The sequence below is a fragment of the Coregonus lavaretus genome, assembly GCF_964263955.1.
Source record: "Coregonus lavaretus genome assembly, contig: SUPER_35_unloc_6, whole genome shotgun sequence".
NCBI lineage: Eukaryota > Metazoa > Chordata > Actinopteri > Salmoniformes > Salmonidae > Coregonus > Coregonus lavaretus.
Genome location: NW_028167176.1, coordinates 231818 through 302827, shown reverse-complemented (window position 1 = coordinate 302827; position 71010 = coordinate 231818). Strand labels below are relative to the sequence as shown.

General features: G+C 43.4%; 5 protein-coding genes across 9 annotated transcripts; 3 read left to right on the top strand and 2 right to left on the bottom strand.

Annotated features, from left to right (window-relative positions):
- Positions 1-5596: 5596 nt before the first annotated feature.
- On the bottom strand, positions 5597-10397 carry LOC311110451 (uncharacterized protein). Its single transcript, XM_084189000.1, has 3 exons — positions 9884-10397; positions 8687-8823; positions 5597-7630 (listed from the first exon to the last, which is right to left on the bottom strand). The coding sequence occupies exons 1-3, from the start codon at positions 10179-10181 to the stop codon at positions 6410-6412; spliced, it is 1656 nt and encodes a 551-aa protein (XP_084045126.1). The 5' UTR covers positions 10182-10397; the 3' UTR covers positions 5597-6409.
- Positions 10398-13041: 2644 nt separating this feature from the next.
- LOC311110488 (uncharacterized protein) lies at positions 13042-15267 on the bottom strand. Its single transcript, XM_084189048.1, has 4 exons — positions 14761-15267; positions 14560-14663; positions 14388-14451; positions 13042-14209 (listed from the first exon to the last, which is right to left on the bottom strand). The coding sequence occupies exons 1-4, from the start codon at positions 15053-15055 to the stop codon at positions 13125-13127; spliced, it is 1548 nt and encodes a 515-aa protein (XP_084045174.1). The 5' UTR covers positions 15056-15267; the 3' UTR covers positions 13042-13124.
- A 699-nt stretch (positions 15268-15966) lies between these two features.
- Positions 15967-28533, top strand: LOC311110481 (uncharacterized protein). Of its 4 annotated transcripts, none has more exons than XM_084189041.1 (5): positions 15967-16458; positions 17269-17405; positions 17584-17805; positions 23406-23612; positions 27385-28533. In XM_084189041.1, the coding sequence occupies exons 1-5, from the start codon at positions 16161-16163 to the stop codon at positions 27424-27426; spliced, it is 906 nt and encodes a 301-aa protein (XP_084045167.1). In that variant the 5' UTR covers positions 15967-16160; the 3' UTR covers positions 27427-28533. The 4 variants fall into 4 exon arrangements, with proteins under 4 accessions (XP_084045167.1, XP_084045168.1, XP_084045166.1 ...); XM_084189042.1 differs by having other exon boundaries at positions 15969-16458; positions 23409-23612; positions 27385-28458; XM_084189040.1 differs by lacking the exon at positions 27385-28533 and having other exon boundaries at positions 15969-16458; positions 23409-25016.
- Positions 28534-28755: 222 nt separating this feature from the next.
- Positions 28756-40087, top strand: LOC311110484 (uncharacterized protein). Its single transcript, XM_084189043.1, has 4 exons — positions 28756-29072; positions 29399-29535; positions 29925-30128; positions 37330-40087. Exons 1-4 carry the CDS (start codon positions 28775-28777, stop codon positions 38551-38553), a joined length of 1863 nt encoding a protein of 620 aa, XP_084045169.1. The 5' UTR covers positions 28756-28774; the 3' UTR covers positions 38554-40087.
- A 2615-nt stretch (positions 40088-42702) lies between these two features.
- LOC311110478 (uncharacterized protein) lies at positions 42703-66081 on the top strand. 2 transcript variants are annotated; one of them, XM_084189034.1, is made up of 7 exons: positions 42703-43159; positions 43716-43852; positions 44031-44243; positions 45689-45901; positions 59757-59969; positions 64111-64183; positions 64300-66075. In XM_084189034.1, exons 1-7 carry the CDS (start codon positions 42862-42864, stop codon positions 65475-65477), a joined length of 2325 nt encoding a protein of 774 aa, XP_084045160.1. In that variant the 5' UTR covers positions 42703-42861; the 3' UTR covers positions 65478-66075. The 2 variants fall into 2 exon arrangements, with proteins under 2 accessions (XP_084045160.1, XP_084045161.1); XM_084189035.1 differs by lacking the exons at positions 42703-43159; positions 43716-43852; positions 44031-44243; positions 45689-45901 and adding exons at positions 57874-58435; positions 59210-59346 and having other exon boundaries at positions 64300-66081.
- The last annotated feature ends 4929 nt before the right edge of the window (positions 66082-71010 follow it).

Here is a 71010-nt window from a genome sequence, read left to right as displayed (position 1 = left end):
TCTACAGTATATTGTTGACACGCAAATGGAAATTAATTCTTAATTACTGTTCTTTGGTACATCCCCGGAAAACAATACAAATTCATAAGCATGTTTAAAATCTTAACTTGTTATAATTCATACATTATCAAGCCACTCTGGACCAAGCATCAAGCCAGTTGAACTGAAAACACAACCACTACACACAGAGGGTAGTGTTCAATGGGGAAAACAATCAAACTGTTAAAAACACATGGACCCAGTATTCATATGAAACCCCCAGTAGTGTGGAGCCATTCCCCTTACAACTAAGGCAAGGAGTTTTCCCCTGCTCTGGTCATATGGTGAGGAAAAACTCCTGGACCTGCCAATCATTACGCCGGGTGGAGTAGTATGAAGTTGTCCCTAGATGCTGCTCTTGTGTCAGTTTAGCATTTCTTTCCACTAATGATTAAGGTTAGGATTGTGGGATTGGAAGCTGATCCTAGATCTGTACCTAGGGGAAACTTCACCCTGGAACACTCAGGGCAGCCCAACATCCAGTGGCCTGCTGCCAGTGTGGACGAGGAGGTGCTTCTTCATGTGGCCCGACTGGGTGAAGCACTTCCCACAGTAGACACATTGAAACGGTTTCTCTCCAGTGTGCACCCTCTCATGCATCTTCAGCTGGTGGCTGTGGGAGAAGCGCTTGGTGCAGTGGCTGCAGCCGTACGGTTTCTCCCCGCATGTGCCTCCTTACGTACACTTGCTGGGGGATGGGCATTCCGCAGAGGCTGCACCGGAGCTGCCTCTTGGCAGAGCATGACGTTAGATGTTGTGGCTGCTTTTCCATGCATTTCGATGAAGAAGTGGAGCCTCTGTTGAAATTCGGCAACGGGAACCTGGTGGAAAGTAACCCTTAGGGATGAAAAGCTGTTTCGGGTGGACAATCCGTTGATATCGGCCAACTTGGACCTCAATCCCACAGTTGTCCCTTGCTCTGCATTTTGAGTGTCTGGGGGACACATATGTCTGTCCAGACTCTATTCCCCCTCCCCATCCGACAGTAGATTTGGCCTAAAAAAGAGGCGGGAGGAATTAAATTGACAGGCATGAGCTCTACAAAGCTCTGAAACAAATACAGGTCTATTATAACTCAGCTATGACTAGGCTATATTATTGATCCAACGGCTTGAATTAAGTTGTTAATCTACTGACTCAACTCATGGACACAGAAAATCTCTAGCTTCTCTGTCCTCAAAACCTTTCTCTACCGCACCTGCTGTCTCTACCTTTGAATGCTCTGCTATGAAAAGCTAACTGACATTTACTCCTGAGGTGCTGACCTGTTGCAATCTCTATAAACACTGTGATTAATATTTGACCCTGCTGGTCATCTATGAACGTTTGAACATCTTGAAGAACGATCTGGCCTTAATGGCCATGTACTGTTATAATCTCCACCCAGCACAGCCGAAGGGGACTGGCCACCCCTCAGAGCCTGGTTCCTCTCTAGGTTTCTTCCTAGGTTCCTGCCTTTCTAGGGAGTTTTTCCTAGCCACCGTGCTTCTACATCTGCATTGCTTCCTCTTTGGGGTTTTAGGCTGGGTTTCTATATAAGCACTTTGTGACATCTGCTGATGTAAAAAGGGCTTTATTAATACATTTGATTGATTGATAATTCCCTGTACTTTTGAAAGGAAAATGACCTTTCCTGCCTGATTTAATTTGGAAGCAATGTGAGAACATACAGTTAAGTACCAAAATAAATAAAATAAACACCAACAAAGTGTCTTAATAGGGCATTGGGCCACCACGATCCAGAACTGCTTCAATGCACCTTGACATAGATTCTACAAGTGTCTGGAACTCTATTGGAGGGATGCGACACCATTCTTCCACTAGAAATTCCATCATTTGGTGTTTTGTTGATGGTGGAAAACACCAATTGGGTTGAGATCTGTTGACTGAGACGGCCATGACATACGGTTCACATCATTTTCATGCCCATTAAACCATTCAGTGACCACTGGTGCTCTGTGGATGGGGGAATTGTCATCCTATGGGGGGGGGGTATACAGAAATGTGTGAATCAGGCCTTCATGGTCGAATTGCTGCAAGGAAACCACTACTAAAGGCCACCAATAATAAGAAGAGACCTGCTTGGGCCAAGAAACACCAGCAATGGACATTAGACCGGTGGAAATTTGTCCTTTGGTCTGGAGTCCAAATTTGAGATTTTTGGTTCCAACCGCTGTGTCTTTGTGAGACGCGGTGTGGGTGAACGGATGATCTCCGCATGTGTATTTCCACCGAAAAGCATGGAGGAGGTGTTATGGTGTGGGGGTGCTTTGCTGGAGACACTGTCTGTGATTTATTTAGAATTCAAGGCACACTTAACCAGCATGGCTACCACAGCATTCTGCAGCGATGCACCATTCCATCTGGCTTGGGCTTAGTGGGACTATAATTTGTTTTTCAACAGGACAATGACTCAACACATCTCCAGGCTGTGTAAGGGCTATTTTACCAAGAAGGAGAGTGATGGAGTGCTGCATCAGATGACCTGGCCCCCACAACCCCCCGACCTCAACCCAATTGAGATGGTTTGGGATGAGTCGGACGGCAGAGTGAAGGAAAAGCATCCAACAAGTGCTAAGCATATGTGGGATCTCCTTCAAGACTGTTGGAAAAGCATTCCAGGTGAAGCTGGTTGAGAGAATGCCAAGAGTGTGCAAAGCTGTCAAAGGCAAAGGGTGGCTATTTGAAGAATCTTAAATATATTTTGATTTGTTTAACACTTTTTTGGTTACTACATGATTCCATAGTTTGGATGTCTCCACTATTATTCTACAATGTAGAAAATAGTAAAAAGTAAAGAAAAACCCTTGAATGAGTAGGTGTGTCCAAACGTTTGACTGGTACTGTATACATGGTCAATCTATATAGGGTCAATCTATAGCAGGGGTATTCAACTCTTACCCTATGAGGTCTAGAGTCCCTAATTAGAGGGGATCAATGAAAAAAACGCAGTGGAACTGGCTTCCGGAGTTGATTTTGAGGGCTATATAGGGTCAGTATGCACTCACCGGCCAGTCTAGTACTGGGTCGGACCCCCCTTTGTCTCCAGAACAGCCTGAATTCTTCGGGGCATTCTACAAGGTGTCGGAAACAATCCACAGGGATGTTGGTCCATGCTGACGCGATCACATCACGCAGGTACTGCAGATTGGACGTCGGTACATTCATGCTGTGAATAGCCCGTTCCATTTTATCCCAAAGATGCTCTATTGCAGTGGTCATCAACTGTATGCCAAACATTTATGTAGAGAAACCAACGATAAAGGCTTGCGTTCCTATTTATTTTTCTATTCGTCTTGCACTGTTGGCGGTAGGTGCACTTGATTCAGAAGCCCTGCGCGCCGGGTAGGCAAAGTGTTCCCATTTTTTACCTTTTCATTTGTCTGAAGGGACAAACTCCGCCTACCCAGAGCTGTGGCTAAATCATGTTTGCCTACTGCGCTGGCCAATCAGATAGCTCAAATCACCATGCCTACAGCTTCCAGGACCACAGCAAAGTCCGATACTAGCCTACGTGAGATTTCATAACTTATAAAACCATGACCAGTGAAAGACTGTCAAAGAATACAGCAAAGAGCTGCTGTTTTTATGAGTGAGTTCATGTTTAAGTTTTTATTCAGCACTTTCAACACTGTTTTTATTCAACACTTTTACAAAACATGAAGTGGGCTTCTCCCAACTTCCACTCGTGGTGCAGCTGCAATGAATGTGTTGTTATTATTAGCAGCACTCGTGTTTATTTTAATATGAAGGAATATTTCACTTTCTCTGGTCATAGGAACAACATGAATTTGTGCATGAGGCAGAAATAATGCCGTGCGACTCGAGTTTGCCATCAGGTGGAAGACGGTGTCCCTTCTCTGTGGTCACTCTCACCCCGGAGGAAAGGAGAAAGCAGGGACCGTGAGAGGCGGACCCTCTACTGCCATCTCCCTCCCTCCGGTGAAATTGACCATCAGATGCTGGTACCATACAAAAAGCGAATTACTTGCTAATTATTTCAATTTATGCTCAGCTGTGCCTCGTAAGTGATACAACAACTGATTTGTTATCAAAGCTCGAGTTTTGAGTCTGAGAAGAGCAATATTGGAAGGCCAAGCACATAGCCAATATGATGTGATGATGTATTAGGACTACTGCACAAACCTCATTCCAACAGAACAGTTGTTTATTAGGTAAATGTTGTACTAACTGTAAGTCGCTCTGGATAAGAGCGTCTGCTAAATGACTAAAATGTAAATAGGCTTACATTTTTAAAGTGATGTAAAAACATTTTTTGGAGCGGTATATCTCTGCTTGCCTTTTGACTGTAAAAGTGATTTTGACTCAGAAAAGGTTGGCGAACGTTGCTCTGTTGGGTTGAGGTCTGGGGACTCAAGTCAACTGAACTCACTGTTATTTTCCAGGCAATGAACTGGCCGGTGAGTGTATATTTAGGGTCAACCTATATAGGGTAATCAATATTTAGGGTCAATATATTGTATACTTTGTGCCAATCTACATTTAGGGTCCCAGCTAGTACATTTGGTTCCTTGGAAGTTGTGGGAACGTACGTTTTTGGTTTCCCATTGGTTCTGGGAACGAAGCCATACGTTTCCTGACTGGTAAAACTTAACGTTTTTTTTCACGTTCAGAAAACGGAACGGTTCCCTGAAAGTTTTCCTGGGAGGTTTTATTAACGTTCTGAGAATTGATTATTTGAAGGTAATTAAATAACGTTCTGAGAACATGTTTCAATAAGACTTTCATAACACTGATGGACTTAGTTTGGCAGAAGACTAGACAACTAGTCAACTATCTAGTAAACACTTTGGATACGAGGTTGGTGTCACTTTTTTGAACAAAATCAAACAGATATATCAAAAAGCTGATAATAGTAGTATTTCCACTGAAATGTCCAACATGGTAATTGCTAACCCGTTAGCAAAAAATTTTAAGACACCAATAATCACAAAACATTGATGGCTTGATCACAAGATAACGCTGTTGAAGGTAATATATATTTTTTTTTTAGTCATTTAGCAGACGCTCTTATCCAGAGCGACTTACAGTTAGTGAGTGCATACATTATTTTTTTCATACTGATCCCCCGTGGGAATCGAACCCACAACCCTGGCGTCGACCAACTGAGCTACATCCCTGCTGGCCAATCCCTCCCCTACCCTGGACCAATTGTGCGCCGCCCCATGGGTCTCCCGGTCGCGGCCGGCTACGACAGAGCCTGGATTCGAACCAGGATCTCTAGTGGCACAGCTAGCACTGCAATGCAGTGCCTTAGACCACTGCGCCACTCGTATTTCTTAAACGCTGTTGAATATGCCGATAATACGGGGTTCCACGCTAGCTTAGTTTGGGTTAACTGTTTTGAACTCCAAGCACAGATGGGAAACATGGAAATTAATTTGTTTAGGCATTAATCATGCAAACACATTTCTTTTTTTTATTGTGGCACGGCATCAGTGAGATTCGAACCTATGATCTTCTGTTCTCTATGCATGAAATTAGTTCACTGTGCCACCATGATGGAGCTAACATGCCATGTTTTTTTTGTTTTTTTGACTTATACAAAGCTGTTCATTTTAGTCTATTCAAACCGACCCCCTTTCAAAGTAAACAAGCACTCATTAAGATCCGTTGTGGCCAAATAGTGGGAGCGGCCAACATACCTGAACATACTTAACAAGATAGACGATAGAGTTATGTTGATGCTAATGTCATTAAATAACATTCTTAGAACGTTTTTTTTACGTTACTGTTTCTTGTGGTTTTTATGGACCGTTTAAAACATTTTTTAAATGAAATTCCCACAGAAGAATGTGGTTTGTTAACGTTCTCTGAACAATTTCAGAACATTACTTTAAATAGAATCATGAGGAAACCTGTAGGAAACATTATGCTGAAGTACTGAAATTCCCATCTAAGAAACATATGGTTCTCAGAACATCATGTGCTAGCTGGGGTCAATAGGGTCAAGAAGCACCATGGAATTCTTTGAAAAATATTATTTATTGATGGAATTATAGGAATTGACAAACAAACAGCAATAGCCATTGGTCAAATTGGTACAAAAGGACAGTTTTTCACTCTCACAGTACAACTGCAGGATCTGCTATAACTTTAGTCTGAGGCACCTATATTGAACCATTATCAACCTTAACAGTCAATGTGAGTGATGCTGTTGGCCTTAAAGAAGCCAAGAAAACGTATCTTTGTAGATAATGTAAATATGAACCACGTTGTATTGTAAACGTATGAGACCAAGGCAAACATCCTGCAGACATATGACTACGTTACATCAACTGACGTTTGAACTCATGATATTGCTATAACAGCATTTTTCAATAGGAATCTCTTGCTTCTGTGCAATTTCTCAATGATGAAGCTTCTGATGTCTTTTCAGATTGCTGGAGTGGGAGAACCTGCGCCCGCAATGTGCACAACTGAAGGGCTTCTCGCCGGTGTGGACGTTCAGGTGCATTTGGAGCTTGGCGCGGGACACAAATCTCTTCTCACACAAGGTGCAGGCGAACGGCCGCTTTCTGGTGTGGATGACAGCGTGCTGCCGCAAGTCACTCTCGTGGACAAACTTCTTATTGCAGCTCGGGCAACCGTACGGTCGTTCTACGGTACCAGGTCTAACGTCTGTGGCGAGATTACTCGAGTGAGAGGAAGTTGTGGCGCTTGGTCTAAAATGGCTGACAGGAAGTGGGGTTTGAGCTGGTTGTTCAGCTCTTCTTCCTGGTATTTCAGAGTGTCTATGGAGGCTTGCCAATGAGCACCAACTATCTTCGTTGGCCTCACCTGCATTTCCTGTGCCAAGATGCATGCCTGTATTTATTTCTGAGGGCCGGAAGCTGGGTGAAACCAATTGCATAGTGTTGTCTCTCATCGATTCGTGGTGAATCATTGGTGCGTTTCTGTTAAACACTCCCACTTCCTGCTTATTTCCAGTCCCCTTGACCTGTGGTGTAGTAGCTGTACCCACCTGACCCCACTCAAAATCTCTATCTACCTGCTGCCCACTGGATACAGAGTCAATCACTATCACATGTTCTGATGAGGAATGGAACCTGTGGTTTTCTAACCCTACACTTCTCATTTCTATGGCAGAGCTAGTCTGCATTTCTGAGCCCACTGGGCCACTCCCTAGGTCCATTACTTTAGTGTGAGCAGCAGAGGCACCATCATCAGTCACTACTACCTCTCTCCACACCTGGTTTAAAGAATCTCTTAGAAGAGTGAGATCCCTGTTCATGTCACACTTTGTGTCCAGACTCTGTCTCTCTGCTCGGAGTTCAAATTCTGTGTCCTGCTGGGGTCCCTGGTTCATATTCCCTGTTTCTGATTGGAGGAGGACGTCGTCAGATCCACTGACCTCCATAGCGGTGTTGTTGTAGTTGTTGTTGCCTTTGGGGCCACTGGACTGGAAGGCGGGGTCCTCTGTGGTGGCTGCAGCCGGTTGGGTGGTTAGCTCTCTGCTGCCCTCCACTGTTCTGGCTGGGTGGCTGGACCTAGAGTCCTGGTCATCTGCTTCTCCCTCTTCCTTGATGATCAGCAGGTCTAGTTCCCCTTCCTCTGTCTCTCCTGACTGCTGATGGGGTTAAGTGGGAGAGATGAGTGAATGAGACAGAGCATACACTTTCTACATGCATAAACATCAGACTGTTATCATGGATATTCCGTCTGAAAGTAGTCTGCCTAAAAAAGACGCAAGAGTCTCTACAAGCCAGAATGTTGAATAAAATGATAGTTACACTTACTTTACTGGTTGTACGTGCTGTTGGTCCTTTTGGTGGTAGGAGGTGGAGATAGGGTATCCACAGGAAAGTGTTGTTTACCCTACTTTTTGCTGCGCTGGTAGGTTCAGTCGCTTGTATTTTCAATCTCCTGATGCATTGCACATGACGCACAATATGTAAACAATAGCAGGATATAACCGAATGTAGTCAACGTAAGCAGGTTTCCTCGCAAGCAGCTGGAAGGGTTTGTGACATTTGCCATCTGATTGCGTGGGACTACGTTCGGTCTGTTGGTTGGTTAGGCTCGGCCATATTGTGCAAGTGTTTGTCACGTGCGAATTGCATCAGTATTGAAAATACAAAATCAGAAATACAAACCGATAGACAGACCAGAGTACTGAAGGTCGGGTTGATAACGCTTCCCTGTGGATATTTTGTCTCAGGTTACAGATTAGTTGAAGTAAATTTAAATTAAGTTTGTTCAACATTCTGGCTTGTAATGGGACTGTTGGGGAATGCTGAGCCTACATGTTAGAAACCAGAGTGTAAGTATTTCACAATCTGAATCTAAAAAAGGCTAACTATCTACTGAATGGAGATATGGGCATGACATGGGATTTAGTAAAATTCATAGTAGTTGTTATTGTGTTATAATCAGTGGTGTAGTGGAGGGTAAACTCCACCTTTTGTATTTTGCGTGAGCGTTTACAAACCTTTGGCGCAAAAATGCATTGAAAGTATAGGGAGTATTACTCTACTCACCGCAAAGATCGCTGGTTATAATGTGCTGTCATATATACGTATATACAGACATAACCTCTTCCCCAGGCGGAAGTGTCTGGTGTCCGAGACTAAAACAGACATAGGTCTGTGACTGACTGAAATCAGCTGTTAAAATTGGGCGTTACCTCATCACTTGTAGCATCCATATGCTTTGACGGAGAGACATCCTCATGGTCCACGTCTATGGGCTGTCTGTCTCTTTGAATGCTGCTGTTCCCAAAACTCCTGTTGGAAAGTCTGGCTCTGCTTTGCCAAGTAGGTCCTGGAAAAAAAATACCTTTCATAACTATGATGGTTTACAAAATTATGATCATCTTCAATTTGACCCCATCCATCAATGGTGTTTAACAAATAACAAAGCAAGCATAATATGTACATGACGTGTGTAATGTGTCTATAGAGCTAGAAGGATCCTAGCTGTGTTAACAGTACCATATACACTAAGTGGCCAGTTTATGTACACCACCCCCTTCACGAAAATGGTTTGCTCCTACAGACAGCGAGTCTGGTGGCCCTGGCATGCTATATAAAGCAAGCAGGCAGACAGGCATCGAGGCATTCAGTTACTGTTCGACTGAACGTTAGAATGGGCAAAACGAGTGACCTAAGCGACTTTGAGCGTGGTATGATCGTCGGTGCCAGGCGCACCGGTTCCAGTATCTCAGAAATGCCTGGCCTCCTGGGCTTTTCACGCACGACAGTGTCTAGGGTTTACCGAGAATGGTGCTGGAAATAAAAAAACATCCAGTCAGCGGCAGTCCTGTGGGCGAAAACAGCTCGTTGATGAGAGAGGTCGAAGGAGAATGGCAAGAATCGTGCAGGCTAACAGGCGGGCCACAAACAGGCAAATAATGGCGCAGTCAGGATTTGGCGTAAGCAGCATGAGTCCATGGACCCATCCTGGCTGGTGTCAACAGTACAGGCTGGTGCGGGTGGTGTAATGGTGTGGGGTGTGGGGAATGATTTCCTGGCATATGTTAGGTCCCTTGATACTAATTGAGATATGTTTCCATACCCCGAAAAATTCAGGCTGTTCTGGAGGCAAAGGGGAGTCCGACCTGGTACTAGATGGATTTACCTAATAAACTGGCCACTAAGTGTATACATCCTGGATGTATGCATAACACATATAGGGCTAATGTCAATAATACAACCCTAACTGTATTGAAATGCATACATCACGGCCGTATTATGCTTGATTTGTATCCACCATTGATGGATGGGGTCAAACTGAAAATATCCACCATTGATGGATGGGGTCAAACTGAAAATTATCATAATTTAGCCTATGTAAACACTGTAAATTTCAGCTCATCACCAACCTGTCGTTGCAGTCTCTCGATTGCTGTGTCTGTTCAGCAGGCGTATTCCATGGAAGCGGTTGTGGACGGACCCCTCTGAAGACTTTGTTTTCTCTGCTCTAAACCTAGCGATCTGAAGTTCCATCAGTTTCATTTTCCTCCGGAGAAATTCGTTCTCCTTGTGGCTTTGGGACATCTCCAGATGTACAACCGCATAGCCATCGTCAACAACTTTGCAGATTTCTGCTACAGCCGCATTGGCTAGCACCTCCATGATTGAGGCTATGTGCGCCTGGAAATCTACCACGGAACCCGACATTGTCTCACGACGCTTCAATGAAACAGTCTTTCTGTTTTTCTATATTATGATCATTCACAATTATCTAGCTAGCTAATAAAATTGATACAATCATGGCACAAACTAAACATCGCTAGCTAGCTTTGTTTGTAAGCAGCTGGTGATATTTTTCTTTTTCCTCATCTTCACAGTAATGTAATCATAAACTGGACTGTGCAATTCAATTGAAAGTACAACACCGCCACCTACTGTAGAGGAGTACACCACAATAACAACAATGCTTTAAATATGTAATACTGCTTTCACATAGGATTTACGGTACTTCCCCCCCACAATAACAACAATGGTTTAGAAATGTGATACTGCTTTCACATAGGATTTACGGTCTTTTGGGCCATTTTTATATGACCCCCTTACACAACATGCACATTTTTACGACATTCTTGCCTGAATACACCTTTTATACCTCCCATGCGCATGCCGCTGTTGAGTGCTTCTATTGGTGTTTAGATGTGGTTGGGCATCTATTTTAATAAATCCACTGATATATATATATATATATACCATCAAAAAGAAATCCATTATTAATGCTTTCAGGCAGGTCCTAAGAAACATTACAAGACTAATAAACATGTATTTTCAAAAGAATAGAATAGCATATTTTGGGTTTAATTAGGCTACGTTACGTCCAAATGAATGAAATGAATAGTTAATTATTTTGTTGAATGAAATTAATAGTTAATTATTTTGTTAATTGCACAGACAAGACCCACCTACCCGATCACAGTCAACACATATTTTATAGTAAGAATATAATGGAATAAAGGTTAAAAAAATTACGTGTGGATCCGCTGTCATATAAAATAGTGGTAATTTGAAACAGAGCCCAAATCCATGCTTTTTTGTTCCACGTTTCATCTCTACCCTCACTCCACTTTGTTAGGGTGCATTCATAGTATATTCATCATGATACCGATAGAAAATAATAGCAATCTATATTTTCAAAAGCATGTGAGTCTCGTGTTCATATTTCACAACCTCCGCGGGCTTTTAGAGTTGCCTATACGCGATCGAACAAAAAATAGGGCTACACTTGATTTAGGCTACATTATTGCATGCTAAATGTTTCTGATCAGTAATAGATGAGCAAACGAATACTTATTTGCGCAGCCATTGAATTAACCAAGTAGCCTACCTATAGTTACAGATGGAGATTCAGTGAAACAAAAGGTTTTTGGTCGGGAGTAGGCCTAGGATACTAAACGACTGGAGTGAAGATCAACATAATCCACCTGTTAAGACTATGTAACATGCTGGCTAAATATTCTAATAAATGAGCCAACTAGACAAGATGATGAGAGCAGCACTCACCTCAACTATAGATAACATTTCCCCAGCCTAACCAATATCCAAACGGAGATTCAGTGAAAATTATAATCTGACATTGATTTTTCAAGACGAGTCCCCAAGCTTGTCTCAAAGCACCAATCAAAGCAATTATCATCTAGTTGACCACACGAAGGTAGGTATTGTTTAACATTTATTACATTGATTGGATGACTTTGTGAGTTTCAGTAAACAACAATTTGACACATGCCATCAATTTGATACCAGCAGCATACCACCCTGCATCCCACTGCTGGCTTGCCTCTGAAGCTAAGCAGGGTTTGGTCCCTGGATGGGAGACCAGGTGCTGCTGGAAGTGGTGTTGTAAGGCCAGTAGAGAGCACTTCCCTCTGGTCTAAGGAGATCTCCAGGGCAGTAAAGGGGTCATTGCCCTGCATAGGGCGTTGTCTTTCGGATGGGACGTTAAACGGGTGTTCTGATTCTCAGTGGTCATTAAAAATCCTATGGCACTTATCGTAAGATTAAGGGTGTTTACCCCGGTGTCCTGGCTAAATTCCCAATCTGGCTATCATACCATCATGGCCACCTAATCGGCATATATCACTCCTCACCTCTCTAGCTGATGTTTGGTAAGTGTTCTGGCACAAAAATGGTCACTGTGCATCACCCAGGTGGGTGCCACGCATTGGTGGTGGATCAGGTGAGTTTGTCCCTTAAAGCACTTTGAGTACCTCAGTTGGTAGAAAAGCGCTATATAAATTATTATTATTATTCAATCGCATTAGCCTACTTTATTCTATCATGACTGACATTAAATATATATTCATTCCATCCATCACATCTCTATAACTTGCTTGTAGCCTATCAGTCTAATAGTACATCTATCTTGTTGAGAGGCAAAGGGAAATTAGAAATCTTATGAGATAGATTATTTTATTTTATTGTATTTTTTTCTTTCTTATATTTCTGTATGTTAACTATATATTTTAACTAGGCCTCGGACGTTGCTGTAAATGACACTGTATTCAGAGGGGTTGGGTTAAATGCGGAAGACACATTTCAGTTGAATGCGTTCAGTTGTACAACTGACTAGGTATCCCCTTTTCCCTATTCTCAGTCAACTCACCTGGTAAAATAAATAATAAATTAAATTAAATAAAAATACTGTACTTTGGTTTGCCACTGCACCAATACAAATTCATAAGGATGTTTAAAATCTTCACCTGTCATAAGTTATACATGATCAGTCCACTCTGGACCAAGCATCAAGCCAGTTGAACTGAAAACACAACCACTACACACAAAGGGAAGCGTTCAATGTGGAAACCATCCAAACTGTTAAAAACACATAGACCTAGTTTTCATATGAAAACCCCAGTAGTGTGGAGCCATTCCCTTTACAACTAGGGTCAGGAGTTTTTTCCTGGTCTGGTCACATTGTGAGGGAAAACTCCTGGCCCTAACTATCATTATGTCAGGTGGAGTAGTGTAAAGTTGCCCCTAGAAGCTGATCTTTGGTCAGTTTAGCATTTCTTTCCACTAATGGTTAAGGTTAGGATTGGGGGAGAGGAAGCTGATCCTAGATCTGTACCTAGGGGAAACTTCACCCTGGAACACTCAGGGCAGCCCAACGTCCTGTGGCCTGCTGCCAGTGTGGACGAGGAGGTGCCTCTTCATGTGGCCCGACTGGGTGAAGGACTTCCCACAGTAGACACATTGAAACGGTTTCTCTCCAGTGTGCACCCTCTCATGCATCTTCAGCTGGTGGCTGTGGGAGAAGCGCTTGGTGCAGTGGCTGCAGCCGTATGGTTTCTCCCCCGTATGGACCCGCATGTGCCTCCGCAGGTATGCCGGCTGGGGGAAGGGCTTTCCGCAGAGGCTGCACCGGAGCTGCCTCTTGGCCAAGCGAGACGTTAACTGTTGCGGCTGCTTTTCCATGCTTTTTGATGAAGAAGTTGAGCCTCTGTTGAAATTCGGGAAGGGGGCTTGCTTCCCTCTTTGGGGAACCTGTTGGAGAGTAACCCTTGGGGATGAAAAACTGTTTGGGGTGGACAGTCCGTTGAAATCTGGCAACTTGGATCTTGATCCTACAGTTGTCCCTTGCTCTGTGTTTTGAGTGTCATTGGGACACTTTGTCTGTCCAGACTCCATTCCCCCTCTTCCTCTGTTGTCCACAAGCTGCCTGCGCTCTGAATAGACCTCTCCAGATGTCACCTCTTGACCCGTTATGCTCCATTCTGAACTCATATCTGCCTCCACTTTAATAGGAACCGAGTCCATCAGCATCACATCAGGCAGCCAGTCCAGAGAGCCCAAAGCAGACATGCAGACCCCAGAGTTACCAGGTGCCCCTCTCCTCTCTGGATGTTCAGACAGCCTCTTGGAGTCTGGCCCTGCATTGTGAGGAGCATTCACAGTTCGGTTGTCAGTCTCTTGGTTCTCTCTCCATTGAGACAGGCTGTATGCCATGGGTTGATGGTCAGTTTCCCAGGTCACACACTTAGCAACCTGATGGTCCTGCCTTGCTCTGTTGTATGGTGACGCTGGATGCTGGAACGTCTGGTTTTCAGGTTCTATATTGAGTGTGGTGTCTGGAGCTCTGTGTCTGTTGCCCTGCTGGTCCAGAAGGTCTGTGGTTTCAGTAGATGACGAAGCACCTGGTTCTGCCACAACGATCTTCTCACTGACCGGTTGGACAATCTCTGAAATGGGGCAAAGTAAAGCACAACATCAGCTTCCTGTAGTGGAGACTGATTCTTCTTTGCCTTATTTATTAATGATGGGTTATGACTAAGAAGTTAATCAAATACGGCAACAAACATTGAAGGCTTTACTCAACATAAAGTGTAAATTGCATAGATTTGATAAGTTGCATAATACCTTCTGTTATGCTGGTGTCAAGGTTCTCCATTTTGATAAGCGGTGCCTCTTGCATGTCTGCCATCTGTGTTTTTGTATTCAGCAGAAACATTTTTATTAGAAAAATATCCCCACCAACATTTGAAATATGAGAACCCAAATAATCAATTTGACCATGTCCATGACAACTGACCTGCATGCCCCCATCCTGGTCTGTCGCTGTGCGTCCTGAGTCTCTCCGGTTGGTGACATCCTGCATAAAGTTGCCTCCTTCACTGTAGGCAAAACGATTTTCCACTGCACCAGAAAAGAGAACCCTTCATAAACGTTACATTACAAATTATTTTGAATGTGTTGAAATAAGGTTAAAAAAAACTACAATATCCAAGTCTACCTGTTGGCTTTCCTACGAAGCTCTCTCTTCCCCGGGCAACATGATCGGTGTCCACTCGCCTGTGAACTGTGCGTCGCAGGGCTCCGAATCTCTCTGCGCTCCGTCTAGAATTCTGGAACTTTGTCAAAAGCAGCTTCCTCCGCAGGTTATCGATTTCTTTCTGGCTATGGGAAATTTCCAAACGTAAGGCAGCATGGCCGTCATCTACAAGTTTGCAGATTTCTGCAACGGCTGCATTCGCCAAAACCTCAATGATGGAGGCTAGCTGAGCATGAAAGGCGACGGTATTGGACATTCCCTTGGCTTGGTACTATTTCTATGTTAAACACTTATAGTATAGGCTTACTAGCTCATTTGCAATGCAGTGTTCGGTCAATGTCCGGAGACTTCACACCATAGACAGACAGTACGCTTCGAACACATCTCTTTTTTGTTTGTTTTTGTTCCGGAAACGAGAAGATGTAGGCTACTTCCTCGATCTTTTTCCAAAATAAAGGTTGCAACACACAATATTTATGTTAGTTCCAACATTGCCACCTGCTGTATCATAGCTGCTACTAAAAGGAATCAAACGTTTTATACAAATCAGCCTTCTTTGACTTTCATTAAAGCAGTGAATTAAATCAAACACACACTTTTCCCTTCAACAATGACTATTTACTATTTAGTTCAAGTACACAAATACACAATCTTCATACAACATGACGTTCAAAGGAATACATAAATGCCTTCAATAAATATAAAGTAAATCGAAGAGTATACTAAGGGTTAATACTAGCCTCCAAACTAACTGAAGCACCACACTGAGAATGCACTCTTAAGTAACCACTTTCTAACTCTGAACAATGTAACAGTAGAAAGAAAAAATATATTTGAATATAGAAGGATAAATAGCCAATGCGATTGAGTGGATTGATAATGTATGAATTATGACAGGTGAAGATTTTAAACATCCTTATGAATTTGTATTGGTGCAGTGGCAAACCAAAGAACAGTATTTAACAATTCTAATGTCTACAAGCAAATTATAGAGATGTGATGGATGGAATTAATATCAATTTAATGTCAGTCATACTGTTGTTATTGCTTTTTAAAAATTATGAAATATTGTTTACACCAGAGAACACCTGGTTTATTACATAGCTACAACATTGTTATTGTGGAGCACTCCTGTACAGTAGGTGGCGGTGTCCAACTTTCAACTCTACAGTTCAGCATATGATTACATTACTAGGAAAATGAAAAATAATCTCACCAGCTAAAAACAAAGCTAGCTAACGATGTGTAGTTTCTGATATGATTCTCTTTATTTTAATAGCTAGCTAGATAACTGTAAATTACCATAACATAGAAAACATAAAGACTGTTTAATTGAAAAGGGGCCAAAAGCGTCTTGGACAATGTCGGGTTCCGTGGTCGAGTTCCAGGGGCAGATAGCCTCAATCATGGAGGTGCTAGCCAACGCGGCTGTAGCCGAAATCTGCAAAATTGTTGACGATGGCTATGCCGTTGTACATCTGGAGATTTCCCAAAGCCACAAGGAGAACGAATTTCTCAGGAGGAAAATGAAACTGATGGAACTTCAGGTCGCGAGGTTACGAGCGGAGAAAACAAAGTCTTCAGAGGGGTCCGTCCACAATCGCTTCCATGGAATACGCCTGCTGAACAGACACAACAATCGAGAGAAGGCAATGACAGGTGATGGTGAATTTGACAGTGTGCACATAGCCTAAATCGTTCATCTTTAATTTGACCCCATCCATCAATTTTGTTTTACGACGTTCAACGCAAGCATAATAGTCCATGATGTATGTAATGTCAATACAGTTAGAACCTGGTCGTACAACCTGGTCTCATATCATTTCGTATTATTCGTTACGTAAAACCAAGTTACTCCTTATAGTATGATATATTACGTTTGGTATGGTTACATAAGACAGATGGTCACTTAAGGAGGGTGGTTAACCATTCGTCTAAGCTTAACCCTTTTAGCTAACCCTTCCCCTAACCTTAACCATTTAACCTAACTCCTAAACTTAACCCTAATCCCTAGCCTAGCTAACATTAGCGAGCTAGCTAACCTTAGCCACCTAGCTAGAATTTGTAACATATCATACGTTTAGCAAATTTGTAACATATTGTACGTTTTGCGAATATGTAATATATTGTACTTTTAGCAAATTCGTAACATATAATATGAATTGTAATTCGTAATATATCGTGCGAAATCGGTAAATTAATACATACCATACAAAACATAACATATCATACTAAAAAGTATCTCGGATTTACATACAGAATAATATGAAATGCTCTGAGACCAGGTTGAGCGGTATTATTGACATTCCATACAGGATATATCATGCTTACTTTGTACTGTCAACACAGCTACGATCCTTCTAGCTCTATTGACACATAACATACGTCATGAATGCATTATGCTTGCTTTGTACTTTGTAAAACACCATTGATGGATGGGGTCAAATTAACCTCCCCCTATATTTCCAGGACCTACTTGGCAAAGCAGAGCCAGACTTTCCAACAGGAGTTTTGGGAACAGCAGCATTCAAAGAGACAGACAGCCCATAGACGTGGACCAAGAGGATGTCTCTCCATCAAAGCATATGGATGCTACAAGTGATGAGGTAACGCCCAATTTTAACAGCTGATTTCAGTCAGTCACAGACCTATGTCTGTTTTAGTCTCGGACACCAGACACTTCCGCCTGGGGATGAGGAAATCCCATGTCATGCCCATATCTCCATTCAGTAGATAGTGTATGCTCTGTCTCACTCACTCATCTCTCCCACTTAACCCCATCAGCAGTCAGCAGAGACAGAGGAAGGGGAACCAGACCTGCTGATCATCAAGGAAGAGGGAGTAGCAGACGACCAGGACTCTAGGACCAGCCACCCAGCCAGAACAGTGGAGGGCAGCAGAGAGCTAACCACCCAACCGGCTGCAGCCACCACAGAGGACCCCGCCTTCCAGCCCAGTGGCCCCAGAGGCAACAACTATAACAACTACATCAACACCGCTATGGAGGTCAGTGGTTCTGACGCCATCCTCCTCCAATCAGAAACAGGGAATGTGAACCAGGGACCACAGCAGTACACAGGATTTGAACCCAGAGCAGAGAGACAGAGTTTGGACACAAAGTGTGACGTGTACAGGGGCCTCAATCTCCTAAAAGATGATGGTGCCTCTGCTGCTCACACTAAAGTAATGGACCTAGGGAGTGGCCCAGTGGGCCCAGAAATGCAGACTAGCTCTGCCATAGAAATGAGAAGTGTAGGGTTAGAAAACCACAGGTTCCATTCCTCATCAGAACATGTGATAGTGATTGACTCTGTATCCAGTGGGCAGCAGGTAGATAGAGATTTTGAGTGGGGTCAGGTGGGAACAGCTACTACACCACAGGTCAATGGGACTGGACATAAGCAGAGAGTGGGAGTGTTTAACAGAAACACACCAATGATTCAGCCCGAATCGATGAGAGACAACACTATGCAATTGGTTTCACCCCGTTTCTGGCCCTCAGAGATAAATACAGGCACCCATCTTGACACAGGAAATGCAGGTGATGCCAACAAATCTAGTTGGTGTTCGTTGGCAAGCCTCCATAGACACTCTGAAATACCAGGAAGAGGAGCTGAACAACCAGCTCATGCCTCACTTCCTGTCTGCCATTTTAGACCAAGCGCCACAACTTCCTCTCACTCTAGTAATCTCGCCACAGACGTTAGACCTGGTACCGTAGAACGACCGTACGGTTGCCCGAGCTGCAATAAGAAGTTTGTCCACGAGAGTGACTTGCGGCAGCATGCTGTTGTCCACACCAGAAAGCGAGCGTTCTCCTGCACCTTGTGTGAGAAGAGATTTGTGTGCGCCAGCCATCTCCAAATGCACCAGAACGTCCACACTGGGGAGAAGCCCTTCAGTTGTGCACAGTGCGGGCGCAGGTTCTCCCACTCCAGCAATCTGAAAAGACATCAGAAGCTTCATCATTGAGAACTGACAAAGGCTGTGATGGTCAGGGAGTTTTGGATGACGGTAATTGATCAGCCCAATAACCGCGGTCACCATTATAACCGTTTGAATAGCAAAGGACGCACATTTTCTCCTTTGCTCCTGACTTGTTTCAGCAAGGAGCAACAATGTTTCATCATGTTGGAGAGTCCATGTTACAGCAGAAACCATAGAGATCCTATGAAATTACTAGAGGGGCTATGTCATGAACCCTCAAAGTTCTAGAATGGAGTGAAAATGGCAGCCATTGTGGTCAGGGAGAAATCCAAACCAGTCTAATTGGAATGAATGGTAGTAAAGGCAGAGGGGATGCATAGATGCGGTAAAGAGGTCAATGGAACGCAGACCGTGGGGAATAGAAGAAGGACGCCAGATTGGCGCACGTTCAACAAATCTGATCTAACAAAGTCGTCATGATTTATGTATTGTAAAAGGTCCACAATGTGGTTACTAAAGTCCGATTTTGATATATTTGGCTGTTTTTGCTGCAGAACATTTAGAAGTAGTCCCTTTTCAGGTTTAGAAGAAGTGACTGCTAAATGCTAACTCCCGTTCGTATAAGCTGTTAGCATCGCTAGCATAGAGAAATCATTGGTGGTTGTCAAAGTCGTTTTCAACTGTAATGCAGTTGATTGATGAAGATAACATGAACATACAGTACCAGTCAAAAGTTTAGACACACCTACTCATTCAAGGGTTTTTCTTTATTTTTTACAATTTTTTACATTGTAGAATAATAGTGAATACTTCAAAACTATGAAATGACACATATGGAATCATGGAGTAACCAAAAAAGTGTTAAACAAATCAAAATATAATTTATATTTGAGATTCTTCAAAGTAGCCACCCTTTGCCTTGATGACAGCTTTGCACACTATTGGCATTCTCTCAACCAGCTTCATGAGTTAGTCACCTGGAATGCATTTAAATTAACAGGTGTGCCTTGTTAAAAGTTAATTTGTGGAATTTCTTTCCTTCTTAATGCATTTGAGCCAATCAGTTGTGTTGTGACAAAGTAGGGGGGTATACAGAAGATAGCCCTATTTGGTAAAATACCAAGTCCATATTATGGCAAGAACAGCTCAAATAAGCAAAGAGAAACAACAGTCCATCATTACTTTAAGACATGAAGGTCAGTCAATACGGAACATTAAGAACTTTTAAAGTTTCTTCAAGCCCAGTTGCAAAAACCATCAAGCGCTATGATGAAACTGGCTCTCATGAGGACCGCCACAGGAAAGGAAGACCCAAAGTTCATTAGAGTTACCAGCCTCAGAAATTGCAGCCCTAATAAATGCTTCACAGAGTTCAAGTAACAGACACATCTCAACATCAACTGTTCAGAGGAGACTGCGTGAATCAGGCCTTCATGGTCGAATTGCTGCAAAGAAACCACTATTAAAGGACACCAATAAGAAGAAGAGACTTGCTTGGGCCAAGAAACACGAGCAATGGACATTAGACCAGTGGAAATCTGTCCTTTGGTCTGATGAGTCTTTGATGAGGTTTTTGGTTCCAACCGCTGTGTCTTTTTGAGACGCAGAGTAGGTGAACGGATGATCTCCGCATGTGTGGTTCCCACTGTGAAGCATGGAGGAGGTGGTGTGGGGGGTGCTTTGCTGGTGACACTGTCTGTGTTTTATTTAGAATTCATGGCACATTTAACCAGCATGGCTACCACAACATTCTGCAGCAATACGCCATCCCATCTGGTTTGCGCTTAGTGGGACTATCATTTGTTTTTCAACAGGACAATGAACCAACACACCTCTAGGCTGTGTAAGGGTTATTTGACCAAGAAGGAGAGTGATGGAGTGCTGCATCAGATAACCTGGCCTCCACAATCACCCGACCTCAACCCAATTGAGATGGTTTGGGATGAGTTGGACCGCAGATTGAAGGAAAAGCAGCCAACAAGTGCTCAGCATACGTGGGAACTCCTTCAAGACTGTTGGAAAAGCATTCCAGGTGAAGCTGGTTGAGAGAATGCCAAGAGTGTGCAAAGCTGTCATCAAGGCAAAGGGTGGCTATTTGAAGAATCTCAAATAGAAAATATATTTTGATTTGTTTAACACTTTTTTGGTTACTACATGATTCCATATGTGTTATTTCATAGTTTTGATGTCTTAACTATTATTCTACAATGTAAAAGATAGTAAAAATACAGAAAAACCCTTGAATGAGTAGGTGTGTCCAAATGTTTGACTGGTACTGTATATTGGGGTTGACATCCATACGTGCATTATACTCTGATGTTTACCTCAACATAGTGTGGAATACATACATAAACAATAGGCTAAATGTGGGATAATTTAGCTGGGGGGCAATGAGGAGATTCGGAATCTTTCCCCCAATGCATTTTCCGCCCACGCGTTTCCATGGCATTCCCATTGTTTTGGTCGAGTTCCATTGACCTCTTTACTGCATGTACTGTATTTCCTGCTTGTATTTATGCAGAACAATTAAAGTATGGCATGTGATGTATCAGGATTTGTGTAATAGAATTATTGTTAACCTAAAATATAGTCATATAATTATAAATACAGTTTATACAGGTTTTATACACATTTTCTGTATAAATAGCCTTTAAAATATATCTAAACAGACCATAAATGTCTCAATGTTTGTTTTATTGGAAAGCTGTGAGTGTTCAAATATTATACAATATCAGTGCTTGTTGCATTTACAACTTGTATAAGTCCTATCATCAACTGATTTCAACCAGTGAATGGCTGTGGATTGACTGCAGAAACGGACTCCACCAAACGAATGCCTGACCGTCCCGTTTTCAGTCAGCTGTACGTCCCCCCCCCCCCCCCCCAAAAAAAAAAAACGACATGTTGTCATTTTTTAAAATGCGATGATGGTTAATTTAATTTTCATGACGGTCTTCATCCATAACCATCGGTTACACGGTTATACAGTAATTGTGCCAGCCCTAGACACAGAAAGACACAGAAGCAAGAGATTCCTATTGAAAACAATCTATGGATAAGCTTTATGTCAGTTAGGTTATAGCAATACGCTATTTTTATTGTTATTATTATTATTATTTTTATATATATATTAGTATATATATACACTACCGTTCAAAAGTTTGGGGTCACTTAGAAATGTCCTTATTTTCGTAAGAAAAGCAATTTTTTTGTCCATTAAAATAACATCAAATTGATCAGAAATACAGTGTAGACATTGTTAATGTTGTAAATGGCTATTGTTGCTGGAAACGGCTGATTTTTTATGGAATATCTACATAGGCGTACAGAGGCCCATTATAGGCAACCATCAGTCCTGTGTTCCAATGGCACGTTGGGTTGGTAATCCAATTTTAAAGGGCTTATTGATCATTAGAAAACCCTTTTGCAATTATGTTAGCACAGCTGAAAACTGTTGTGCTGATTAAAGAAGTAATAAAACTGGCCTTCTTGAGACTAGTTGAGTATCTGGAGCATCAGCAATTGTGGGTTCGATTACAGGCTCAAAATGGCCAGAAACAAATAATTTTCTTCTGAAACTCGTCAGTCTATTCTTGTTCTGAGAAATGAAGGCTATTCCATGCGAGAAATTGCCAATAAACTGAAGATCTCGTACAACGCTGTGTACTACTCCCTTCACAGAACAGCGCCAACTGGCTCTAACCAGATCAAGCTTTAACCTGCGATAGCAGACAGCCGCATAGCAGGTGTTTTGGCTGTGTTCGAGGTGGAACTAAGTTGGAGCCATCAAATCGGTGAGCAGCTGGTCTTGCTATCATTGTCACAAAGCCACACCCGCCCCACTCGCGTTAGAAGTTCAGAACATGAAAGTGTAGGCTATTTAGAAATAATTACGCTCAAATTGAAAAATCATTAAACAAAATAATGAGGATTTCTATCATCCTAATAGAGGTGTAGATTACATGTCACATTCCAGTGTTCCAATTTAACAAGGCTGCATGGGATTTCTCTTAATGCGACTCCGTTCAGCCAATGGCGATGTCCGCTTTAGGTATAATGCCAGGAGCCGGTTGTGGATTTGACAGCTCTAACGCAGTTTCACCTCCAACACGCCAAAATAACCGCTATGTGGATGTCGGCTAAAGCGGATCTGATTGAATAGACTCCAAAATCTACACCCGTTGTATTCATCGCATGTGACTCGAAAGTCCTGCCTACTTCCTGGATCATGTCACTTGCTGTTTTTGAATGGGATTCAAGAGTATGTAATCAAATTAATGAAAACACAGTCTTTTAATATACACTACATAACCAAAAGTATCTTGTCGAGCATCTCATTCCAAAATCATGGGCATTAATATGGAGTTGGTCCCCCCTTTGCTGCTATAACAGCCTCCACTCTTCTGGGAAGGCTTTCCACTAGATGTTGGAACATTGCTGCGGGGACTTGCTTCCATTCAGCCACAAGAGCATTAGTGAGGTCGGGCACTGATTTTGGGCGATTAGGCCTGGCTCGCAGTCGGCGTTCCAATTCATCCCAAAGGTGTTCGATGGGGTTGAGGTCAGGGCTCTGTGCAGGCCATACATTTCACTAAATCAAATGTCATGTCCATATCTCCATTCAGTAGATAGTGTATGCTCTGTCTCACTCACTCATCTCTCCCACTTAACCCCATCAGCAGTCAGGAGAACCAGACCTGCTGATCATCAAGGTGGAGGGAGAAGCAGATGACCAGGACTCTAGGTCCAGCCACCCAGCCAGAACAGTGGAGGGCAGCAGAGAGCTAACCACCCAACCGGCTGCAGCCACCACAGAGGACCCCGCCTTCCAGCCCAGAGGCCCCAAAGGCAACAACTATAACAACTACATCAACACCGCTATGGAGGTCAGTGGATCTGACGCCGTCCTCCTCCAATCAGAAACAGGGAATGTGAACCAGGGAGCCCAGCAGCACACAGGATTTGAACCCAGAGCAGAGAGACAGAGTCTGGACATAAAGTGGGACATGAATGGGGGCTTCAATCTTCTAAGAGATTCTTTAAACCAGGTGTTGAGAGAGGTAGTAGTGACTGATGATGGTGCCTCTGCTGCTCATACTAAAGTAATGGACCTAGGGAGTGGCCAAGTGGGCCCAGAAACACAGACTAGCTCTGCCATAGAAATGAGAAGTGTAGGGTTAGAAAACCACAGGTTCCATTCCTCATCAGAACATGTGATAGTGATTGACTCTGTATCCAGTGGGCAGCAGGTAGATAGAGATTTTGAGTGGGGTCAGGTGGGAACAGCTACTACACCACAGGTCAATGGGACTGGAAATAGGCAGGGAGTGGGAGTGTTTGAGGGGAACGCACCATCGATTCACCCCGTACACCCCGATTCGATGAGAGCCACGACGCAATTGGTTTCACCCAGCCTCCGGCACACAGAGAAAAATACAGGCACGCATTTTGGCACAGGAAATGCAGGTGAGGCCAACAACTTTAGTTGGCACTCATTGGCAAGCCTCCATACACACACTGAAATACCAGGAAGAGGAACTCAACAACCAGCTCATTCCTCACTTCCTGTCGGCCATTTTAGACCAAGTGCCACAGCTTCCTCTCACTTGAGTATTCTCGCAACAGACGTTAGACTTGGCACCGTAGAACAACCGTACGGTTGCCCAAGCTGCCATAAGACATTTGTCCACGAGAGCGACTTGCGGCAGCACATGGTCATCCACACCAGAAAGCGGGGATACGCCTGCACCTTGTGTGAGAAGAGCTTTGTGTCCCCCAGCAAGCTCCAAGTGCACCAGAATGTACACACCGGGGAGAAGCCCTTCAGTTGTGCACAGTGCGGGCGCAGGTTCTCCCATTCCGGCAATCTGAAAAGACATCAGAAGCTTCATCATTGACAACTGATACAGAAGCAAGAGATTCCTATGAAAAAAAGCTGTTATAGCAATATCATCAGTTCAAACGTAATTTGTTCTAATGTAGTCATATGTCTGCAGGATGTTTGCCCTGGTCTCATACATCTACAATACAACGTGGTTCATATTTACATTTTCTACAAAGACTTACATTTTTTTTGGCTCCTTCAAGGCCAACAGCATCACTCACATTGACTGTTAAGGTTGATAATGGTTGTGTTCTTCTAATAATACTGCGTGCAGGACTTATTTTGGCATGACATATCAGGGGACTTATTAACAGATACTGACATTGTACTGTGAGAGTGAAAAACTGTCTGTTCTTTTGTACCAATTTGACCAATGGCTATTGCTGTTTGTTTATTCATTCCTATAATTCCATCAATAAATAATATTTTTCTAATAATTCCATTGTGCTTCTTGACCTTATAGAGATTGACCCTAAATATACAGGTAACTGCCAAAATAAAGGAAACACTTGAGTAAATGAGGGATACAAAGTATATTGAAAGCAGGTGCTACCGCAACGGTGTGGTTCCTGAGTTAATTAAGTATAATAATGCTGGGCAGGCCATTATTTTGGCTACCATTGCTCTGCCCTCATAGGATGATAATGCTCCCATCCACAGGGCACAAGTGGTCACTGAATGGTTTGATGAGCATGAAAACGATGCAAGCCATATGCCATGGCCGTCTCAGTCACCAGATCTCCACCCAATTGAACACTTATGGGAGATTCTGGGGCGTTACCTGAGAGAGCGTTTTCCACCACCAAAACACCAAATGATGTAATATATCGTGGAAGAATAGTGTTGAATCCCTCCAATAGAGTTCCAGACACTTGTAGAATCTATACCAAGGTGCATTGAAGCTGTTCTGGCTCGTGGTAGCCCAACGCCCTATTAAGACACTTTATGCTGGTGTTTCCTTTATTTTCTCAGTTACCTGTGTATTGGCCCTAAATATCCAGTACCAGTCAACCCTTTGCCCTGACGACAGCTTTGCACACTCTTGGCATTCTCTCAACCAGCTTCACCTGGAATGCTTTTCCAACAGTCTTGAAGGAGTTCCCACGTATGCTGAGCACTTGTTGGCTGCTTTTCCTTCAATCTGCGGTCCAACTCATCCCAAACCATCTCAATTGGGTTGAGGTTGGGTGATTGTGGAGGCCAGGTCATCTGATGCAGCACTCCATCTCTCTCTTTCTTGGTCAAATAGCCCTTACACAGCCTAGAGGTGTGTTGGGTCATTGTCCTGTTGAAAAACAAATGATAGTCCCACTAAGCGCAAACCAGATGGGTTGGCGTATCGCTGCAGAATGTTGTAGTAGCCATGCTGGTTAAGTGTGCCATGAATTCTAAATAAATCACAGACAGTGTCACCAGCAAAGCACCCCCACACCATAACACCTCCTCCTCCATGCTTTACGGTGGGAAATACACATGCGGAGATCATCCGTTCACCTACTCTGCGTCTCACAAAGACACGGCAGTTGGAACCAAAAATCTCACATTTGGACTCATCAGACCAAAGGACAGATTTCCACCGGTCTAATGTCCATTGCTCGTGTTTCTTGGCCCAAGCAAGTCTCTTCTTATTATTGGTGTCCTTTAGTAGTTGTTTCTTTGCAGCAATTCGACCATGAAGGCCTGATTCACACAGTCTCCTCTGAACAGTTGATGTTGAGATGTGTCTGTTACTTGAACTCTGTGAAGCGTTTATTAGGGCTGCAATTTCTGAGGCTGGTAACTCTAATTAACTTATCCTCTGCAGCAGAGGTAACTCTGGGTCTTCCTTGCCTGTGGCGGTCCTCATGAGAGCCAGTTTCATCATAGCGCTTGATGGTTTTTGCAACTGGGCTTGAAGAAAAGTTTTTGAAATATTCCGTATTGACTGACCTTCATGTCTAAAAGTAATGATGGACTGTCGTTTCTCTTTGCTTATTTGAGCTGTTCTTGCCATAATATGGACTTGGTATTTTACCAAATAGGGCTATCTTCTGTATACCCCCCTACCTTGTCACAACACAACTGATTGGCTCAAATGCATTAAGGAAAGAAATTCCACAAATTAACTTTTAACAAGGCATACCTGTTAATTGAAATGCATTCCAGGTGACTACCTCATGCAGCTGGTTGAGAGAATGCCAAGAGTGCAAAGCTGTCATCAAGGCAAAGGGTGGCTACTTTGAAGAATCTCAAATATATTTTGATTTTTTAAACACTTTTTTGGTTACTACATGGTTCCATATGTGTTATGTCATAGTTTTGATGTCTTCACTATTATTCTACAATGTAGAAAATAGTAAAAATAAACAAAAACCCTTGAATGAGTAGGTGTGTCCAAACTTTTGACTGGTACTGTATATATTGCCCCTATATAGATTAACCCTATATAGATTGACCCTAAATACTGTATAAATTGACCCTAAATATATATTGACCCTATCTATATATATTCTCACATTGCTTCCAAATGAAATCATGCAGTTCGAAGGAAAATACATTTTCCTTTAAAAAGTACAGGAAATTAATGCAGTCCAATATTCGTTGTATATGTTTTGAGGACAGAGAAGATTTAGATGTTCTGTGTCCATGAGTTGAGTCAGTAAATTAACAACTTAATTAAATCCATTGGATCAATAATATAGCCTAGCCATAGCTGAGTTATAATAGACATGCATTTGTTTGAAATCTTTGTAGAGCTCATGCCTGTCAACTTAATTCCTCCCTCCTCTTTTCAGGCCAAATCTACTGTCGAACATGGGGACACGGAGGGGCAATAGAGTCGACAGACCGAGAAGTGTCCCCCTGACACTCACAACGAAGAGCAAGGGAGAACTGTAGGATCGAGGTTGAAGTTGCCAGATTTCAACGGACTGTCCACCCGAAACAGCTTTTCATCCCCAAGGGTTACTCTCCGCCAGGTTCCCCAAATAAGTAAGCTAGCCACCTTCGCGATTGTCTACAGAGGCTCCACTTCTTCATCGAAGGGCATTAAAAATCAGCCGCAACAGCCAACGTCTTGCTCGGCCAAGAGGCAGCTCCGGTGCAGCCACTGCTCCAAGCGCTTCTCCCACAGCCAACAGCTGAAGATGCACGAGAGGGTGCACGCCGGAGGGGAACCGTTTCAATGTGTCTACTGTGGGAAGTGCTTCACCCAGTCTGGCCACATGAAGAAGCACCTCCTCTTCAACACTCTCCTAGGTACAGATCTAGGATCAGATTCCTCTCTCCCAATCCTAACCTTAACTATTAGTGAAAAAAAATCCTAAACGGACCCAAGATCAGCTTCTAGAGGCAACTTCACACTACTCCACCTGGCGCAATGATTCGCAGGGCCAGGAGTTTTCCCTCACGACGTGATCAGACCAGTAAAAAACTCCTGGCCATAGTTGTAAGGGGAATGACTCCACACTTCTGGGGTTTTCATATGAAAACTGGGTCCATGTGTTTTTGACAGTTTGATTGGTTTCCACATTTAACGCTACCCTCTGTGTGTAGTGGTTTAGTTCAATTTGCTTGATGCCTGGTCCAGAGTGGATTGATAATGTGTGAGTTATTACAGGTGATTTTCTTTTTTACATCCTTATGAATTTGTATTGATGCAGTGGTGAACCAAAGTACAGTAATTAAGAATTCAAATTTCCCTTTGCCTCTCAACAATATATTTACAGTTAGACTGATAAACTGTAAAGATCTAAATGGAATTCATATCAATGTATTGTAGGCTAGTCTGTCATACTGTTGAAATTGACATTTTTTAGTCAATGAACTGTTTTTGTCGTTTATTTCTATTAGAAATACCACAAATAGTGAAATGCTTTATTATTATTTTTATTTTTTTAACATGAAATATTGTTTACACCAAATAACATGCTTATTGTAGCTCCAACATCGCTGTGGTCGAGCACTCCTCCGGTACAGTAGGTGGCGCATATGATTACATCAAAGTAATGATGAGGAACAGGAAAAATAATCTCACCAGCAGCTAGCTACAAACAAAGCTAGCTAGCTATCGATGTTTAGTTTCTGATATGATTGTATTTGTTTAATAGCTTGCTAGATAAATCATAATATAGAAAACATAAAGACTGTTTTCATATTGAAACGGGGCCAAAAGCGTCTTGGACAATGTCGGGTTCCGTGGTAGACTTCCAGGCGCAGATAGCCTCAATCATGGAGGTGCTAGCCAACGCGGCTGTAACCGAAATCTGCAAAGTTGTTGACGATGGCTATGCGGTTGTACACATGGAGATGTCCCAAAGTCACAAGGAGAACGAATTTCTCCGGAGGAAAATGAAGTTGATGGAACTTCAGATCGCCAGGTTTCGGGCTGAGAGAACAAAGTTTTCAGAGGGGTCCGTCCACAATCGCTTCCATGGAATACGCCTGCTGAACAGACACAACAATCGAGAGACTGCAACGACAGGTTGGTGATGATGGTGAATTTGACAGTGTGCACATAGCCTAAATTACATTCATCTTCAATTTGACCCCATCCAACAATTGTGTTTTACAAAGTTCAAAGAAAGCATAATACAGCCATGATTTATGTAATGTCAATACAGTTAGGGCCTAGAGTTATTATTTACATTCTATATAGGATGTATCATGCTTACTTTGTACTGTCAACACAGCTACGATCCTTCTAGCTCTATTGACACATAACATACGTCATGAACGTATTGTGCTTACTTTGTACTTTGTAAAACACTCGATGGATGGGGTCAAATTAACCTCCCCCTTTATTTCCAGGACCTACTTGGCAAAGCAGAGCCAGACTTTCCAACAGGAGTTTTGGGAACAGCAGCATTCAAAGAGACAGACAGCCCATAGACGTGGACCAAGAGGATGTCTCTCCATCAAAGCATATGGATGCTACAAGTGATGAGGTAACGCCCAATTTTAACAGCTGATTTCAGTCAGTCACAGACCTATGTCTGTTTTAGTCTCGGACACCAGACACTTCCGCCTGGGGATGAGGTTATGTCTGTATAGACGTGTGTGCCAGCACATTATAACCAGTGATGTGCGCGTGAGTAAAGTAACACTCCCAATGCCTTCAATGCATTTTTGCGCCAAAGGTTTGTAAATGCTTGCGCAAAATACAAATGGTGGAGTTTACCCTCCACAACCCCACTGATTACAACACAATAACAACAAGGCAACTACTATGAAATTCACTAAATCCCATGTCATGCCAATATCTCCATTCAATAGATAGTGTATGCTCTGTCTTTCACTCACTCACTCACTCATCTCTCCCACTTAACCCCATCAGCAGTCAGCAGAGACAGAGGATGGGGAACCAGACCTGCTGATCATCAAGGATGACGGGGAAGCAGATGACCAGGACTCTAGGACCAGCCACCCAGCCAGAACAGTGGAGGGCAGCAGAGAGCCAACCACCCAACCGGATGCAGCCACCACCGTGGACACCGCCCTCCAGCCCAGAGGCAACAACAACATCAACACCACTATGGAGGTCAGTGGATCTGACGCCGTCCTCCGCCAGTCAGAAACAGGGAATGTGAACCAGGGACCACAGCAGTACACAGGATTTGAACCCAGAGCAGAGAGACAGAGTCTGGACACAAAGTGTGACATGAAGGGGGCCTCAATCTCCTTAAGGCGTCAGCTTGCTTCAGTTCAGCTGGTGCTCGCATACTCCCTTAAAAGACCTTCGCTTGAAAAACGAGAAAATAGTACTGTTTGTCCATTTTGAAATGCCGTAGCCGGCCTACACTTCTTCAAAATAGTCCGAATTCATCTAAGATCAAATTTAATGACACATTTTTGAGTTATGTTTTTGCCAGAGACCTTACTCCCGCAATTTTACATCTAACTAAGATGTTTTGTGCAGTAGTTTTTCAATGAAGAAATGTGCATGAAAACGAGTCATCTCTCGTTAAATGACAACAAATACTTTATTGAAGAAACCCTACTGTGGACCAATCACTGACGAAGTGGCATAGACTTAATCTCCGAACTTCGGCATTTCTCCAGAAAACGTTTTGTGTGCCCGAACAGCCGAATAAACCTTCACCGAAGTCCAAAACAAACAAAAACGTCATAATATACAGTGAGGGGAAAAAAGTATTTGATCCCCTGCTGATTTTGTACGTTTGGCCACTGACAAAGACATGATCAGTCTATAATTGTAATGGTAGGTTTATTTGAACAGTGAGAGACAGAATAACAACAAAAACATCCAGAAAAACGCATGTCAAAAATGTTATAAATTGATTTGCATTTTAATGAGGGAAATAAGTATTTGACCCCTCTGCAAAACATGACTTAGTACTTGGTGGCAAAACCCTTGTTGGCAATCACAGAGGTCAGACGTTTGTTGTAGTTGGCCACCAGGTTTGCACACATCTCAGGAGGGATTTTGTCCCACTCCTCTTTGCAGATCTTCTCCAAGTCATTAAGGTTTCGAGCCTGACGTTTGGCAACTTGAACCTTCAGCTCCCTCCACAGATTTTCTATGGGATTAAGGTCTGGAGACTGGCTAGGCCACTCCAGGACCTTAATGTGCTTCTTCTTGAGCCACTCCTTTGTTGCCTTGGCCGTGTGTTTTGGGTCATTGTCATGCTGGAATACCCATCCACGACCCATTTTCAATGCCCTGGCTGAGGGAAGGAGGTTCTCACCCAAGATTTGACGGTACATGGCCCCATCCATCGTCCCTTTGATGCGGTGAAGTTGTCCTGTCCCCTTAGCAGAAAAACACCCCCAAAGCATAATGTTTCCACCTCCATGTTTGATGGTGTTCTTGGGGTCATAGGCAGCATTCCTCCTCCTCCTTCAAACAAGGCGAGTTGAGTTGATGCCAAAGAGCTCCATTTTGGTCTCATCTGACCACAACACTTTCACCCAGGATTTCAGTCCTTCACGGCGTAGTGTGTTACCAATTGTTTTCTTGGTGACTATGGTCCCAGCTGCCTTGAGATCATTGACAAGATCCTCCCGTGTAGTTCTGGGCTGATTCCTCACCGTTCTCATGATCATTGCAACTCCACGAGGTGAGAACTTACATGGAGCCCCAGGCCAAGGGAGATTGACAGTTATTTTGTGTTTCTTCCATTTGCGAATAATCACACCAACTGTTGTCACCTTCTCACCAAGCTGCTTGGCGATGGTCTTGTAGCCCATTCCAGCCTTGTGTAGGTCTACAATCTTGTCCCTGACATCCTTAGAGAGCTGTTTGGTCTTGGCCATGGTGGAGAGTTTGGAATCTGATTGATTGATTGCTTCTGTGGACAGGTGTCTTTTATACAGGTAACACTCCCTTTAAGAGTGTGCTCCTAATCTCAGCTCATAACCTGTATAAAAGACACCTGGGAGCCAGAAATCTTTCTGATTGAGAGGGGGTCAAATACTTATTTCCCTCATTAAAATGCAAATAAATTTATAACATTTTTGACATGCGTTTTTCTGGATTTTGTTGTTGTTATTCTGTCTCTCACTGTTCAAATAAACCTACCATTATAATTATAGACTGATCATTTCTTTGTCAGTGGGAAAACGTACAAAATCAGCAGGGGATCAAATACTTTTTTCCCTCACTGTATGCACGAACTCTACCGGACTGTTTCTGCTGGGAAGCATGCAGACGCCTTAAGAGCTTCTTTAAATACAGGCACCCATCTTGACACAGGAAATGTAGGTGAGGCCAACAAAGCTAGTTGGTGCTCATTGGCAAGCCTCCATAGACACTCTGAAATACCAGGAAGAGGAGCTCAACAATCAGCTCATACCTCACTTCCTGTCGGCCATTTTAGACCAAGCTCCTCAACTTCCTCTCACTCTAGTAATCTTGCCACAGACGTTAGACCTGGCAACGTAGAACAACCGTACGGTTGCCCGAGCTGCAATAAGAAGTTTGTCCAAGAGAATTACTTGTGGCGGCACGCTGTCATCCACACCAGAAAGCGGCCGTTGTCTTGCACCTTGTGCGCCAGCAAGCTCCAAATGCACCAAAACATCCACACTGGGGAGAAGCCCTTCAGTTGTGCACAGTGCGGGTGCAGGTTCTCCCACTCCAGCAATCTGAAAAGACATCAGAAACGTTATCATTGAGAACTGACACAGATAGGGCCGTGACGATCAAGGAATTTTGGATGAAGATAATTGGTCACCGTTTATAACCGTTTGAATTGCAAAAGACACACATTTTCTCCTTCGCTCCTGACTTGTTTCAGCAAGGAGCAACAACGTTTCATCATGTTGGAGAGTCCATGTTACAGCAGAAACCATAGAGATCCTATTAAATTACTAGAGGGGCTATGTCATGAACCCTCAAAGTTCTAGAATGGTTGTTACTAGGTTCTACAGCCACAAAAATGGTTGTATCGTAAAGATTCATGAAAACCTTCAATTAAAACAAAAAATGTCTGTATAAATAGACTCTAAAATATATCCAAACAGACCATAAATGTCTCAATGTTTGTTTTCTTGGAAACCTGTTAATGTTATAATATGACACAATATCAGTACTTATTGCATTTACAACTTGTATAAGTCCTATCATCAACTGATTTCAGCCCGTGTATGGCTGTGGATTGACTGCATTGTTTGTATGGAATGTTGGCATATTGGCAGTTAATTTGAACAATTATTGGAAATCATTCAACTTAAACTGGCTGGCTAGCTAGCTACTGTGCAAATGCCCGGCCGTCCTGTTTTCAGTCAGCTGTTTGTTCCAAAAAAAAAGAACATTATTATATACAGTACCAGTCAAATGTTTGGACACACCTACTCATTCAAGGGTTTTTCTTTATTTTCATTATTTTCTACATTGTAGAATAATAGTGAAGACATCAACACTATAAAATAACACATATGGAATCATGTAATAACCAAAAAGAGTAAAATACCAAGTCCATATTATGGCAAGAACAGCTCAAATAAACAAAGAGAAATGACAGTCCATCATTATTTTAAGACGTGAAAATCAGTCAATACGGAACATTTCAAGAACTTTGAAAGTTTCTTCAAGCGCAGTCGCAAAAACCATCAAGCGCTATGATGAAACTGTCTCTCATGAGGACCGCCACAGGAATGGAAGACCCAGAGTTACCTCTGCTGCAGAGGATAAGTTAGAGTTACCAGCCTCAGAAATTACAGCCCAAATAAATGCTTCACAGAGTTCAAGTCACAGACACATCTCAAAATCAACTGTTCAGAGGGGACTGTGAATCAGGCCTTCATGGTCGAATTGCTGCAAAGAAACCACTACTAAAGTACACCAATAAGAAGAAGAGACCTGCTTGGGCCAAGAAACACGAGCAATGGAAATTAGACTGGTGGAAATGTGTCCTTTGGTCTGTAGTCCAAATTGGAGATTTTTGGTTCCAACCGCTGTGTCTTTGTGAGATGCGGTGTGGGTGAACGGATGATCTCCGCATGTGTAGTTTCCACCGTAAAGCATGGAGGAGGAGGTGTTATGGTGTGGGGGTGCTTTGCTGGTGACACTGTCTGTGATTTATTTAGAATTCAAGGCACACTTAACCAGCATGGCTACCACAGCATTCTGCAGCGATACACCATCCCATCTGGTTTGGGCTTAGTGGGACTATCATTTGTTTTTCAATAGGACAATGACCCAACACACCTCCAGGCTGTGTAAGGGCTATTTTACCAAGAAGGAGAGTGATGGAGTGCTGCATCAGATGACCTGGCCTCCACAATCCCCCGACCTCAACCCAATTGAGATGGTTTGGGATGAGTCGGATGGCAGAGTGAAGGAAAAGCAGCCAACAAGTGCTCAGCATATGTGGGAACTCCTTCAAGATTGTTGGAAAAGCATTCCAGGTGAAGCTGGTTGAGAGAATGCGAAGAGTGCAAAGCTATCATCAAGGCAAAGGGTGGCTATTTGAAGAATCTCAAATCTCAAATATATTTTGATTTGTTTAACACTTATTTGGTTACTACATGATTCCATATGTGTTATTTCGTAGTTTTGATGTCTTCACTATTATTCTACAATGTAGAAAATAGTAAAAATAAAGAAAAACCCTTGAATGAGTAGGTGTGTCCAAACTTTTGACTTGTACTTTGTGTGTGTGTATATATATATATATATATATATATATATATATATATATATATATATATATATATATATATATATATATATATATATATATATATATATATATAAAAGCGGTTATGACGGTTAATTTAACTTTCATGACGGTCTTCATCCATAACCATCGGATAAATGGTTATACGGTAATTGTGCAAGCCCGAGACACAGAAGCAAAAGATTCCTATGGAGAAAAAAAAGCTATGGATTAGCTTTATGTCAGTTAGGTTAATGCAATACGCTATGAATAGCACTACGCTATTTTTATTATTATAAAGTATATCATTAAAAAAATATAGATATATTAACTCTGCATCGTTGGGAAGGGCTCATAAAGTCTTCACCCAGTAAAGTCTTCACCCGTTGTATTCGGCGCATATGACAAATAAGACTTCATTTGAAAGTCCTGCCTACTTCCTGGATCATGTCCCTCACTGTTTTTGAATGGGATTCAAGAGTAAATATACCAATTCATGAAAACACTGTCTTTTAAGATACAGTGCATTCGTAAAGTATTCAGAACCCTGACTTTTTCCATATTTTGTTACATTACAGCCTTATTCTAAAATTGATGAGGAAAAATTTAATTTAATCCATCTACACACAATACCACATAATGACAAAGCAAACGTTTTTTTTTGGGTGCAAATTTATAAAAAATTAACTGAAATATCATATTTACATAAGTATTCAGACCCTTTACTCAGTACTTTGTTGAAGCACGTTTGGCAGCGATTACAGTCTTGCATCTTCTTGGGTATGACACTACAAGTTTGGCACACCTGTTTTGGGGGAGTTTCTTCCATTCTTCTCTGCAGATCCTCACAAGCTCTGTCAGGTTGGATGGGGAGCGTTGCTGCACAGCTATTTTCAGGTCTCTTCAGAGATGTTCGATCAGGTTCAAGTCTGGGCTCTGGCTGGGCCACTCAAGGACATTCAGAGACTTGTTCCGAAGCCACTCCTGCGTTGTCTTGGCTGTGTGCTTAGGGTAGTTGTCCTGTTGGAAGGTGAACATTTGCCCCATTCTGAGGTCCTGAGCACTCTGGAGCAGGTTTTCATCAAGGATCTCTCTGTACTTTGCTTCGTTCATCTTTCCCTTGATCCTGACTAGTCTCCCAGTCCCTGCCTCTGAAAAACATCCCCACAGCATGATGCTGCCACCGCCATGCTTCACCGTAGGGATGGTGCCAGGTTTCCTCCAGATGTGATGCTTGGGATTCAGGCCAAAGAGTTCAATCTTGGTTTCATCTGACCAGAGAATCTTGTTTCTCATGGTCTGAGAGTCCTTTAGGTGCCTTTTGGCTAACTCCAAGCGGGCTGTCATGTGCCTTTTACTGAGGAGTGGCTTCCATCTGGCCACTTTCCCATAAAATCCTGATTGGTGGAGTGCTACAGAGATGGTTGTCCTTCTGGAAGGATCTCCCATCTCCACATAGGAACTATGGAGCTCTGTCAGTGACCATCAGGTTCTTGGTCACCTCCCTGAGCAAGGCCCTTCTCCCCCGATTGCTCAGTTTGGCCGGGCGGCCAGCTCTAGGAAGAGTCTTGGTGGTTCTAAACTTCTTCCGTTTAAGAATGATGGAGGCCACTGTGTTCTTGGGGACCTTCAATGCTGCAGAAATGTTTTGGGAACCTTTCCCAGATCTGTGCCTCGACACAATCCTGTCTCGGAGCTCTAAGGACAATTCCTTCAACCTCATGGCTTGGTATTTTCTCTGACATGTACTGTCAACTGTGGGACCTTTATATAGACAGGTGTGTGCCTTTCCAAATCATGTCCAATCAATTCAATTTACCACAGGTGGACTCCAATCAAGTTGTAGAAACATCTCAAGGATGATCAATGGAAACAGGATGCATCCAAGCTCAATTTCCAGTCTCATAGCAAAGGGTCTGAATACTTATGTAAATCATGTATTTCAGCTTTTTATTTGTAATACATTAGTAAAAATTTATAAAAACCTGTTTTCGCTTTGTCATTATGGGGTATTGTGTGTAGATTGATGAGGAAAAATGTAATTTAATCAATTTGAGAATAAGGCTGTAATGTATCAAAATGTGGAAAAAGTAAAGGGGTCTGAATACTTTTCGAATGCAGTTTATCTCAAATTATAAACTGGGTGGTTCGAGCCCTGAATGCTGATTGGCTGATAGTCTTGGTATATCAGACTGTATACCACGGGTATTACAAAACATATTTTTACTTCTCTAATTACGTTGGTAACTTATAATAGCAATAAGGCACCTTGCTGGTTTGTGATATATGGCCAATATACCACGGCTAAGGGCTGTGTCCAGGCACTCCATGGTGCGTCGTGTTTAAGAACAGCCCTTAGCCGTGGTATATACAAACCCCCTCGGGCCTTATTGCTTCATTATATTAGTGTATTCATTTACTTCTATCCAATGTCTCTATGAAGGTTTTTGCGCAAAATACAAAAGGTGTTTACCCTCCACTACTCCACTGATTATAACACAATAACAACAAGGCAACTACTATGAATTTGACTAAATCCCATGTCATGCCCATATCTCCATTCAGTAGATAGTGTATGCTCTGTCTCACTCACTCATCTCTCCCACTTAACCCCATCAGCAGTCAGGAGAGACAGTGGGAGGGGAACCAGACTTGCTGATCATCAAGGAAGAGGGAGAAGCAGATGACCAGGACTCTAGGTCCAGCCACCCAGCCAGAACAGTGGAGGGCAGCAGAGAGCTAACCACCCAACCGGCTGCAGCCACCACAGAGGACCCCGCCTTCCAGTCCAGTGGCCCCAAAGGCAACAACTATAACAACAACACCACCACTATGGAGGTCAGTGGATCTTACGCCGTTGTCCTCCAATCAGAAACAGGGACTGTGAACCAGGGAACCCAGCAGCACACAGGAATTGAACTCCGAGCAGAGAGACAGAGTCTGGACACAAAGTGTGACATGAACAGGGATCTCACTCTCCTAAGAGATTCTTTAAACCAGGTGTGGAGAGAGGTAGTAGTGACTGATGATGGTGCCTCTGCTGCTCATACTAAAGTAATGGACCTAGGGAGTGGCCCAGTGGGCCCAGAAATGCAGACTAGCTCTGCCATAGAAATGAGAAGTGTAAGGTTAGAAAACCACAGGTTCCATTCCTCATCAGAACATGTGATAGTGATTGACTCTGTATCCAGTGGGCAGCAGGTAGATAGAGATTTTGAGTGGGGTCAGGTGGGTACAGCTACTACACCACAGGTCAATGGGACTGGAAATAAGCAGGGAGTGGGAGTGTTTAACAGAAACGCACCAATGATTCACCTCGATTCGATGAGAGACAACACAACGCTATTGGTAGCACCCGCTTTCCATCCCACAGAGAAAAATACAGGCACCCGTCCTGACACAGGAAATGCAGGTGAGGCTAACAAAGCTAGTTGGTGCTCGTTGGCAAGCCTCCATAGACACTCTGAAATACCAGGAAGAGGAGCTCAACAACCAGCTCATCCCTCACTTCCTGACGGCTATTTTAGACCAAGCGCCACAACTTCCTCTCACTCTAGTAATTTCGCCACACACATTAGACCTGGCACCGTAGAACGACCGTACGGTTGCCCAAGCTGCCATAAGAAGTTTGTCCACGAGAGTGACTTGCGGCGGCATGTGGTCATCCACACCAGAAAGCGGGCGTTCGCCTGCACCTTGTGTGAGAAGAGCTTTGTGTCCCCCAGCAAGCTCCAAGTGCACCAGAACGTCCACACCGGGGAGAAGCCCTTCAGTTGTGCACAGTGCGGGCGCAGGTTCTCCCACTCCAGCAATCTGAGAAGACATCAGAAGCTTCATCATTGAGAACTGACACAGAATCAAGAGATTCCTATGGAAAAAAACTATGGATTAGCATTATGTCAGTTAGGTTATAGCAATACGCTATGAAAGTCCTGCCTACTTCCTGGATCATGTACCTTGCTGTTTTTGAATGGGATTCAAGAATACATAATCAAATTCATGAAAACGCTGTCATTTAATATATACAGTTAGGTCCAAAAGTATTTGGACTGTGACACATTTGTTTTGGCTCTGTACTCCGACACTTTGGTGATATTTATGATTTTTATGCCTCTAACTTTCTCACTCATCATTATTCACGATTCATAAATGATTATCTGTAATCATGGTAGCATCCACATTAATGTAGAATTGTTAAGAAACACATTCCATTCTTATTTACAATAAAAGTGGCTCCAAAATGAAACAATACATTATTTACCATTCACAGCTTCTACCCTCAAGCCATTAGACTGCTAAACACTGCTACCCAGACTATTTGCATTGATCCCCTTCTTTTACACTGCTGCTACTCGCTGTTTATTATCTATGCATAGTCACTTTACCCCTACCTACATGTACATATTACCTCAAATACCTCGACTAACCTGAACCCCCGCACATTGACTCGGTACCGGTACCCCCTGTATATAGCCTCGTTATTTTATTGTGTTACTTTTTTTCTACTTTTTATTTATTTATTTTTTGCAAATATTTTCAGTTAAGGGCTTGTAAGTACGCATTTCACGGTAAGGTCTACACCTGTTGTATTCGGCGCATGTGACAAATACAATTTGATTTTATTTCTATTGGGTACAAAATGTTCTGAAACACAACCAAAACAAACTGCAGATGCATCCAACAAGTTTGTAGAGTCACAAGCTTGATGAAGGTAGGAATATCGCACAAATATGATCAATGGCTCATTCGATAGAAGACAACCTACCGCGTTATGACATTGGCAAGTATTGAAATCTGACGCGTATGCTCTTTTTCGTGATCTAAAAGTCGTATTTGTCATACCTTCCAGTGTAGTGAGAGCGATTTTATCGCAATGCAACGTCATACCTGACAAATGACACTTCTTGAACCGCCTATAGCTCCGATACACATGAAAGCACATGACCCCTGGTATCGATGGAACATATTCTTCTTCTTCGATGAGGTTTAACGACGAATGGCATCCAATTTGTTGTATTACCGCCACCTACTAGACTGGAGTACAACTCCCTTATATTTTGCTTGAAAAATAAAATAAAGAAATACCCTGCCATCTAACACTACACTCACAAATTAAAAAATATTATTAATAATTAACACCACCCTACTCCACTATTTAAATATATTCATTCCTACCTCATGCCCTCAACCTGAAATGATGGGACATCACCACTTAACACTCCCCGTAACTCTTCTGATGTCAAGTCTCGCACACCCAAATACCTCTCTGCAGCTGCCACCACAACCTCAATTTTCTTTGATTTACGTTCCATCCCTGCAGTACAATTAATAACCATTGCTATAAACGCTAAAAATCCAATCTTATTGAAACATATATCACTTGTTGGCCTATCCCTCTGTACTGGTACATATCTACTACCCCCCCCCCCCCGACCCATCTTCCTCTACTTTCTTCACTGCCTCAGCATATGACAACTTCTTCACTACTCTTACCTCCCTCTCTCGTACGGGACATTTCTGATCCCCAGCCCCATGGACACCCCGACAATTAGCACATACCACTACTTTCCCCAATGCTACACATTCCTTTGTCTCATGCCCTTCTGCACACTTCTCACACCTTGGAACCTCCCTCCTACACATTGCTGCCACATGCCCATAAGTTTGACACCTGTAACATCTTAATGTATTTGGCACATAAGCTCGTACAGGATAACTTATGTATCCTAACTTCACTTTGTCAGGCAAAGACTCAACTTCAAAACTCAAAAGAACAGACAATGACTCTTCTGTTTCATCACTCTCACCTGTTTGCGTTGCACCAAACACCAGGAATCTTCCCCTTCAGTTGGTCAACTTTTACATTTACTGCTACGCCAGTAATCACTCCTTTCAATGGCGCCCTTTTCTTGAGAGCGAAACAATTCACAATTCTTTCCCCCATTTGTTTAACTCTGAGCGCCTTCTCCCTCTGACCAACAGAAACAAAAACAATTATCACTAGACCACTTCTGGTTACCCTCACCGATTCCACTATACCCAACGCTTTTTTCACCCACCCTGATACCACAAATGGATCAGCCAAAAGGCAAGGGTCCACTCTTTCCAAAAACTTCACTCCTACTGTCACAGACTCATCTTTATCCTGACCCTCTGTGCAAGCCTCGGGCTCCGAGTACTTCACCACACCTACCACCTCCGTTTACATCACCCTCATTCACTTCCATTTCTCCTCCTGTCTTCAGCTCACTTTGCTACCATTCTTCTTTACCAAACCTTCTCCCTTTTTCCTGCCATTTTCCCCCCGACAAGCTCACAATCTTCCTCCCTCTCTCTCTTAGACCTCCTCTGCCTCTCTTTTTCCCTCCATTCCTCCTCCGTCATCCAAGTATACGTCACCTTATGATAATACTGCACTTTTCCTAACATACATCTGTTTCTTGCTTTCTCAAGGGACGCCATTTACGAGGCTCTCACAAATCCTGACAAACACTTCCTTCCTTCTTCTCCTGTTCATGGCTGCCCTCAATAGAACAACACTCACACAAAAACAATATAACATTAAAAATGGATGAATCTTTCCTGTGAAGCTGACAGTCTGCAATTTAATCTCATAGTCATTGTATCATTTCAAATTCAGTTCTGGAGTACAGAACCAAAACAACAACAAAAAATGGTCACTGTCCAAATACATTTGGACCTCACTATATTTATTTATTTTAATTTATTTATTTAACCTTTATTTAACCAGGTAAGGCAGTTGAGAACAAGTTCTCATTTACAACTGCGACCTGGTCAAGATAAAGCAAAGCAGTGCGATTAAAAACAACAACACAGAGTTACATATGGGGTAAAGAAAACATAAAGTCAAAAATACAAACAGAAAATATATATACAGAGTGTGCGAATGTAGTAAGTTATGGAGGTAAGGCAATAAATAGGCCATAGTGCAAAATAGTTAAAATTTCGTATTAACACTGGAATGATAGATGTGCAAATAGAGATACTGGGGTGCAAATTAGCTAAATAAATAACAATATGGGGATGAGGTGGGCTAATTTCAGAATGGCTGTGTACATGCAAAGGTGTGTGAATCATGTTGGACATATTGGAATCAGAATAAAATTGATTTACACCAAAAGTCTTTATGGGCATAAGTGTTTTACGCAATTCTGATTTTAAAAAATCGAATTTACTTAATTCATACATTAACCTCCAAATGATATTATTGCAGCCATATGGGATTTGAGGTCAAATCCAGGGTGGCCCCAACTATAATCTGTGGTTTAATTACATGATTAGGGTCAAAAGATACAAAATCCTTCAAGGAACCTTTGACCCAAAATGTTTAATTTCAATGTCTAAACCCACTTGTTTTTCTTAGAGCCGGTTACAATAGCCACAACATTTAAAAAAAGTGTAACTATGTATTTTTTTTCAGGCAGGACCATACAGTACTGAAAGAGAGCAATGACTTGGGAAGTTGTCTATTATTCAGCTACCAAAAAGTAAAGTGTACATTCATCATAAATATTCATAGTTTATATTTCTGCCTATTGTATCTCTGTGTTTACAGGTCTATATTTCCTAGATACATTAAGATATCCTAATGCTGTTTGTTTGTGCATGTGGGGCAGACAGCTGACTACTTGTATTCCAAATGTTAGTAATATCAGAGCTTGAAATATTGGGAATCCCCCTTCCAGCCAGGCATTATTCTGCACTTTTGTTAGTTTAGGGCGTGTCACAATATCTATAAATGTAACCACTTTTTCAGTGAAATATTTTTACACAACCATCCATTTCATAAATTAGAGACATTATAGATGTGAAAAAACATGGTTGTGTTTTGTTATAGCTCGGGTATGGGTGTCTCAACATTTTTGGGGCCTTGCCACAAGCCTCGTCTTTTTATTACGTAGTTACAACATTGTGGTGGAGCACTCCTGTACAGTAGGTGGCGCTGTTAAACTTTCAATTGTACAGTCCAGCATAATGAGGAAAAGTAAAGAATATTAACAGCTACAAACAAAGCTAGCGATGGTTCGTTTCTGATAGGGTTGTCTTTAGTTTAATAGCAAGATAGATAACTGTAGATTATAATAATATTCAAAACAGAAAGACTGTTTTCATATTGAAAAGGGGCCAAAAATGTCGTGTTCCGTGGTAGATTTCCAGGCACAGATAGCCTCAATCATGGAGGTGCTAGCCAACGCGGCTGTAGCAGAAATCTGCAAAGTTGTTGACGATGACTATGCGGTTGTACACCTGAAGATGTCCCAAAGCCACAAGGAGAACGAATTTCTCCGGAGGAAAATGAAACTGATGGAACTTCAGATCGCGAGGTTTCGAGCAGAGAAAACAAAGTTTTCAGAGGGGTCGGTCCACAATCGCTTCCATGGAATACGCCTGCTGAACAGACACAACAATCGAGAGACTGCAACGACAGGTTGGTGATGATGAATTTGAAATTATGCACATAGAACAACATTGAATCAGAACATCATTAAAAATAATAATCTTTATTATATTATTATAATCATTATTTTATAAATCCTTAGCCCTTCTCTGAAGGCGTAGAAGGCCCATTGTTACCAACTGTGTTTGGGTTAGTCATAATTTGTAGAGCGGCTCTATTTCCCCTCATTATGCATTTATTCACTATTCTGAATGTCTAAATAATCCCTATGTTGTTCTGAAATATGAACACAGAAATACTGGACATTTTTAACTCTTATGGTGGTGATTTGACAAAGATCCAATCATGGTCTTGAATTTGACATTTTTTCTGGTCTTGACTCGGTCTCTAAATGATTTGTACACTCAGTGTATGTCATGCTTACTTTGTACTGTCAACACAGCTAGGGTCCTTCTAGCTCTATTGACACATTATACATCATGGCCATATTATGCTTGCTTTGTTCTTTTTTAAACACCATTGATGGATGGGGTCAAATTGAAGATGTAGTAAACATCATAGATTTAACCTCCCCCTTTATTTCCAGGACCTACTTGGCAAAGCAGAGCCAGACTTTCCAACATGAGTTTTGGGAACAGTAGCATTCAAAGAGACAGACAGCCCATAGACGTGGACCAAGAGGATGTCTCTCCATCAAAGCATATGGATGCTACAAGTGATGAGGTAAGTCCCAATTTTAACAGCCGATTTCAGACTGTCATAGACCTATGTCTGTTTTAGTCTCGGACACCAGACACTTCCGCCTGAGGATGATGAAATCCTATGTCATGTCCATATCTCCATTCAGTAGATAGTGTATGCTCCGTCTCACTCACTCATCTCTCCCACTTAACCCCATCAGCAGTCAGCAGAGACAGAGGAAGGGGAACCAGACCTGCTGATCATCAAGGAAGAGGGAGTAGCAGACGACCAGGACTCTAGGACCAGCCACCCAGCCAGAACAGTGGAGGGCAGCAGAGAGCTAACCACCCAACCGGCTGCAGCCACCACAGAGGACCCCGCCCTCCAGCCCAGTGGCCCCAGAGGCAACAACTACAACAACACTGCTATGGAGGTCAGTGGATCTGACGCCGTCCTACTCCAATCAGAAACAGGGACTGTGAACCAGGGACCCCAGCAGTATACAGGATTTGAACCCAGAGCAGAGAGACAGAGTCTGGACACAAAATGTGACATGAATGGAGGCTTCAATCTTCTCAGAGATTCTTTAAACCAGATGTTGAGAGAGGTAGTAGTGACTGATGATGGTGCCTCTGCTGCTCATACTAAAGTAATGGACCTAGGGAGTGGCTCAGTGGGCCCAGAAACGCAGACTAGCTCTGCCATAGAAATGAGAAGTGTAGGGTTAGAAAACCACAGGTTTTCCCCCAAGTTGTTCAATTCCTCATCAGAACATGTGATAGTGATTGACTCTGTATCCACCGGGCAGCAGGTAGATAGAGATTTCGATTGGGGTCAGGTGGGTACAGCTACTACACAACAGGTCAATGGGACTGGACATAAGCAGGGAGTGGGAGGGTTTAACAGAAACGCACCAATGATTCGCCCCGTTCACCCCGAATCGATGAGAGACAACACTACGCAATTGGTTTCACCCGGCTTCCGGCCCTCAGAGATAAATACAGACATGCATCTTGGTACAGGAAAGGCCGGTGAGGCCAACAAAGCTAGTTGGGGCTCATTGGCAAGCCTCCATAGACACTCTGAAATACCAGGAATAAGAGTTCAACAACCAGCTCCTACCTCAGTTCCTGTCGGACATTTTAGACCAAGCGCCACAACTTCCTCTCACTCGAGTAATCTCGCCACACACGTTAGACCAGGCACCGTAGAACGACCGTACGGTTGCCCGAACTGCAATAAGGAGTTTGTCCACGAGAGTGACTTGCGGCGGCATGCAGTCATCCACACCAGAAAGCGGACGTTCTCCTGCACCTTGTGTGAGAAGAGCTTTGTGTGCGCCAGCCATCTCCAAGTTCACCAGAATGTACACACCGGGGAGAAGCCCTTCAGTTGTGCACAGTGCGGGCGCAGGTTCTCCCACTCCAGCAATCTGAAAAGACATCAGAAGCTTCATCATTGAGAACTGACACAGAATCAAGAGATTCCTATGGAAAAAAGCTATGGATTAGCATTATGTCAGTTAGGTTATAGCAATACACTATGAAAGTCCTGCCTACTTCCTGGATCATGTCCCTCGCTGTTTTTGAATGGGATTCAAGAGTAAATATGCAAATTCATGAAAACACAGTCTTTTAAGATATATGTACAGTTATATTCGTATTAGTGTATTCATTTACTTCTATCCAATGTCTCTATGAAGGTTTTTGCGCAAAATACAAAAGGTGTTTACCCTCCACTACTCCACTGATTATAACACAATAACAACAAGGCAACTACTATGAATTGTACTAAATCCCATGTCATGCCCATATCTCCATTCAGTAGATAGTGTATGCTCTGTCTCACTCACTCATCTCTCCCACTTAACCCCATCAGCAGTCAGGAGAGACAGTGGGAGGGGAACCAGACCTGCTGATCATCAAGGTGGAGGGAGAAGCAGATGACCAGGACTCTAGGTCCAGCCACCCAGCCAGAACAGTGGAGGGCAGCAGAGAACTAACCACCCAACCGGCTGCAGCCACCACAGAGGACCCCGCCTTCCAGCCCAGTGGCCCCAGAGGCAACAACTACAACAACACCGCTATGGAGGTCAGTGGATCTGACGTCGTTGTCCTCCAATCAGAAACAGAGAATGTGATCCAGGGACCCCAGCAGTTTACAGGATTTGAACCCAGAGCAGAGAGACAGAGTCTGGACACAAAGTGGGACGTGAACGGAGGCTTCAATCTTCTAAGAGATTCTTTAAACCAGGTGTTGAGAGAGGTAGTAGTGACTGATGATGGTGCCTCTGCTGCTCACACTAAAGTAATGGACCTAGGGAGTGGCCCAGTGGGCCCAGAAATGCAGACTAGCTCTGCCATAGAAATTAGAAGTGTAAGGTTAGAAAACCACAGGTTCCATTCCTCATCAGAACATGTGATAGTGATTGACTCTGTATCCAGTGGGAAGCAGGTAGATAGAGATTTTGAGTGGGGTCAGGTGGGTACAGCTACTACACCACAGATCAATGGGACTGGAAATAAGCAGGGAGTGGGAGTGTTTGAGAGGAACGCACCTACGATGGCAAGCCTCCATAGACACTCTGAAATACCAGGAAGAGGAGTTCAACAACCAGCTCATACCTCACTTCCTGTCGGCCATTTTATACAAAGCGCAACAGCTTCATCTCAATCGAGTAATCTTGCCACACACGTTAGACCTGGCACCATAGAGCGATTGTACGGTTGCCTGAGCTGCCATAAGAAGTTTGTCCACGAGAGTGACTTGCGGCAGCACGCTGTCATCCACACCAGAAAGCGGGCGTTCGCCTGCACCTTGTGTGAGAAGAGCTTTATGTCCCGAACCGATCTCCAAATGCACCTGAATGTCCACACCGGGGAGAAGCCCTTCAGTTGTGCACATTGCGGGCGCAGGTTCTCCCACTCCAGCAATCTGAAAAGACATCAGAAGCTTCATCATTGACAACTGACACAGAAGCAAGAGATTCCTATTGAAAAATGCTGTTATGTACTTAGACCCCTTCACTTTTTCCAATTTTTTTACGTTACAGCCTTATTGTAAAATGTATTAAATTGTTTCCCCCCCCCCCCCATCATAAATCTACACACAGTACCCCATAATGACAAAGCAATTACATGTTTTTATAAATTTTTGCACATTTATTAAAAATAAAAAACTGAAATCACATTTACGTAATTATTCAGACCCTTTACTCAGTACTTTGTTGAAGCGCCTTTGGCAGCGATTACAGCCTCAAGTCTCCTTTGGTATGACGCTACAAGCTTGGCACACCTGTATTTGGGGAGTTTCTCCCATTCTTCTCTGCAGATCCTCTCAAGCTCTGTCAGGTTGGATGGGGGAGTGTTGCATCACAGCTATTTTCAGGTCTCTCCAGAGATGTTTGATCGGGTTCAAGTTCGGGCTCTGGCTGGGCCACTCAAGGACATTCAGAGACTTGTCCCGAACCCACTCATGCGTTGTCTTGGCTGTGTGCTTAGGGTCGTTGTCCTGTTGGAAGGTGAACCTTCGCCCCAGTCTGAGGTCCTTAGCGCTCTGGAGCAGGTTTTCATCAAGGATCTCTCTACTTTTCTCTGTTCATCTTTCCCACGATCCTGACTAGTCTCCCAGTCCCTGCCTCTGAAAAACATCCCCACAGCATGATGCTGCCACCACCATGCTTCACCATAGGGATGGTATTGGCCAGGTGATGAGCGGTGCCTGGTTGCCTCCAGACGTGACACTTGGCATTCAGGCCAAAGAGTTCAATGTTGGTTTCATCAGTCTTGGTGAGTCCAAACGTCTTCCATGTAAGAATGATGGAGGCCACTGTGCTCTTGGGGACCTTCGATGCTGCAGAAATCTTTTGGTAGCCTTCCCCAGATCTGTGCCTTGACACAATCCTGTCTCGGAGCTCTACGGACAATTCCTTCAACCTCATGGCTTGGTTTTTGCTCTGACATTCACTGTCAACTGTGGGACCTTTATATAGACAGGTGTGTGCCTTTCCAAATCATGTCCAATCAATTGAATTTACCACAGGTGGACTCCCAATCGAGTTGAAGAAACATCTCAAGGATGATCATTGGAAACAGGATGCACCTGAGCTCAATTTCCAGTCTCATAGCAAAGGGTCTGAATACTTATGTAAATAAGGTATTTCTGTTTTTTATTTTAAATAAATTTGCAAACATTTCTAAACCTGTTTTCGATTTTTCATTATGGGGTATTGTGTGTAGATTGATGAGGAAAAATATATAATATAGTTCATTTTAGAATAAGGCTGTAACGTAACAAAATGTGGAAAAAGTGAAGGGGTCTAAGTACTTTCCGAATGCACCCTGTCTGCAGGATGTTTGCCCTGGTCTCATATGTTTATACTATACAACGTGATTCATATTTACATTATCTGCATAGACTTCAACCTTTTCTTCTTGCCCAGGGACCCCCCCCAGGCAACTGATCATATGTTAGCCAAGAAAATCATGTCTTGTCATATCTTCAGGTGAATGATAATGGTAAGGAGAAGTAATCAACATTTTAAAATGAATAGATTTAGTAGATAGTTGTAGATTTTCACTAAGAGCATCTGTTTAGCTGGTTAAACAAAGGTTAGCCATGTGTTGGCAAAAGTCAAGAAAGCTTACCAGCAGTCAGCGGCACTTGCCGCACTGGTAGCCTATTGACTGGTAGCCTATTGACTAGTAGCCTATTGACTGGTAGCCTATTGACTTGTAGCCTATTCGCGGGTGCTTTTTCAAGGACTGTCGGACACTCCAGTGAGTGTAATTGGCTCAATATTAGGTGAGAAATAAAGTTGACATCATTAGAAAGAAGATTCTCCTCTTTTCTACTATAGGTATGTAATTCAAAATGTGTTTTTTCTGTCCTAGCTAGCGATATTCATAAAAGCATTGTACATAAAGAAAATGTGTTCCACTTTTTTATATATATATTATTTTTTCTGCGGACCCCCTGCAGTACCTCTGTGGCCCCCTGACAGCTGGTTGAATAAACATAAGTGTTGTTGTCTCCTTGGCTCTTTTAGTGTCAACAGTATCACTCACATTGACTGTTAAGGTTGATAATGGTTGTGTTCTTCTAATAATACGCCGTGCCTCATACTAAAGATATAGCAGATATTGAAATTGTACTGTGAGAGTGAAAAACTGTCTCTTCTTTTTTTATGAATTTGACCAATGGCTATTGTTTTTTGTTGATCAATTCCTATAATTCAATCAATAAATTATATATTCTCAAATTGACCCTAAATATTCACATTTTATTTGTCACATGCGCCGAATACAACAGGTGTAGACTTTACCGTGAAATGCTTACTTACAAGCTCTTTCCCAATGCAGAGTTAAAAGGTGAGAAAGATTTGCTTAATAAATAAAAAGGAAATAGTAACTCAATAAAATAACGAAGCTATATACAAGGAGTACCGGCACAGAGTCATTGTGCAGGGGTACGAGGTAGTTGAGGTAATATGTACATGTAGGTAGGGGTCAAAGTGACGAGGCAATCAGGATGGATACGAAACAGTATGTGGAGCAGCAGTGTACAGTATGTGGAGACTGTGATAGTGTGTGTGTTTTGTGTGTGTGAGCATATGTAGTGTGTGTGTGTGTTCAAATCAAAATGTATTTGTCACATACACGTGTTTAGCAGATGTTATTGCGGGTGTAGCGAAATGCTTGTCCTTCTAGCTCCGACAGTGCAGTAATATCTAACAATTTCACAACATATACCTAATACACACAAATCTAAGTAAGGAATGAAATTTAAGAATATATACATACATGGACAAGCAATGACCATAAACATTTGAAGTCGGAAGTTTACATACACTTAGGTTGGAGTCATTAAAACTTGTTTTTCAACCACTACACACATTTCTTGTTAACAAACTATAGTTTTGGCAAGTCAGTTAGGGCATCTACTTTGTGCATGACACAAGTAATTTTTCCAACAATTGTTAACAGACAGATTATTTCACTTATAATTCACTGTATCACAATTCCAGTGGGTCAGAAGTTGAACTAAGTTGACTGTGCCTTTAAACAGCTTGGAAAATTCCAGAAAATGATGCCATGGCTTTAGAAGCTTCTGATAGGCTAATTGACATAATTTGAGTCAATTGGAAGTGTACCTGTGGATGTATTTCAAGGCCTACTTTCAAACTCAGTGCCTCTTTGCCTGACATCATGGGAAAATCAAAAGAAATCAGCCAAGACCTCAGAAAAAAAATCATAGACCTCACAAGTCTGATTCATCCTTGGGAGCAATTTCCAAACGCCTGAAGGTACCACATTCATCTGTACAAACAATAGTATGCAAGTATAAACACCATGGGACCACGCAGCCGTCATACCACTCAGGAAGGAGACGCGTTCTGTCTCCTAGAGATTAACGTACTTTGGTGCGAAATGTGCAAATCAATCCCAGAACAACAGCAAAGGACCTTGTGAAGATGCTGGAGAAAACAGGTACAAAGGTTTCTATATCCACAGTACAACGAGTCCTATATCGACAACCTGAAAGGCCGCTCAGCAAGGAAGAAGCCACTGCTCCAAAACCGCCATAAAAAAGCCAGACTACGGTTTGCAACTGCACATGGGGACAAAGATCGTACTTTTTTGAGAAATGTCCTCTGGTCTGATGAAACAAAAATATAACTGTTTGGCCATAATGACCATCGTTATGTTTGGAGGAAAAAGGTGGCCGCTTGCAAGCCGAAGAACACCATCCCAACCGTGAAGCACGGGGGTGGCAGCATCATGCTGTGGGGGTGCTTTGCTGCAGGAGGGACTGGTGCACGTCACAAAATAGATGGCATCATGAGGAAGGAAAATTATGTGGATATATTGAAGCAACATCTCAAGACATCAGTCAGGAAGTTAAAGCTTGGTCGCAAATGGGTCCAAATGGACAATGACCCCAAGCATCCTTCCAAAGTTGTGGCAAAATGGCTTAAGGACAACAAAGTCAAGGTATTGGAGTGGCCATCACAAAGCCCTGACCTCAATCCTATAGAACATTTGTGGGCAGAACTGAAAAAGCGTGTGTGAGCAAGGAGGCCTACAAACCTGACTCAGTTACACCAGCTCTGTCAGGAGGAATGGGCCAAAATTCACCCAACTTATTGTGGGAAGCTTGTGGAAGGCCACCCAAAATGTTTGACCCAAGTTAAACAATTTAAAGGCAATGCTACCAAATACTAATTGAGTGTATGCATACTTTTGACCCACTGGGAATGTGATGAAAGAAATAAAAGCTGAAATAAATCATTCTCTCTACTATTATTCGGACATTTCACATTCTTAAAATAAAGTGGTGATCCTAACTGACCTAAGACAGGGAATTTTTACTAGGATTAAATGTCAGGAATTGTGAAAAACTGAGTTTAAATGTATTTGGCTAAGGTGTATGTAAACTTCCGACTTCAACTGTATGTATATATGTATATATTCTTAAATTGTAGTATGTGTAAATGTGTGTGCAAAAGAGCCAGTGCAAAAAAATCAATAAAAAATGGCTTGACCCCAAATATATTTTTACACTCTGTGGACATTTTTAAAGTAGACCCATCTACATTTTACATTTACATTTTAGTAGACGCTCTTATCCAGAGCGACTTACATGAGCAATTAGGGTTAAGTGCCTTGCTTAAGGGCACATCGACAGATTTTTCACCTAGTCGGCTCAGGGATTAGAACCAGCGACCTTTCGGTTACTGGCACAACGCTCTTACCCACTAAGCTACCTGCCGCCCTATCTAGTCCCGGGTAGGACCCTCCTTTGCCTCCAGTACAGCCTGAATTATTTGGGGCATGGGAGTTGGATTGAGATCTGGTGACTGGGCAGGCCACTGCAGCAAGCTGAATTCATTGTCACGTTTGTGGAAACCATTCCTGGACAATCCTAGCCTTGTGGCATGAGGCAATAGCCTGCTGAAAAAATCCATTTGCAGATGGATACTCTGCTGCCATGAAGGGATGCACCTGATTGGCAATGATGTTCAGATATCCGGTGCCATTCAAACGTTGCTCCACTTTTATCAAGGGGCCCAATGTTTGCCATGAAAACATACCTCACACCACCACCATCAGCCTGCAATATTGACACGCGGCATGATGGATGCATGTACTTGGGGTTTTCTCCTTACCCTAGTCCTCCCATCACCGTGAAACAGCAGGATCCGGGATTCATCAGACCAGGCAAGGTTTTTCCAGTGTCCAGTGTTTTTGTTCCTTAGCCCATTGCAACCACAGTTTCTTGTTTTTTGCTGAAAGAAGTGGAACTCTGCAAGGCTGCCATACCCCATTCGTGTCAAGGTATGACAAAGTTGTGCATTATTTTATGGGTCTTTGGGCAACCAATGTTGTACTGGACTGTCAGTTGACTAACTGTAGCCCGTCTGTTAGTCTGCCGTTGGCTGGATGTCCTTTGGGTGGTTGACCATTCTTGATACACACAGGAAACTGTTGAGCGTGAAAAACTCAGCAGCGTTGCAGTTCTTGACACACACAAACCGGTGCGCCTGGCACCTACTACCATACCCCGTTCAAAGGCACTTAAATATTTTGTCTTGCCCATTCACCCTCATGGGCACACACACAATCCATGTCTCAAGGCTTAAAAATCATTCTTTAACCTGTCTCCTCCCCTTCATCTACACTGATTGAAGTGGATTTAACAGGTAACAACAATAAGGGATCATAGCCTTCACCTGGATTCACCTGGTCTGTCTGTCATGGAAAGATCAGGTGTATGTAATGTTTTGAACACTCAGTGTATATTGAACCTACATATAGATTGACCCTAAATATAGATTGACCCTATAATATATATATCAGTTGCCAGTTTATTATGTACACCACTCCGTTCACGAAAATGGTTCGCTCCTACAGCCAGTGAGTCGCGTGGCCATGGTCTGCTATATAAAGCAGGCATTGAAGCATTCAGTTACTGTTCGATTGAACATTATAATTAGCAAAACAAGTGACCTAAGCGACTTTGTGCATGGTATGATCGTCGATGCCAGGTTCGCCGGTTCCAGTATCTCAGAAACGGCAGGCCTCCTAGGATTTTCATGCACGACAGTGTTTAGGGTTTACCGAGAATGGTGCGACAAACAAAACACATCCATTCAGCGGCAGTCCTGTGGGCGAAAACAGCTCGTTGATGAGAGAGGTCGAAGGAGAATGGCAAGAATCATGCAAGCGGTAAGGCGGGCCACAAACAGGCAAATAACGGCGCAGTACAACAGCATCTCGGAACGCACAACTCAGCGGGCCTTGTCACGGATGGGCTATTGCAGCAGGCGACCACACCGGGTTCCACTCCTATCAGCTAAAAACAAGAAGAAGCGGCTCCAGTGGGCACGCGATCACCAACACTGGACAATTGAGGAGTGGAAAAACATTGCCTGGTCCGACGAATCCAGGTTCCTGCTGCGTCATGCTAATGGCAGAGTCAGGATTTTGCTTAAGCAGCATGAGTCCATGGCCCCATCATGCCTGGTGTCAATGGTACATGCTAGTGGTGGTGGTGTCGTAGTAAATATATAATGTTATAGCTTGGTCTGACTAAAATCTTGTGCATGACCCATTTTGTGTTGGGCGTTTGTTTTCAATACAATGGACAAAAGGGTCCTATCTTGTCAGCCTTGTCAGCAGGTGGCCAAGGACAACACCCACGCCATAGGTCTCTCAGTTCTTCCAACTCACGAGTTCTTGCTCTGAGGACACACACACACACACACACACACACACACACACACATCATCATCACTGATAACACACACACACACACACACACACACACATCATCACTGTTAAACACACACACACACACACACACACACACACACATCATCACTGTTAAACACACACACACACACACACACACACACACACACAAATCCCCTTCTCTTAGGCTGAACATTTGAAGACAGAGAACCCGACTCAGAGCCAATGCAACAGTGACACTGGCCTGGAGGGGACCTCGCCCAACTCATCAGGACCAATCAGAAGATCAGAACTACTAGATTCAACCTACATCATTTATTGTATAAAATGTCTGCACACAATGTTTTCGGGGCTCTCTTCAGATAGCTCCCTAAGAGTTTGACGAACGAGTCCGTGCACGCGATTCCAGATATCTTTACCTCTGAATAAACTGCCTTTATTATACCATTATCCACCCTGTCCAAAGTCTCTACTTGGTCTCAGTTCTCCAGTAAACTTGTGATTATCAACAGTGGTGTAACGTTTTCCTGACACACGTTAGGTCCCTTGATACCAATCGAGATTGACCCTAAATATAGATTGACCCTATATATACAGGTAACTGCCAAAATAATGGAAACACTTGAGTAAATGAGGGATACAAAGTATATTGAAAGCAGGTGCTACCGCACAGGTGTGATTATTGAGTCAATTAAGCAATTAACATCCCATCATGCTTAGAGTCATGCATAAAAATGCTGGGCATGCCATTATTTTGGCTACCATTGCTCTGCCCTCATAGGATGACAATACCCCCATCCACAGGGCACGAGTGGTCACTGACTGTTTTGATGAGCATGAAAACGATGTAAACCTTATGCCATGGCCCTCTCAGTCACCAGATCTCAACCCAATTGAACACTTACATTTGAGTCTTTTAGCAGACGCTCTTATCCAGAGCGACTTACAGTTAGTGCATTCATCTTAAGGCAACCATATATCACAGTCATAGTAAGTACATTTTTCCTCCATAAAGTAGCTATTAGCAAAGTCAGAGCTAGTAAGGGAGAAAAAAGTGAAGAGCGAGTGTTGGTTCACGAAAGGCATTTATGGGAGATTCTGGAGCGTTTTCCACCACCACCAACAAAACAGCAAATTATGGAATTTCTCGTGGAAGAAATGTGTCGCATCCATCCAGTAGAGTTCCAGACACTTGTAGAATCTATGCCAAGGTGCATTGAAGCTGTTCTGGATCGTGTTGGCCCAACGCCCTATTAATACACTTTATGTTGGTGTTTCTTTATTTCGGCAGTTACCTGTATATTTTCATATTGACCCTAAATACACTGCTCAAAAAAATAAAGGGAACACTAAAATAACACATCCTAGATCTGAATGAAATAATCTTATTAAATACTTTTTTCTTTACATAGTTGAATGTGCTGACAACAAAATCACACAAAAATTATCAATGGAAATCAAATGTATCAACCCATGGAGGTCTGGATTTGGAGTCACCCTCAAAATTAAAGTGGAAAACCACACTACAGGCTGATCCAACTTTGATGTAATGTCCTTAAAACAAGTCAAAATGAGGCTCAGTAGTGTGTGTGGCCTCCACGTGCCTGTATGACCTCCCTAAAACGCCTGGGCATGCTCCTGATGAGGTGGCTGATGGTCTCCTGAGGGATCTCCTCCCAGACCTGGACTAAAGCATCCGCCAACTCCTGGACAGTCTGTGGTGCAACGTGGCGTTGGTGGATGGAGCGAGACATGATGTCCCAGATGTGCTAAATTGGATTCAGGTCTGGGGAACGGGCGGGCCAGTCCATAGCATCAATGCCTTCCTCTTGCAGGAACTGCTGACACACTCCAGCTACATGAGGTCTAACATTGTCTTGCATTAGGAGGAACCCAGGGCCAACCGCACCAGCATATGGTCTCACAAGGGGTCTGAGGATCTCATCTCGGTACCTAATGGCAGTCAGGCTACCTCTGGCGAGTACATGGAGGGCTGTGCGGCCCCCCAAAGAAATGCCACCCCACACCATGACTGACCCACCGCCAAACCGGTCATGCTGGAGGATGTTGCAGGCAGCAGAACGTTCTTCACGGCGTCTCCAGACTCTGTCACGTCTGTCACATGTGCTCAGTGTGAACCTGCTTTCATCTGTGAAGAGCACAGGGCCCAGTGGCGAATTTGCCAATCTTGGTGTTCTCTGGCAAATGCCAAACGTCCTGCATGGTGTTGGGCTGTAAGCACAACCCCCACCTGTGGACGTCGGGCCCTCATACCACCCTCATAGAGTCTGTTTCTGACCGTTTGTGGCCTGCTGGAGGTCATTTTGCAGGGCTCTGGCAGTGCTCCTCCTGCTCCTCCTTGCACAAAGGCGGAGGTAGCAGTCCTGCTGCTGGGTTGTTGCCCTCCTACGGCCTCCTCCACGTCTCCTGATGTACTGGCCTGTCTCCTGGTAGCGCCTCCATGCTCTGGACACTACGCTGACAGACACAGCAAACCTTCTTGCCACAGCTCGCATTGATGTGCCATCCTGGATGAGCTGCACTACCTGAGCCACTTGTGTGGGTTGTAGACTCCGTCTCATGCTACCACTAGAGTGAAAGCACCGGCAGCATTCAAAAGTGACCAAAACATCAGCCAGGAAGCATAGCAACTGAGAAGTGGTCTGTGGTCACCACCTGCAAAACCAGTCCTTTATTGGGGGTGTCTTGCTAATTGCCTATAATTTCCACCTGTTGTCTATTCCATTTGCACAACAGCATGTGAAATGTATTGTCAATCAGTGTTGCTTCCTAAGTGGACAGTTTGATTTCACAGAAGTGTGATTGACTTGGAGTTACATTGTGTTGTTTAAGTGTTCCCTTTATTTTTCTGAGCAGTGTATATTGGAAGGAAAGGACGTTTTCCTATTAAAAGTACAGTGAATTACTGCAGACCAATTTTAGTTTTATATGTTTTGAAGACAGAGAAGATTTAGATTTTCTGTGTCCATGAGTTGAGTCAGTAAATTAACAACTTAATTAAATCAATTTTATCAATAATATAGCCTAGTCACTTTTACCCCTACCCACAGGTACATACTATAATGTATTACCTCAACTGCCTCGAACCCCGGCACATTGACTCAGTACTGGTACTCCTTATATATAGCGTCGTTATTGTTTTAATTGTGTTACTACTAACTTTTTCATTTAGCAAATATATGTCTTACTTTTTAACTCTGCACTGTTGGGAATGGGCTACTAAGTAAGCATTTCACTGTAAAGTCTACACCTGTTGTATTTGGCGCATGTGACAATACAATTTGATTAGATTTAGTAATAGCTGAGTTATAATACACATGTATTTGTTTCAGAGCTTTGTAGAGCTCATGCTTGTCAACTTAATTCCTCCCTCCTCTTTTCAGGCCAAATCTACAGTCGAACATGGGGACACGGAGGGGGAATAGAGTCTGGACAGACCGAGAAGTGTCCCCCTGACACTCACAACACAGAGCAAGGGAGAACTGTAGGATCGAGGTCCAGGTTGCCAGATTTCAACGTACTGTCCACACGAAATAGCTTTTTTGATCCCCAAGGGTTACTCTCCAACAGGTTCCCCAAAGAGGGAAGCCAGCCCCCTTCCCAAATTAAAAGAGGCTCCACTTCTTCATCAAAAGGCATAGAGGCAGCTCCGATGCAGCCACTGCTCTAAGCACTTATCCCACAGCCAACAGCTGAAGATTCACGAGAGGGTGCACATCGGAGAGAAACCGTTTCAATGTGTCTACTGTGGGAAGTGTTTCACCCAGTCCGGCAACATGAAGAGGCACCTCCTCTTCCACACTCTCCTAGGTACAGATCTAGGATCAGTTTCCTCTCCCCAATCCTAACCTTAACTATTAGTGGGAAAAAATCCTAAACGGACCCAGGATCATCATCTAGGGGCGACTTCACACTACTCCACCAGACATAATGATAGGCAGGGCCAGGAGTTTTCCCTCACCACGTGACCAGACTAGGGAACAACTCCTGGCCCTAGTTGTAAGGGGAATGGCTCCACACTTCTGGGGTTTTCATATGAAAACTGGGTCCATGTGTTTTTAACAGTTTGCATGGTTTCCAGATTGAACGCCTCCCTCTGTGTGTAGTGGTTGTGTATTTAGTTCAACTGGTTTAATGCTTGGTCCAGAGTGGATTGATAATGTGAGTTATTACAGGTGCAGATTTTAAACATCCTAAATAATTTGCATTGGTGCAGTGGTGAACCAAAGTACAGTAATCGAAAAAAAAAAATACTTTTGTTTATACTAAATAACATGTTGTTTATTACATAGCTACAACATTGTTGTGGTCGAGCACTCCTGTACAGTAGGTGGCGGTGTTAAACTTTCAATTGTACAGTCCAGCATATGATACATTTAATGCGATGAGGAAAACGAAGCTAGCTACAATCAAAAGCTAGCTATCTATCGTTATTTATCTTCTGATATGATTGTATTTGTTTTAATAGCTTGCTAGATAACTGTAGACAATCATAATATAGAAAACACAAAGACTGTTTACATATTGAAAAGGGTCCAATAGCGTCGGGGGACAATGTCGGGTTCCGTGGTCGAGTTCCAGGCGCAGATAGCCTCAATCATGGAGGTGCTAGCCAACGCGGCTGTGGCCGAAATCTGCAAAGTTGTTGACGATGGCTATGCGGTTGTACACCTGGAGATTTCCCAAAGCCAAAAGGAGAACGAATTTCTCCGGAGGAAAATGAAATTGATGGAACTTCAGATCGCGAGGTTTCGAGCTGAGAGAACAAAGTTTTCAGAGGGGTCCGTCCACAATCGCTTCCATGGAATACGCCTGCTGAACAGACACAACAATCGAGAGACCGCAACGACAGGTTGGTGATGATGGTACATTTGACAGTGTGCACATAGCCTAAATTACATTCATCTTCAATTTGACCCCATCGATCAATTGTGTTTTACAAAGTTCAAAGCAAGCATAATACATCCATGATTGATGTAATGTCAATATAGTTAGGGCCTAGAGGTTTATTGACATTCCATATAGGATGTATCATGCGTACTTTGTACTGTCAACACAGCTACGATCCTTCTAGCTCTATTGACACATAACACACGTCATGTACATATTATGCTTGCTTTGTTCGTTGTAACACACCATTGATGGATGGGGTCAAATTGAACATTATCATAATTTATTAAACGATCATACACTATATATACGAAAGTATATGGACACCCCTTCAAATTCGTGGATGCAGCTATTTCAGCCACACACGTTGCTGACACGTGTATAAAATCAAGCACACCGCCATGCAATCTCCATAGACAAACACTGGCAGTAGAATGGCCCGCACTGAAGAGCTTTCAACGTGGCACCGTCACAGAATGCCACCTTTCCAACAAGTTAGTTTGTCCAATTGCTGTTGTTGTAAAATATTGTCTGTCCTCGGTCGCAACACTCGCTACTGAGTTCCAAACTGTCTCTGGAAAAAACATCAGCACAAGAACTGTTCCCCGGGAGCTTCAAGAAATGGGTTTTCATGGCAATGATTTTGAAATGAGATGTTCGAGTAGGTGTCCACATACTTTTAGTCATGTAGTGTAGTTATGAAATGTATTTTTTTTACCTCCCCCTTTATTTCCAGGACCTACTTGGCAAAGCAGAGCCAGACTTTCCAACAGGAGTTTTGGGAACAGCAGCATTCAAAGAGACAGACAGCCCATAGACGTGGACCAAGAGGATGTCTCTCCATCAAAGCATATGGATGCTACAAGTGATGAGGTAAGTCCCAATTTTAATAGCCGATTTCAAACTGTCACAGACCTATGTCTGTTTTAGTCTAGGACACCAGACACTTCCGCCTGGGGATGAGGTTATGTCTGTATAGACGTGTGTGCCAGCACATTATAACCAGGGATGTAGTGGTAAAAAATAGGTGGGTAAACAGTGATCGTCGTTCACCGTGAGTAAAGTAACACTCCCTATACTTTCAGTGCATTTCTGCGCCAAAGGTTTGTAAACGCTTGCGCAAAAGGTGGAGTTTACCCTCCACTACACCACTGATTATAACACAATAACAACAAGGCAACTACTATGAATTTGACTAAATCCCATGTCATGCCCATATCTCCATTCAGTAGATAGTGTATGCTCTGTCTCACTCACTCATCTCTCCCACTTAACCCCATCAGCAGTCAGGAGAGACAGAGGACGGGGAACCAGACCTGCTGATCATCAAGGAAGAGGGGGAAGCAGATGACCAGGACTCTAGGTCCAGCCACCCAGCCAGAACAGTGGAGGGCAGCAGAGAGCTAACCACCCAACCGGCTGCAGCCATCACCGAGGACCCCGCCTTCCAGTCCAGTGGCCCCAGAGGCAACAACTACAACGACACCGCTATGGAGGTCAGTGGATCTGACGCCATCTTCCTCCAATCAGAAACAGGGAATGTGAACCAGGGACCACAGCAGTTTACAGGATTTGAACCCAGAGCAGAGAGACAGAGTCTGGACACAAAGTGTGACGTGAACGGGGGCCTCAATCTTCTAAGAGATTCTTTAAACCAGGTGTTGAGAGAGGTAGTAGTGACTGATGATGGTGCCTCTGCTGCTCACACTAAAGTAATGGACCTAGGGAGTGGCCCAGTGGGCCCAGAAATGCAGACTAGCCCTGCCATAGAAATGAGAAGTGTAGGGTTAGAAAACCACAGGTTCCATTCCTCATCAGAACATGTGATAGTGATTGACTCTGTATCCAGTGGGCAGAAGGTAGATAGAGATTTTGAGTGGGGTCAGGTGGGTACAGCTACTACATCACAGGTCAATTGGACTGGAAATAAGCAGGAAGTGGGAGTGTTTAACAGAAACACACCAATGATTCGCCCCGAATCGATGAAAGACAACACGACGCAATTGGTTTCACCCAGCTTCCGGCCCTCAGAGATAAATACAGGCATGCATCTTGACACAGGAAATGCAGGTGAGGCCAACAAAGCTCGTTGGTGCTCGTTGGCAAGCCTCCATAGACACTCTGAAATACCAGGAAGAGGAGCTCAACAACTAGCTCATACCTCACTTCCTGTCGGCCATTATAGACCAAGCACCACAATTTCATCTCACTTGAGTAATCTCACCACACACGTTAGACCTGGCACTGTAGAACAACCCTACGGTTGCCCGAACTGCCATAAGCAGTTTGTCCATGAGAGCGACTTGCGGCAGCACGCTGTTGTCCACACCAGAAAGCGGGGGTTCGCCTGCACCTTGTGTGAGAAGAGATTTGTGTGCGCCAGCCAGCTACAAATGCACCAGAACGTTCACACTGGAGAGAAGCCGTTCAGTTGTGCACAGTGCGGGCGCAAGTTCTCCCACTCCAGCAATCTGAAAAGACATCAGAAGCTTCATCATTGAGAACTGACACAGAAGCAAGAGATTCCTATTGAAATAAACCGTTATAGCAATATCATGAGTTCAAACGTAATTTGTTTTAACGTTGTCATATGTTTGCCTTGGTCTCATACGTTTACATTTCTAAAAACATTTGTTACATTTTAGGAATTTAGCAGATGCTCTTATCCAGAGTGACTTACAGGAGCAATTAGGCTTAAGTGCCTTGCTCAAGGTTACGTCGACAGATTTTCCACCTAGTCGGCTCTGGGTTTCAAACCAGCGACCTTTAGATTATGGCCCAGCGCTCTTAACCGCTAGGCTACCTGCCGCACAACCTCGTCTCTGAGTATTTCGTATTATTCTTTACGTAAATCCGAGATACTACATGTAGTATATGTTACGTTTCGTATTGGTATGTATTCATTTGTGGATGTCCATCATCCATTTCGTATGATATATTACGAATTACAATTTGTATGCTATTTTACGAATTTGAAAAATGTACAATAAGTTACGAATTTGCTAAACGTATGACGTTACGAATTCCAATTTGTTGTGGCTAACGTTAGCTAGGTGGCTAGGTAGCTAGGCTAGGGGTTAGGGTTAAGGTTATGAGTTAGGTTAAAGGGTTATGGTTAGGGGAAGGGTTAGCTAAAATGCTAAGTAGTTGCAAAGTAGCTAAAAAGTAGTAAGTAGTTGAAAAGTTGCTAAAGTTGTCCATAATGAGATTTGAACACTCAACCTTTGGGTTGCTAGACGTTCGCGTTGTACGCCCACCCATCCACCCCGACCAACCACACTGTCAGAGTGGTGTGTGTAGATGAGGAAGGAATCAAGCGCAGGAAACCAGGAGGACTTTAACAGAACTTTAGTCAAGTCTGACACGACAATAAACGTCAACCCAACCGGGTGGCGCAAACAGATTACGCACAAAACACTGTGCGGAGAAAACAAGAAAAAGCGCACGCAGTGCGAACTCTCGTAACACATACGAGAGACTCAAAATATCTCGAGCAACAGCTGACAACAAAACAATCACGCATAACACCTGACCCAAACACACAAACTAAATAAGGGAACAATTAAGACACAAATAAGGGACAGGTGTTATGAACAGACAAAACCAAAAGAACATGAAACATAGAACGGTGGCAGCTAGTACTCCGGAGACGACGACCGCCGAAGCCTGCCCGAACAAGGAAGAGGAGCAGCCTCGGCCGAAACCGTGACACACACTCCTTTCATTTTTGCCTCAAGTAACCTTCTTTCTTATGTAACCAAATGTAACATATCATATTAATTTGAGGGTCACGGATTTAGATTTACTATGTTACATCTAGTCTATGAGACAAGGCTGGTTTACAATACAATGTGGTTCAGATTTACATTATCGGCATAAACTGTTACGTTTTCTTAGTTCCTTGGCTCCTTCAAGGCCAACAGCATCACTCACATTGACTGTTAAGGTTGATAATGGTTGTTTTCTTATAATAATACTGCGTGCCTCACAAAGTTATAGCAGATCCTGCAGTTGTACTGTGAGAGTGAAAAACTGTCTGTTCTTTTGTACCAATTTGACCAATGGCTATTGCTGTTTGTTCATTAAATCCTATAATTCCCTCAATAAATAATATTTTTCAAAGAATTTCATGGTGCTTTTTTTAGTTTTGTATTTTACCCCCTTTTTCTCCCCAATTTTGTGATATCCAATTACGATTTTGTCTCATCGCTGCAAATCCCCAACGGGCTCGGGAGAGGTGAAGGTTGAGTCATGTGTCCTCCGAAACATGACCCGCCAAACCGCGCTCCTTAACACCCGCCCGCTTAACCCGGAAGCCAGCCGCACCAATGTGTCGAAAGAAACACTGTTCAACTGACTGAAGTCAGCCTGCAGGCGCCCGGCCCGCCACATTCAGTACCGGGTCGGACCCCCTGTAGCCATGAAGGGATGCACCTGGTCAGCAACAATGTTCAGATACGATGTGGCATTCAAAAGTTGCTCAATTGGTATCAAGGGACCTATGCCAGGAAAACATTACACCACCACCACTAGCATGTACCATTGACACCAGGCATGATGGGGCCATTGACTCATGCTGCTTACGCAAAATCCTGACTGCCATCAGCATGACGCAACAGGAACCAGGATTCGTCAGACCAGGCAATGTTTTTCCACTCCTCAATTGTCCAGTGTTGGTGATCGCATGCCCACTGGAGCCGATTCTTCTTGTTTTTAGCTGATAGTAGTGGAACCCAGGGTGGTCGTCTGCTGCAATAGCCCATCCGTGACAAGGACCGCTGAGTTGTGCGTTCTGAGATGCCGTTCTGCACACCACTGTTGTACTGCGCTGTTATTTGCCTGTTTGTGGCCCGTCTGTTAGCTTGCACGATTCTTGCCATTCTCCTTCGACCTCTGTCATCAACAAGCTGTTTTTGCCTACAGGACTGCCGCTGACCGGATGTTTTTTGTTTGTCGCACCATTCTCTGTAAATCCTAGAGACACGGTCGTGCGTGAAAAGCCCAGGAGGCGGACGTTTCTGAGATACTGGAACCGGCACGCCTGGCACTGACGATCATACCACGCTCAAAGTCGCTTAGGTCACTCGTTTTGCCCATTCTAACGTTCAATCGAACAGTAACTGAATGCTTCGATGCCTGTCTGCCTGCTTTATATAGCAAGCCAGGGCCACCAGACTAACTGTCTGTAGGTGCAAACCATTTTCGTGAAGGGGGTGGTGTACCTAATAAATTGACAACTGAGTGTATATTTTCACATTGACCCTAAATATATATTCTCACATTGACCCTAAATATATATTCTCACATTGACCCTAAATATATATTCTCACATAGATCCTAAATACTGTATATTCTCACATTGCCTCCAAATGAAATCAGTCAGTTGGCAGGAAATTACGTTTCCCTTTCAAAAGTACAGGAAATTATTGCAGTCCAATTTGAGTTTTATATGTTTTGAGGACAGAGAAGCTTTAGATTTGCTGTGTCCATGAGTTTAGTCAGTAAATTAACAACTTAATTCAAGCCGTTGGATCAATAATATAGCCTAGTCATAGCTGAGTTATAATAGACCTGTATTTGTTTGAGAGCTTTGTAAGTCTCATGCCTGTCAACTTAATTCCTCCCTCCTCTTTTCAGGCCAAATCTACTGTGGAAGGGGAGAGAGACCTCCAGCCATGGAAGAAAGAAGAGGATCTGAGGGAGATGCCAGGTAATGCTGAATGGATTGCTGTAAGGGGTGGCTGTAATGAAAAACGACATACTGATTGACTACCTCATTGTTTTATTTGACTGCATATGACCATCATGCTTTTGTTGTCTCTTCAGGCACTGACAGTGGCCAGAGAATACCGGGCCCGGACTCACAGATCTCTCCAGACACAGACCAAGCAGAGCTCACTGAGCAGCTCAGAACCAAACACATCATAGTGAATGTCAACAGGTCAGACACGGAGCCTGAGAGCCTGAGTCAGGTGCTCCAACTCACAGGTCCAGGACCTGTTGCTAAACAGCAGCGCAGCCTGAACCCTGCGAGAACAACCGATCTGCCTGTAAACTCCTGTAAGCGAAGAGGCAGTGATACAGTGACTGAGCGGCCATCTTGTTCTAGTTATGCTGCCGAGACAGTCTCAGGAAGCCCCTCGCCTCTCACAAAGGTGAACTCCATTCCCCCACTTCCTCAGATGGTGAGGGGTGAACACGAGAATTCCCATGGCGGTTCAGAGGTCAAGTCTGAGGTCATAGTTATCGACCCCCTTCCTGTTGACGAGGGGGAGGGTGGGGATGACACGCCCTCTTCCTGGGGACAAGGTGACATCATGGAACCCAGGCATCATCAAGGAGGACATAGTGAAGCAGATGCCATGCTTCTTGGAGGACATTCGAGTAACACTTATCATCATCATCCTCACCCAGGTGTCCAGGCAGCAGCGAGACAGAACTCCCCCGAGAATCTGTTCTACACCATTGGCATGGACGGCGCTTTCGACAACCGCCTTGGCACCTTTCAGAACCCCGCAACCACCGCCACTGCTCCATTCGCCGAGGGAACCGGAGAGCTGCAGTACCCCTCCTGGGTGGATTTCCCTGGGAGCGCCCCCGACACCCACCTGGGCGACATGACTGGGACTCATCAGGACAGAGGGGTGGGGGACGAGGGGGCGAGGTCCTACAGGTGCACCTTCTGCGGTAGGGAGTACCCTCACCTGTGCCAGCTCAAGATGCACCAGAGGGTCCACACAGGGGAGAAACCGTATGAGTGCGCCCAGTGTGGGAAGCAGTTCAGCCAGCTGTGCGGCCTGAAGCGACACCAGAGAGTACACACAGGGGAGAAACCTTTCAGATGCGCTCAGTGCGGGAAACAGTTCTCTCATTCCAGCAACCTGAAAGTGCATCAGAGCGTCCATACGGGGGAGAAACGGTTCCACTGCGCCCAGTGTGGAAAGAACTTCTCCTTTCTGAGCAATCTTATAAGACACCAGGCAGTTCATGCACGTAAATTATAGGTTGTGTTGTATTGATTTTGTTGTGTTGATTTAGGATTGTGTTTTCTGAAATTATTGTAAATTGAATGAGGTGTGTGATTGCTCTGGCTATATGCCGCGTTTACGTGCTAGTCAGAACTCGGAAATGTCGGACTTGCTAACTGGTTGTAGTTATGCACGTGCCGTGTTCAACCAGTTAGCAAGTTGGACATTCAAGAGTTTCCTAGTTCCAAAACGCGCCATTAAAGGTTGTTACCTGTTCTTTTCATTCTTTCTTTGTCTTCTTTTTTCTCTCCTCTGACTGTTATTTTGTATTCTGGAGCCATTTGTAGAAAAATTCAAGAAATAATCAAGAAAGAAATAATGATTTAAGGTTTGCTGCAGATTGTTATATTGGTTCAACATACAGTATCATGTCGAAAAGGTTACACTTTTTATTGTATAAATTCCTACAGTATTTGTGTAGTGTTGAAAATAATCAGGCCAAAATAAAGATTGTCACAAGGAACATGCTTGTGTTAATGTTCAAACGTTCTTTGTGATGTTTTGAGAAATAAACCAACTCATGGGAAATGTGAAGAATGTATTTTGTCTTTGAGAATAATAAATTGAGCTTTATCTCCGCAAAGACAAACTCTGTGATCTCAGTGTTTACGGTAAATTGTCTCAGGAAGTAGATGGTTTTACCCCGGAAGAAGGTATTGCGCGGGAAAGTTTGTTTGTAGCTCGGTAGCTAGCCTGCTTAGTAAGGTTGGCTTCTTAGCATTCAGTGCCATGGTTATCAAATGTACCGCAGAAATGGAAAGTAAATCACAGAAAATATTGTGGTGACAGCTGAAGAGAAGTACTTGGGGGTACGATATTTGACAGAAGAGTTACAGGGTGTGTTGAGAGGTGCTGTCCCGTGCTCCCAGGCCTTTGGCATGGTGTACTGTACGAGCCGATAGGATCAAGTAGTGAAATGGGTAGTGGGTTTTTAATGAGTGTAGGTGGCAGCTGCAGAGAAGTACCTGAGTGTACGAGATTTTACTGCAGAAGAGGTAATGGGGTGGTGGTTTTTATAAAATAGTGGTAAATACTGTAGGTGTGGGGTTAGTTGGTTGTGGATTTTTTCTTTTAGGAACAGGAATAATGAGAATTTAATGTAGGTAGGAAATGACTGGCCTCACACTTAAGTACAGTAGGTGGCGGTGTATGTACCTTTAAATCGGATGCGATCCGCCAATCCCGGAGAAGAAGAAGCTAGCCTCCTTGTACTAGTAATCAAATAATAACAAAGATGTCCAACGAAGTCGTTTTTCGTGCGCGTGTAGCTTCCGTTATGGAAACTTTAACAGCAACAGCCGTACGAGCAGTGTGTCAAATAATGGAAGAAAGCTACGCTGCTCTTCGTGTGGAAATGGAGTGTTGCCATGAACCGAACTGGAAGCCCCTGACGATGGAGAAGGACACTGTGCCACCATGGAACCCTTGCCGTTCTTCTGATCGTATTCAAGTGGCAGGTGAGGTTACAAATCAAATCAAATGATTTGTCACATGCGCCGAATACAACAGGTGTAGACCTTACCGTGAAATGCTTACTTAACGTTACAAGCCCTTAACCAACAATTCAGTTTTTTTATAAGTAAGAAAATATTTGAAAAATAAATGAATGAAAAGTAGAATAAACGAAAGTTTAAAAAATAAATAACAGCATTAAATTACAATAACGAGGCTATAAAAAGGGGGTACCGAGTCAGTGTGCGGGGGTACAGGTTAGTTGAGGTAATATGTACATGTAGGTAGGGTTAAAGTGACTATGCATAGATAATAAACAGAGTAGCAGTAGCGTAAACGGGGGTCAATGCTCTCGATGGTGCAGCTGTATAACTTTTTGAGGATCTGAGGACCCATGCCATATCTTTTCAGTCTCCTGAGGGGGGGAATAGGCTTTGTCGTGCCCTCTTCACGACTGTCTTGGTGTGTTTGGACCATGATAGTTTGTTGGTGATGTGGACAACAAGGAACTTCAAGCTCTCGACCCGACCCGCTCCACTGCAGCCCCATCAATGTGAATGGGGGCGTGCTCGACCCTCCTTTTCCTGTAGGCCACGATCAGCTCCTTTGTCTTGCTCACGTTGAGGGAGAGGTTGTTCTTCTGGGTTCAGGGGGTGCATCGTATTGAGTATGTGTTGTATGTAGCTGCAGTTTGTACACCAGATGTGTTATATCTATTTACATTACATTTGAGTCATTTAGCAGATGCTCTTATGCAGAGCAACTTACAGGAGCAATTAGGGTTAAGTGCTCAAGGGCACATGGACAGACTTTTCACCTAGTCTGCTCAGGGATTTGAATGAGAGCCCTTTCGGTTACTGGCCCAACGCTCTTAACCGCTAGGCTACCTACCACTCTACTATGTTTCCATTGCTTGGCGTTACAGGTTAACTTATTGAAAACGCCGCCATAGATTTTAACTAACCTGGTCTTGGCAATACTAAAATGTAATTAAAAAATGGTCTGAGAAGAACAACATTGGCAGGGCAATTCAAGCAAAGCCAATATGCAGTGATAATGAATTGGGCCTATAGCCTACTGCACAAACCTCATTACTACAGAACTGTTTTTAATTGGTTAATGTTGCATACATAGGCTGATGTTTTTTAAGTCATGTTTTAAAGAAAAATCTGAGCGGAAGAGCTCTGCTTGCATTTTGACTCAGAAAGTGATCTTGACTCAGAAAACTTGGTGACCACTGATCTAGAGGTTAGCTCTGCCCTGGACCAGAGCTAGAAGATCCAATGTAAATCCCTTTTATAAGTACAGATCATCATTAGCTGTAACACTATGACGTCAATGTTATGGCAACTCTCTTCTAGTAAGTTTAGATATTTTGGAATATGGGCCTTCGTAGCTAGAGAACAATAGGCATATCCCAGTGATTCACAGCACCCCAATCTTAATTGGTATGTTACCCCACCAGGTTTGAGAAAGGACCTTGTTGAGGAACAGGAGGATGAAGAAGAGGCCTGCGGTGCTGATATGGAAGATGATCCCATGGACCACAATGATCCCACAGATCATGATGATTACACTCTACTGTTACCGATGTCATCGCAAGGACCATCACAGCCTGTTAAACCAAAGACATCCTCAGAAGGACCATCACAGCCTGTTAAACCAAAGACATCCTCAGAAGGACCATCACAGCCTGTTAAGCCAAAGACATCCTCCTCTCTGGTTAAGCTTACGGAAGATAAGGTCAGTGGATCTTGCGGTCGTATACTAGGGGCCTTATTCGTAGGTGAGGATATGTAAATTATTCTCACGCTCCATGATACATTTCGACGACATGTTTGTGCAGTTTCTTTGTACTGTCAGCGTCTGAGATTTGGAGTTACAGTGTCTGAAAAGGGTCCAGGGTGGTTAAAACCCAAAATGCCATTGATATCCTTGTGTTATCCAATACTTCTCTAAACCCAACATGCCTTTGATATCCTTATGTGAACCAATACTTCTCTAATCACTTGAGATACAAATACCTAATGGACTACATGATGTCACAAATCCCTCTTCAGAAGGGGATTGTCTCTCTCTCTGATCGTTACTGTGTTTTCTAGCTCCACGTCACAGTGCTGGAGGGGACTTCTCTACCACCGCTACAAAGATGCACAACCTGCTGCAGCTACTATCATTGCCCATATTGCACCTTTTTCAAACCTGCAAGAAGGACTAAAACCATCCAGCATATACGGTGTCATCTTGCAAGGGCCGTTTGTCATAAGGGTAAGATCTTCTGGATGTCATTTTGACACGTACTTAGCTATTCGACAATGTCATGGCCCTTTTGTAACTAGAACACCTTTCATTTGTTTTAACCGCAGGTCATGAAAACCGCAGGTCATGAAAATGACATGTCTTTTCTGTCGATATTGAACCCATTTTTCGTAACAGAACCCATTTATCTGTTGGCAGGTTACACCATGATCAGGTGTACTTTTGACTGCAGGGAAGTTGGACATTTCCACTGTGCATTTTGCAAAAAGATTCTACTAAATAAAAACATATTCATTGACTACCTGAAAATGTGCGGCGGTGCGGAACCTGGTGGGACCAGCACTAACCTGGATCCCAGACCAACCGTTCTCCACGCGGAGGCCATTCTCGAAGCTCTTGCTAAGCTCAATGCAACCTCGACTTATGGACCTATGGAGCGTGCAAGGCTTAACAGCAACTTGAAAGTTGTTAGTGTGAAAATGTTGCAGCGGTGCAATGAACAAAACAAAGGCTTGAAGACAACGTCACAGACGACCCAGAGTGTGCCAAGAGGGATGGAGTGCCTGGCGACCCAGAGTGTGCCAGGAGGGATGGAGTGCCTGGCGACCCAGAGTGTGCCAGGAGGGATGGAGTGCCTGGCGACCCAGAGTGTGCCAGGAGGGATGGAGTGCCTGGCGATCCAGAGTGTGCCAGGAGGGATGGAGTGCCTGGCGACCCAGAGTGTGCCAGGAGGGATGGAGTGCCTGGCCACCCAGAGTGTGCCAGGAGGGATGGAGTGCCTGGCCACCCAGAGTGTGCCAGGAGGGATGGAGTGCCTGGCGCCAGAGAACCATCTTGACAATGATCCAAATCCTGGTGAGATATTTCGTTACAACTGAGCATCATGCAGGCTATTGAGTCGGTTTGAGTGAAGTCAACCAGCCCCAATCACTCGTCCTTTCTTCACTATGCTATATCGAGTTAGCTAGCTAGCTGTTTTGTGTTGAATGCTCTACGTCTGTTAGCAAACTAGCTGTTCTTGAGCAATCATTTCAGAACACCTCAATCTTTATTAGTGTTTTTTTTTTTTTTTTTTACCATACCAGGTTTGGGGAACCTTTCTGTCGCAGATCAAATCCTAGAAGAAGTGGGTCTCAAACACCTTTTTACGGAAGGTGAATCTTCAGCCGAAGACGACGATAACACAGCGGCAGAGGAGGAAGGACTATCACAGCCTACTAACAATGAGGTCAGTGGGGCTTGTGGTTCAGCCATCTGGAAATGGTGCTCATTTGTTCAAATCTATTTTAGATTGTGGCATGTAGCTGGATCTACAGAACAGGCAACCTAAAATATGGACACCTCTTGACATTAGTAGAGTTCAATGTCTGCGCACCTTTTTATTTTCTAGCTCCCCGTCACAGTATTGAAGGGACAAATGATGCCACCGCTACAAAGATGTACAACCTGCTGCAGAAAGTATCATTGCCCCTTTTGCACGGCTTTCAAACCTAATAGAAAGTGCCATCTCCTGATGCATCTCGACACTCCTATTTCACGGGCTGTGTTTCACGACGGTAAATGCTACTTGCTTTGTGACATTTCAAAGAGTTCAGGCAATAGTTATTCAGAAATACATTTACATTAATACGGAACGTCCATTTTTGTAACCAAACCTATTTGTCTCTTTCCAGGTTACGTCATTATGACATGCACGTCGAACTGCAGGAAAGACGGACACAGACACCACCACTGTCCATATTGCAAGGAAACGCAACGTTCTAGACACCACCTCATTAGTCACCTGAGAACCTGCAGA

Excerpts from the sequence above, each read along its gene's own strand:
- LOC311110451 (XM_084189000.1), bottom strand. The coding sequence starts at position 10,181 with ATGTCGGGTTCCGTGGTAGATTTCCAGGCGCACATAGCCTCAATCATG. Across the intron at positions 8,824-9,883 it reads TCGAGAGACTGCAACGACAG|GACCTACTTGGCAAAGCAGA; the intron begins GTTGGTGATGAG and ends TTTTTTTTCCAG. Across the intron at positions 7,631-8,686 it reads TGGATGCTACAAGTGATGAG|CAGTCAGGAGAGACAGAGGA; the intron begins GTAACGCCCAAT and ends TAACCCCATCAG.
- LOC311110488 (XM_084189048.1), bottom strand. The coding sequence starts at position 15,055 with ATGTCCAATACCGTCGCCTTTCATGCTCAGCTAGCCTCCATCATTGAG. Across the intron at positions 14,452-14,559 it reads ACCAGGATGGGGGCATGCAG|ATGGCAGACATGCAAGAGGC; the intron begins GTCAGTTGTCAT and ends ACAAAAACACAG. Across the intron at positions 14,210-14,387 it reads TGACACCAGCATAACAGAAG|AGATTGTCCAACCGGTCAGT; the intron begins GTATTATGCAAC and ends GCCCCATTTCAG.
- LOC311110481 (XM_084189039.1), top strand. The coding sequence starts at position 16,161 with ATGTCGGGTTCCGTGGTCGAGTTCCAGGGGCAGATAGCCTCAATCATG. Across the intron at positions 16,459-17,268 it reads TCGAGAGAAGGCAATGACAG|GACCTACTTGGCAAAGCAGA; the intron begins GTGATGGTGAAT and ends CTATATTTCCAG. Across the intron at positions 17,406-17,583 it reads TGGATGCTACAAGTGATGAG|CAGTCAGCAGAGACAGAGGA; the intron begins GTAACGCCCAAT and ends TAACCCCATCAG.
- LOC311110484 (XM_084189043.1), top strand. The coding sequence starts at position 28,775 with ATGTCGGGTTCCGTGGTAGACTTCCAGGCGCAGATAGCCTCAATCATG. Across the intron at positions 29,073-29,398 it reads TCGAGAGACTGCAACGACAG|GACCTACTTGGCAAAGCAGA; the intron begins GTTGGTGATGAT and ends CTTTATTTCCAG. Across the intron at positions 29,536-29,924 it reads TGGATGCTACAAGTGATGAG|CAGTCAGCAGAGACAGAGGA; the intron begins GTAACGCCCAAT and ends TAACCCCATCAG.
- LOC311110478 (XM_084189034.1), top strand. The coding sequence starts at position 42,862 with ATGTCGTGTTCCGTGGTAGATTTCCAGGCACAGATAGCCTCAATCATG. Across the intron at positions 43,853-44,030 it reads TGGATGCTACAAGTGATGAG|CAGTCAGCAGAGACAGAGGA; the intron begins GTAAGTCCCAAT and ends TAACCCCATCAG. Across the intron at positions 64,184-64,299 it reads GGATCTGAGGGAGATGCCAG|GCACTGACAGTGGCCAGAGA; the intron begins GTAATGCTGAAT and ends TTGTCTCTTCAG.